This window comes from Archocentrus centrarchus, chromosome 6 (assembly GCF_007364275.1).
Source record: "Archocentrus centrarchus isolate MPI-CPG fArcCen1 chromosome 6, fArcCen1, whole genome shotgun sequence".
In the NCBI taxonomy this organism is placed as follows: domain Eukaryota; kingdom Metazoa; phylum Chordata; class Actinopteri; order Cichliformes; family Cichlidae; genus Archocentrus; species Archocentrus centrarchus.
This window is the reverse complement of record NC_044351.1, coordinates 4,064,284-4,125,231: the sequence shown is the minus strand read 5'-3', so window position 1 is coordinate 4,125,231 and position 60,948 is coordinate 4,064,284. Positions and strand designations below refer to the sequence as shown.

Below are 60,948 nucleotides of genomic sequence, written 5' to 3'. Positions count from 1 at the left end.
ACATGTCTGGGAACTTTTAATGAACTGCTTAAGGTGCTTTTTAAAAGTACTGTAAGTGGAGCATTCTCTGATGTTAGTCGGTACAGTATTCCAGAAATGACCCCCTCTGACTGACAGAACCGTTTGTCCAAAGGTTGTTTTTCTACGGGGGATCTCAAGGTCTCCTCTGGAAGAGGCTCTGGTGCCAAAACCTCGGTCAGTTCTTGATTTAATGTATGTTGAAAGTGGAACTGGAGCTAGTCCATGAAGAACTTTATAGATCAAGCAGCTATTTTTAAATTTAATAAAATTTTCAAAATTGAGCATATTGTATTTTTCCAAAATATTACACTGATGATATGATAAGGGCTTTTGATCAAGGATTTTTATAGCCTTTTTAAATAATATTTCTATTGGTTTTAAGAACGTATCTCCAGTGAGTGACCAAGATGTAATGCAATAATCTATATGTGATAATATCATTGAATGTAGAAAAACCTTAGCTGAAATAATTGTCATTGATGGTCTAATTTGTTTGAAGTTATTTAAATTAAATTTAATTATGCTTGCTGTAAGTTTTATATGTTTTTTAAAAGACAGTGTGGGATCCAGTGTGACCCCAAGGTACCTGAAATCCTGCACAAGATCAAGCTCTTCGCCCCCCAGGAACACACTAGACCGCTCCAGTTTTATAGGTTTTTTTGTAAACATCATTGTAACTGTTTTTTTCTTATTCAGCAGTAAGGAGGACTGAAGGAGCCAGTGTTGTATATTCTCCAAGGCTAATGTGAGGATTGAAGATGCTTCCTGAGGACTTTTTGCAGGTGTAAAAATAACAGCATCATCAGCATACATTTGGAAGTGGACACTTTGACACACATTTGGCAAATCATTTATATACAAAGAAAACAGGACTGGTCCCAAAATAGAGCCCTGGGGAACCCCTGCTGGACAGTCAAGGTATGACGACATTGTGCCCCTGACAGACACAGACTGTCTCCTGTTGGATAAATAAGATTGAAACCAAGCTAATGCATCTTCGGCAAAGTTAAAATAAGTCAGTTTGGACAGAAGGACCTGATGGTCCACTGTATCAAATGCCTTCTTTAAATCTAGAAAGACTGCACCAACACAGGTGGTTTTATCGAGCAGGGATTTCACTGTTTCTATAAGGACACAATTTGCCGTCTCTGTGGAATGATGCTGGCGAAACCCGAACTGCATGGGGTGCAGAAGAGAATGGTGGCTGAGATGTTTGTTCAGCAGCTTGGCAATCCATTTTTCTGCAACCTTAGAAACAACAGGGAGGATGCTAATGGGACGATAGTTAGAAATATTTGATTTGTCTCCTGATTTAAAAATTGGTGAGACTATGGCAGCCTTCCAACTTGCTGGGACTGTTGCCATTCTGATGGATAAATTTATCAGATGTGTTATTGGACAAACCAGTGCATCTTTGTGTGTTTTTAAAAAGTGTGTGTCAAGCCCGTATGCATCTTTAGTTTTTGAAGCCCTCATTGATTGAATTATACTAGCGACTTCCATATCTGTAATTTGATCTAATCTAAAAAGAGGCTGTCCAGAGTCATTAGAATTGCAAACTGTCTCTGACTGACTAAACATATGTCTTATTTCATCAATAGACTTAATGAAAAAGTTATTGAACTCAGTTGCTAATTCTTTTGGATTAATCAACAACTTGTTATTAACTTTTATTTCCAATCTATCATTGATCATTTTATGTTCCTTACCTATCAGTTTATTTATGTTTTGCCATATGATTTTGACGTTTCCATTAGCACCTTTGATTACATCCAGAAAGAAATTTGCTTTGGCTTTACGTAGTGCATTAGTAGTTTTATTCCTCATGGAAGTAAATCTTTGCCTATCAACAGTCAACCCAGTTTTCAAAGAGGTTTTAAGCAAAATGTCTCTTTCTTTCATAAGTTTTTTACAGTAGTTATTTAGCCATGGCAGTTGTTTTTTCCTTATATTTTCTTTTCCCCTTTTAAGAAAAGGTTCCATAAGTTCTGTGATTTTTGAATTAAATATTTGAGAGTTGAGTTCAATATTATCTTCCAAAAACAATTCGGGCCAATTTACTTCGTTTATAATATCTTCAAGATTTGAATGTGAATGTTTTGGAATAAATTTATGATGATTATTAAAATTAGCGGTATTGAATCGTTTTTTACTTAATTTGCGGGAGAAAAGTACAATATTATGATCAGAAAGACCTGTAATGAGATTATATGTTTTAAGAATCCTCTCAGCATGATTTGTAAATAAAAGATCTATGAGAGTTTCAGAATGATTTGTTAATCTAGTTGGGTTTTCTATTATTTGTGTTAAATTAAAATAATCAGTAATTCGTTTAAGATTTGTTCGTTCTTTCTTTACATTCCAATTAATATTAAAATCACCCAGTAAAATAATTTCTTTAAATTTATCACAATGATCAAGAAGAATCCTAAGTTGATCATAGAAATCATTTTTTGCTGTGGGCTTTCTATACATACATACTATTATAAAAGACATTGTTTCAGAAAGTGATATCTCTACACCAACACATTCCAAAACTATTTCACTTGGCCATTCAATCATTGTACACTTAAGAGTATTTCTAACATATATTAATACTCCCCCACCCTTCCCACTTTCTCTGTCCTTCCTAAATACATTATAACCGGGCATATTTACTACAGCCTCTGGGGAGGAGTGGGACAGCCACGTCTCTGAAAGTCCTAAAAAGTCAATGTTGGAATTACAGAGCAGGTGTTCCAGCTGTTCACGTTTTGGCCTCATACTGCGGATATTCAAGTGCCCGCCAAATAATCCCTTTATTTTTGATAACGGGTCCCAGACAACCTTAGCCTGGTTTAATGTCCGGAATATTTTAGTAGATCTATGCCGTTTAAGAACTGGATTCCTGTACCTTTTTGGATGGGACTGCTGGAGATCATCAGAACAGTCAACAAGCCCGGGGAGCAGCAAAGGCAACCCAGGAGCTGGCACAGGTCGCAACGGTGAAAGTTCAGGAGCAAACCCGGGGAGCAGCGGTGTCAGCCCAGATACCAGACCAGGGAGCGGCGGAGTCAGCCCAGGAGCCAGACCGGGAAGCAGCGATGATAAACCGGAAGCCGGCCCGGCGCAAACCGGCGAAAACCCAGAAGCAGGCCCGGGAAGCAGCGGCGCCAGCCCCGAAACAGGCCCGGGGAGCAGCGGCGCCAGCCCCGAAACAGGCCCGGGGAGCAGCGGCAAAAGACCAGGAACAGGCCCGGGGAGCAGCAAGGGAAGACCAGGAACAGGCCCGGGGAGCAGCGGCCGAAATCCAGCAACAGGCCCAGGGAGCAGCGGCGGAAGACCAGGAACAGGCCCGGGGAGCAGCAGAGGAAACGGACGAGGCACAGGAACAGACCAAGGCAGTTTCGATGGCAGCCCAAATAGCAACGTTGGTAATCCAAACAGCAGCGGCCGCGGGCCAGCTGGCTGTGGCCCCGGATTTACTTCAATGTCTCCAGCCAAAAGAAGTATTATTAAAACATGAACTAGTTTAGTATCATCCAACTGTCCATGTTTACCTGAGGGTGAGGTGAGTCTGGCATGACCATTATCCAATAATATTGTGAAAAGGACATGCTGACTCGCCTGTGCTGGGCACAGGATTTGGTTATCCCTTTTTTCCAGACCAGTATGACATACAGATAAAGAAAAACACAAAAAAGAAAAGAAAAGACCAGTTAAAGGCAAAAGCCGATTCCTTTCGATGTTATTAAAGGATTTTTGAGGCATCCACACAGAGCCAGCCACATTGCGTGTCATCCCGGCAGCCATTTTTCTCATCCCGGCAGCCATCTTGTGAGGGTCATGATTTTCATGATTTTCCTTTATAAATCATTGGTTGTTCGGATCAGCAGTTTCAGTTAAATATATCATATAGCAGATGAACACAGTGATATTTGAGAAGTGAAATGAAGTTTATAGGATTTACAGAAAGTGTGCAATAATTATTTAAACAAAATTAGGCAGGTGCATAAGTTTGGGCACCCTTGTCGTTTTATTGATTTGAATACCTTTAGCACTAATTATTGGAACACAAAATTTGTTTTGTAAGCTCATTGACCCTTGACCTACATACACAGGTGAATCCAATTATGAGAAAGAGTTAAGATGGCCAACTGCAAGTGTTTCTCCTCTTTGCATCTTCTCTGAAGAGTGGCAACATGGGAGCTTCAAAACAACTCTCAAATGAGCTGAAAACAAAGATTGTTCAACATCATGGTTTAGGGGAAGGATCCAAAAAGCTCTCTCAGAGATTTCAGCTGTCAGTTTCCACTGTGAGGAACATAGTGAGGAAATGGAAGACCACAGGCACAGTTCTAGTTCAGGCCCGAAGTGGCAGGCCAAGAAAAACCTCAGATAGGCAGAGGAGAAGGATGGTGAGAACAGTCATAGTCAAGCCACAGACCTACAACATCATCTTGCTGCAGATGGTGTCACTGTGCATCGTTCAACTATTCAGCGCACTTTGCACAAGGAGAGGCTGTATGGGAGAGTAATGCAGAAGAAGCCTTTTCTGCGCACACGCCACAAACAGAGTCACTGAGGTCTGCTAAAGCACATTTGGACAGGCCAGCTTCATTTTGGAATAAGGTGCTGTGGACTGATGAAACTAAAATTGAGTTATTTGTACATAACAAGGGGCGGTATGCATGGTGGAAAAAGAACACAGCATTCCAAGACAAACACTTGGTACCCACAGTAACATTTGGTGGTGGTTCCATCATGCTGTGGGGCTGTGGGGCCAGTGCAGGTACTGGGAATCTTGTTAAAGTTGAGGGTCGCATGGATTCCAGTCAATATCAGCAGATGCTTGAGAACAATGTTCAAGAATCAGTGACAAAGTTGAAGTTGCACCGGGGCTATGATTATTGTTCAATGACTGTTATTCTCTCACTGATAAATTTAAAAAAAAGTACGCGATAAAAGTAACTGGAAATACACGGGAGGAACTGATGGTGCTGAACAGGCCAATCACAATCTTTGCGGGCTGCGTCGCCCTAACACGTACTTACATTTCTCAGGAGGTGCAGGTCAGGGTACAATAATTACAATAATTAACAGTGATTAACACAAAATGCACTTGAACAAGCCTAAGTGGTGGCAATGTCACTGGCCACTTATGTGGTTACATTTTAGTCCCTCAAAGACTCAATGCTGCAGTATAAATCAGGGCTAAGAGTAAACTTGCAGAGTATACTGTGATGAAATCTTTGACAAAATAATTTTAATAATAACCATTTTTTTTGTCAGTTACACTGAGTTTGTGATCATTTGTAGCCAAAATCTAAATCAAAATTCAAATAATTGCACAGCCCTATACTGTACAATCACTTGACCCTGGAAAAATAGCAGCTCATAGAAATAATTAAAAGCCCCAAATTACCAGATAATGAGTGTATGCAAACTTTTGACCACAACTGTAACTCAGATTCACTGCTTTCCTTTGCTTACACACACACACACACACACACACACACACACACACACACACACACACACACACACACACACACACACACACACAGAAAAAAAAATAGCTGTAGAAATGGAGGACTGATTAACTGACATTGCCATCCCAAGAACTTTGAACAATGGGTGGTTAAACATCACATCCAGCTCCATATTCATATATCCATGTCTTCTTCTTCGTGTTTCAGCTGGTCCCTCTAGGGGTCGCCACAGTGATCATCTGTCTCCGTCTCACCTCATCCCTAGCATACATAACCCTTTAAATTAAGAAGCCAGATTTTTTTTTTCTTCGATGCAGGCGTTTGAATATTAGAGACAATAACAGGCAGCAGTGGATTCTGTTAATGAGAGAGCTGCTTATGTAGTTGTTGTTTTTTGTGTTGATTATTATTTTAGTTAACACCTTTCTAATGAACAGCTGTTCTCGATTTGCTGGGTGTGTGTATCAGTCTTCTGCAGAGAGTCAGACTGGCTGCAGAGGAAGAATCTGACACGTGGGTCAGTGATTCTGACTGACATGTTGTAGCTGCTTGTATTCTTCTGCTTGTTTATCGTGTTTTTATTGTCTTTTATAATTAACAACAGCTTCATGATCACAAACAGGTAGACAGGTATATTTGCCTGGCTGTTCTTTTCTGTCTTTAATGAGCCAGAGATGGCTGTTATTATCATTTGTGTTGTTTCGTCAGCTCACACGTTTCTAATGAACAGCTGCGCTATGTCTGAGAGTGCTAGCCAGCACACACCCACATGTGCATTTTTATTCTTATTCTTCCACTTATGCCATTCATTCCAAATGAATGTACACAGTCCATGAAAGTGGGCCTTCTTCCTATCTTTCTCTAACCCATTCTAAGTGACTGGCATAAAACTTAACACATGCCTCTGTGTTTTCATCCGTCACACAACTTCTCAGCCTTAATTTCTCTCATTTTCTTGACCTCCATTACATTTACTAGCTGCCCTCTTGCTGAAATTAGCCTCTCAATATTGTATATTAGAGAAGAAATTTTTACAAGACCGTACACAGGTTAGTAAGAACAAGTTATAAATAAATAATTAATGATTCATTAATAAGTAGCCTGAATATCTCTGATTTTATGATTATTTAGTAATGTTATAAATGGTGTGTTACAGTCTGGGAGACAAAAAAATCAGTCTATCAGAAAAAAATCTATCTCTATCGATGGATATTTATATGCAGTCTGGATTGTAATGATCAAACTATTTTTGAGAATCCTGCTGTTACTGGTTTGTCAGTCATTTTGAACAACAACAGAACAAACGCAGCCCTTTGCTTTGTAAAAGCTGTCAGTGACTAACTGATGATGTCCACTGCTAAATTTTCTTGGCATGCACCAATTTCAGCTTTCTTGGCTGATTCCTGTTTCTGAGCTTTTTTTCTAAGTGTGGTCTGCTGATACCAGTTTTGGCTGATCACAGTTTTCTTTCTCAGAACTATACCTGACATATTTTACCTTACCAAACACAAGCAGGTGCAACAGATTTATTTAAGAAAATAAAAGTCAGGTACATGTTTATAACTTCACCAGAATACAAGACACACACACCCTTTTCTCTTTTTCACTCACCTCCAATATTTTCCTTGTTTTGATCCTTTGCTCATGCCACGGCTGCTGCCCCTGGGCTCTGGCTAGCTTTGGCTTTAGTCCCTTTGCCTTATTTATTTATTTATTTATTTATTTATTTATTTTTTTCGAAAGAGCACAAGTCTATTAATCAGATAGTTCATCACTTTAACATAAAAAAATACTATCAATACTTGCAAAAATAAATTTGTGTGTGGAAAACAAAACTAACAAAGCATGTTACGCACACCAACAATTTTGTTGAGTTGTGATTGAGTGGGTGTTTGTGTCTGTGTCATGTTTGTGTCTGTGTCATGGAACGTACTTACCAATGAGGGCAAAACGCTGCAGCTCCACCCATCAGAAGCTAGAGGCAGGTATGGAAAGCCCCCGGAAACCCAGGCCACCAGCAGCCCACGAAGAGCCAGGAAGACCCATGGCTACTCAGTCCAAAGACAACCGCACACCCACCCCAGCAGACGGGAGAGGGTGGTCTCAGACGGAGCCCCCTCAGTCGAGGAGCAAGGGCTCCAGGGAACCCAAGGCGATGCCTTATTTAAAATGTCCCTGTTCAGCACATCTTCATGTCCTGTGTTACACATGCATGAAAGGGACCAAACTGTAATACAAAAAATGTGAGACTGACTGGCCAGTCACTGGTCAGGACCAAAATGCTTGAAATTGGGCCATTCCAGTCCCTGGGTGGTTGATTGGTGCATTTATAGTATTTTCCACTATTTTTAATAACTCAATAATCTGCATTCTGGCTAACACATGGCTGTTGGAGTTCTTGGAGTATATTGCCAGGAAGCAGCACAGACCAGAGGAGGATTGCAGGAAGTCAGACACAGTGTGCAGAATCTGGTCAGTTTTTTTAAATGATAGAGCTATGCAGAAATCACTGTGTTTCTGAAAGTTCCTGTTTGATTTGAAGCCACAAAGAACCTCTTTCAGTTTTGTCCAAATAAACTTAAACTTTTTTCCCCCAAAACAATAATTCAAACATGCATTACTTTCTTATTCACCCTTAAAATGGAAGAATTTTCAATCAGCATGCCCAGTCTATAAGAAAAGTCACTTTTTCTAGTGGTCATCAAAATGTCATTGGAGGTAAGATGTAAGCCTCATACAAAAAGCCTCATACAAAAAGTTCCACCAAGAGCAGAGTCGTATCAACACCTCTGACCAAAGTGTGACCAAACAGCTTCACAAAGACAAAGTTTATTTCAGGACAGTTGGCTGACACTACAGGAGACTGTACAGGCCTTGGTATTTAATAAAGTGGTAATGGCAGCCCCCAGCTTGACAGTGAACACTTTGTCACTTCACTAATTGAGCCTTAATTCACCCAAAATGAAGACATAATTAACTGCACAACAATGTCAGTCACCGAGGATCTCTCCTCTTCACCCAGTCCCTCTGTGGTCTCGTTAAGAGCCATGACTGAGCGACAGACAGGAAATCAGATCATAAAGGTGTCATTGTGTCACCTCATCGCTTCTGCTCCCATTTCAATTAACAGATCACTTCTGGTCGGTATTTTCAGGGCAGATTTCCCAGCATGTGGTCTTATGCTGCTCTTTCCTGGATGCTATTTCAGGGATTTGGCAGTGGAATTCAACACTATTCTATTAGTTGCCTTTGTGATAATTTAAAGTAGACTATCTTATATTATAAAATATGCCTGTGTCACAGCTTGAGAGCATTCACAACCAGGTGTTTCACTTCCACAGTATTTTCAGATTTCAACATTTTCTCTTTCTCAACACCCAAGTTGTTATTCTGGCCTTGATCATATACTGTAATGATATCTGCTGTTCTCTAGCTAAACAGAATTGGCTGCTGTTCTCACTTTTATTCTTGATAAACTTCTCCAACAGATTCAAGAAGTTTATTGTCATGTACACCGCAAAACACTGTGGTTATGCTGAGCAATGAAATTCTTACTTGCGACTGCTTTACAAACAATTGAAATAAGCAACTAAGTTAAAATAAAATTTAAGAACTAGTATATTAGGAAAGTAAAAGTAGAAAATAAAAATAAATAAATAATAAAGCAAGTGCAATATATACAGATATATACAGATGAAAGAAAGGCAGGTAATCACAGTTTGGTAATCAGTCAGTGGTTCAGTAGCCTGATGGCCTGTGGATAGAAACTGTTTTTTAGTCTGGTTGTTCTTGCTTTTACACTCCTGTAACGTCTGCCAGACGGCAGGAGTGTGAACAGTGTGTGCTGTGGGTGGGTACGGTCCTTGATGATGTTGTGTGCCCTCTTTATTACCCGGGTATTATAAGTGTCCTGTAGTGATGGGAAGGCAGCTCCACAGATGAATTGTGCTGTTTTGATGACACAACAGCTCCAAGCCATTCAAAGTTTGGCTGCTCCACGATCATCCAGCTCCTATTGTTCTTTGTTCGTGAAAATTTTTACTTCTAACTTTCATAATCTGGATCCCCAATTATAATTACATAATTATAAAAAGATTCCTCTGTAATTCATATCGTTCTACATGCTATTCATTTTATTTTGTTCATTTTTTTACCTTTGGTGTAGTGAACATGAAAAAAATAGTACAGTAATAGTAAAAGCAACAAAAATAGTCAAAAGAGGTTCAGACAATAACAAACCATTAAGGAAGCATTATTTATGTATCCTGAAGAAGAGAAGCAGACAAATGTACACTGAAAAAATGGGAAAAGGGGGGTTGTTCATTTTGTAAAACAAATTTATGTTAAAGTATTATGTTTTTATTGTGCTGTTTCCTTAAACATGATTCAAACATGAAACATCCTTGTAAATAGTCTTGTTGTTAGATGGACATGTTTCAATCATGACCACATTACATGAAATTGTTGCAATGTATGGAAAAGCTTCTCCTACTTTTTTGATACTAAATTACCCCTCCCAATCCTTTGCCCGGCAAAAGCAATTATACTGCAGAAGAAGAAGGCCCGATTTTATCAGTGCTGCCTGGAACTTTAAGGAGGCAAGGTGAGTCTTGTTTTTTTCATTGTTTTAATTTTATAGTTTATAGTATGTAGACTATTAAAGTCGATGCTGTGTTTACAGCGAAAGGTGCACCCCACCACACCACACGCTAACGAATAAACGTGTGGTGTGGTGCACCCCACCACACGTTTATTCGTTAGCGTTAGCATGTAAGCTAGGCTATGGCTAGACTCTATATTAGCGTTACATGGCGCCTCACAATTAATTTCAAGAATGCCTAATTCACTTTTATCATTCCGCCCTGCTTTGACCCACCTTGTGTGTGTGTAAATCAGTTGTATCTGAATTTAAGCAGTGCTTTAAGTTGGTTGGTAATCACCATTACTATACCAGCACTTTAAATATGCCATACTGGGACTTTTTTCCCACCGTGGAGGTTGCACCCACACGTGCTCGCTCTGGCCCATCACGGTGTGCTCTTGTCGCATGAAGATGAACGATTAACACATGGTAGATTGCGCCCTCTTTTAATTTCCTATAGAATAAATAAGTGCAAATATTTTTTTTCTTCCAGGTGCTCTGCTAGAATAATGCAATGAATGGCAAGCTTGCCTGTTTCAAAGTGTATGGTACGTATGAGTAGCTGGTTTTAAAAAAGTCAAACACAATAATTTTCTTTAATGAATAGGAAAACAAATGGATTTATACTGGTTTGTGACTCAATTAGCTATCATTAACGCACATTTTAACTAGTTTTGTTCTGTTTATTAAAGAAGAAAGGTAAACACCACCTTAGATTAAACTTTAGTTTAGCCTCTTTTTGAGAACAATGTTAATTTGTAACAACAACAAGCCTTTAATGATTCTTCATTGTTTTTCTCTCTCTCCACAGTGGCAGTGTAAGGGGTGCCGGGTAGAAGTATCAAGTAGGTCTGAACTTCTAAGACACTACAAAGTTAAACATCCTCACTTTGGGCGCACTGCTAGATTTCCATGTACATACTTTTCTTGTCCATGCACATTTAAAACATGGAATGCATTAATTTGCCACCAAAGTAGACTACACAGAAATGTAACACAAAAAAATCACTCAACTTTTACCTGTCAACTTTGTGATTGTAAGAATTTGGCAAACGAAATAGAATATTTTAGTCACATCAACACACATTTAAAAAAACACGAAAATGTAAAATGTATGTTTAATGGTTGTAGTTTCCAAACATGCATTTATGGTACTTTTAAGTCTCACAAAAGTCGCCATGACACCCCACACACACTTGAGGATTTTATTCCAGGTGTTGTAAAAAGCACTCGTTTAGCTACACCTTCATTTCCAGAAATATCTGATTTCCAGGAGGAGGATCAATGTGTAGAAGGTGCTCAGTGTGTGGAAGTGGACACGTTTGACACACAAGAGGGAAAAAGGCTACCTAAAGACCACACTGAGCAGCAACTAGCCACAGCTTTATTACAGCTGGAGTTTTTGGTACAAGTGCCAGGTATTGCAGTTGATGAGTTTTTACAGGAACTTAATTATTTACTCAACTCTGCCTCAGTTCCCACTGGTGTTGTAAGAGATATACTTGAGCGTCATAAGGTCCAATTTACAGATGATTTAGTTAAGGATATTATATCAGCTCTTTGTGCATCCAATCCAGTTTGCAGAGCCATTGAAAAAGGGGGATCTCTTAGCACTGTGCATAGAAGGTTAAAATACTACAGAGAAAAATTTTGTGTTGTTGAACCAGTCACTTACCTTCTTGATAATAAAAAGCAACCTTTCAGTATGTTCCAATATTAAAATTATTACAACAAATTTTAAATTGCCAAGCTATTCTAGATAAGGTTATTTCAAATCATAGAGGGAAGCGTGAGTTTATTGTTGACTCCTATGAATTTAAATCTCCAGAGGATGGCAAATATTTAATTGAAAACGGGTTATTGAATGCAGATGAAATCAGGATTTCTATTCGCCTGTATGTGGATGAATTTGAGATTTGCAACCCTTTAGGCACTTCTAGAAAAAAGCAAAAACTCTGTGGTGTTTATTGGGTTTCGGGTAACCTGCCACCAGGATCTCATTCAGCTTTGTCCTCCATTTATCTTGCTGTCCTTTTCAAAAGTGTTGACGCAAAAGTCTATGGTTTTGAGCAAGTGTTACAGCCACTCCTGCAAGATCTTAAAACCTTGGAGACTTATGGTGTGTTTGTCCCTTTGTTGGGCACATCTTTTAAAGGTACAGTTCAGTGTATTGTTTCTGATAACTTAGGTGCGCACACTATCGCAGGCTTTGTTGAAAGTTTTTCAGGTGAGTTCTTTTGTCGATTTTGTACAGCTAAGAGATGTGATGTTGAATCTGACACAGTTGCTTGTGGTGCTTTTAATCTGCGGACTAAAGAACTGCACAATGAACATATAAAAATAGCTCTGGAAACAAATAATCATTGTTTCGGAGTTAAAAGAGAGTGCATTTTTACCAAACACCTCACACATTTCCACGTTCTGACCGGTTTTCCTCCTGATGTAGCTCATGATGCATTAGAGGGTGTTGTGCCAGTGGAGTTGGCTTACTGCTTGTCAGCATTAATTTCAAAAAAGTTTTTTACTATTGATAATCTAAATAAAGCAATATTGGCCTTTCCATACAAGTGGTCAGATAAGACAAATAAACCTCATATTGTGCCACAAAATTTGTCTGCTCGCAAAACTGTGGGGGGAAACGCCCACGAAAATTGGAGTTTGTTGAGGTTTCTCCCTTTTTTGATTGGACATTTAGTACCTGAAAATGAACCTTCATGGTTGGTGTTACTGGATTTAAAAGAGATTATTGAACTTCTTGTTGCCCCAACACATACTGATGAATCCATTTCATATCTTGAAAGCAAGATAACTGAACACAGGCAAAGATACAAAGACTTGTTTCCAGCTGCCAGACTTTTACCAAAGCACCACTTTCTTGAACACTACCCTTATTTAATAAAGTGTTTTGGTCCTTTGGTTACACTCTGGACACTTAGCTTTGAAGCTAAACATAGTTACTTTAAAAAAGTTGTGAAACATACTACCGTATTTTTCGGACTATACGTCGCTCCGGAGTATAGGTCGCACCAGCCAAAAATGCATAATAAAGAAGAAAAAAATATATATAGGTCGCACTGGACTATAAGTCGCACTTTTTTTTGGGGGGGGGGGGGTTGATAGAATCCGAGACCCAGAGCAGAAATTCCATCTTGAACGGCAATTTAAAATAATAATGGATTAAAGAACAGGACGAACACGGTTACACCTACGTTATGCTAACGTAGCACATTCAGCTACATGACGCACAACGAACACGTGTTCGGTATTGTAACGTTGTAAACACACTTCCAAAGTCGGCGATATTCACAACAAAGGTCGTCTTTATTAACAGAAAAACGGCTGCATGTAGGCCACAGCCACGCCAACCACAACTACAACAGCGGAACAGCAACACACACACAGGCAAGCTCTCGGTCTTTTTCTCTCTCTCCATGCTGCCTTCACGAACCTCCCGAACAGTCCGAAATCCCACAACATCAACACGCTCTCTAACTAAGAGAATCGCTACAGTATGTTAACGTAACATTAAGTTATTCAGATAACCATAGCATAAAGAACATACTAACAAGTTAACCAAACCATCAATCCATTGAATTCTTTATCCTCGGTGTCACTTCTAAACAATTCTGTACACTCCGTAGACGAAGCGCCGCTTCCTCTTCTGTGTCGCGTTAGTCAGACTCGTCGTCAGCTGCAGTTCCAGTTATTCCAGCCTTTCTGAATCCCAACAGGATGGTTTGGTTGTCACTGAAGCCCATGTTTTCTTGATCCATCCAATGACTTCCAGGAAAGTTGGGTGGCGCATTCTCCCAGTTGCCGTTAAGCTGTGCTCTCCATCCATCATCCACTGCGCCCACAGGTTACGCAAGACTGCCTTAAAGCTGCAGTTCACGGAGATGTCAAGTGGCTGGAGTATTTTGGTTCATGTGTTATAAATGTCACATATACGTCGCTCCGGAGTATAGGTCGCACCCCCAGCCAAACTATGAAAAAAAGTGCGACTTATACTCCGGAAAATACGGTAGTTGTTTTAAAAACATTCCGCTGACTCTAGGCACCAATTCATGATAGCATTTCACCTTAACTCGCCCTCCTATGGTAAAACCTCTCTTGATGTACCTAGTGTGTCCTCATTTCCAGTGGATCTTTTGAATCCAAATATTGCTTTGGCTTTAACATCAAAATATCCCGATATAACTGAAGTCAGTCTGACTAAGAATGCATCTGTGAATGGCATACAGTACAGCACAGGCATGATAGTTGTTCAGGGGTCAACTAGCGGCATGCCAGACTTTGCTGAGATTGTGCACATGTGTGTCATTAAAAATGAATTGCTCCTTATTGTGAGAATGCTATGCGGATGGTACACTGACCATTACAGAGCCTTTGAAATAACCCCATCACCAACCAGAGAGACAAAGCTTGTGCATTTAACTGATCTGGGAGACATCTATCCACTGGCAGATTATATTGTTGGAGCAAGACGAATGGTGACCTTGAAAAGGCATATTATTGTTAAATGGTTTGTTACATTGTATTTAACATGTAGGTATGTTATGATAATTACTACATCAAGGCTTAAGTCAAGGCATTGTTAACTCCTTGCACTTAGCACCATTGAAAACTTTAATCAAATACTATAAAATCTGCACAACTCTGTTCACTGCAGGCACACAGCAGTGACATGAATTGGATTTGTCATGGCCGGGGAGGAAACGGGCAAGGAAGGGCAAAAACGCAGGACTCCAGAGGTAACTTAAAAGGGCGTTTATTCCACCGGGGAAACACAAAAATACAAAAACCTTGGAAGGGAGGCACAGGGAGACGAAGGGCAGGCGCAGGGAACACGGGAACACAGGAACACAGGAACACACGGACACACAACGTCAACGACGCGACAGAGAACAAATGAAAACTGAGGGCTTAAATACACAATGGGTAATCAGGGCAAGAGGAAACAGCAGGGAACAACAGGTGAGGCAAATGAAACTAATTACACAGGGGAAGCAAAGCTAAACACAAAGCACAAGGAAATCACATAGGCAAAATAAAACAGGAAGTGATAAACCAAGGAACACGCAGACAAGTCACAACACTGGGAACATGACAAACATACAGGGAGGACAAACTCAGGAAATAAACTATTAACACAAAACGCTGGGCCAACGGCCCAGGACATGACAGGATTGGTTCTTGGCATATTTTTCTCTCCAGATATGTTTTTGAGAATAATGTGAATTTATCAGCAGATCAGATCTTTTGAAAATCTCTAAACACTAAAAAAAAATTTATATAAAAATCCTGAAATATATATATATATTTTTTTTTTCTCCCCTCCCTTTTTTTAAGATTGTATTTAACACTTTGTTTTATGGTTTGTGCTTTTTCAGACTGAGAATAATGGCTTCACCCTGCATACTGAAAGTCATATTGGTGGACAACACCTGCCAGAGGCTAACACTACCATGTGGACTTCCTCAATCTGTGAGTGAGCTTATGGAAGAAGTACAGCGCCAGTGTGGACTGACCTACACCTTCAACCTACAGTTTATGGATCCACTCTTTAATGATGACTTCATGAATCTGACCTCAGTATCTGAAATACAAAACAGAGGCACTATTAAGGTGGTAAATCTGTCAGATCCAACCATTTTACAGTCACCTGTTTCATCTGCTGGTTGTCGTTCACCGTCAACTTCAAGTTTTTCTGGTGTGAGCTGTCCTGATACAGACATTCTTTCTTCAACTGAGTCTCAGTCTGAGCCATCCACTTCAAGGTCATTGTGGCCAGACAAGTTTTGTGTTCCTCAGTTTTCCTTTGACTCTGAATTAAAACTTGACCGAGCCAATGCAGAATATAAAGAAAATGGGACACTTCTGACTCCAGATAACAAACTTTTGTCAAACATTCTCGATGGACTTGTGCAAGAAATTGTTCATTATGGACTTTATATAACCGACAACCAGTTCAACAGTGTGGGTGAGGCGCTCATACTAAAGCATCCCTGTCTGTCAGAGCGAGGCTCAGTAAGTGGGTATGCTGGTTGGAAACATCGCTTAAAAAACAAGCTTTCAATTTACCGAACTCAGTTACGAAAACTTGGTTGTCACGAAGTAACTGTCAATGCTTTGAGCCACAAGCCACAAGGCAAAGGCCCTGCTTTTGCCATTAAAAAGCCAAGGCGCTCTGAAGTGAACTATTGCCCCCCCTATCCCACAGGAGAGACTGAGGAAACTTTAGAAACACTTCGAGTGGAACTTAAAATGGAAGTAAAAAAGAGGAACGGCAAAGAAACAGTGCATCGAAAAATGGACAAGACGTTCTCATACAGAAGATTAGAGGTAGTTCGGGAAACACCCATGGTACAAGATTTCCAGGAACGGTGGCCTGCGCTCTTTAAAGTGTGTGAGGTTTGTAAAATGGTGATGAAATGTACTGAATTGAAGTTGGTTCAGCCAAAAAAAATATTTGTTGTCTATTTTTTCAGATAAACGCTGAATTCAAGAGAATCACCACTCTGCCACTGCAGTCCCGGTTCCTCTCGCAGCTAGACATTCTGTCTTCCAAACTTATTGCTCTCTATAAAAAAAGAGGTGGACTAATAGGCAAACGCCTAAAAAGTATAATGGACCAAATGACTGAAGTAAGATGAAAAAAAAAAGATTCATTCATTTTTTGATTAGGAAATGTAGTAATTTCAAATCTGTCCACACATCCTCTAGGAAGATGTCGACCATGGGCGTGAAAGTGTTCTGAAGGGCCTTTGTGTGTACCTCAATGAAGACCCCGAACATCTGATACGACAGCATGTAGTGAGTATTATGAAACTGCTAGAATTTTTTACATTTCTAATAGTTGCATGACATTTTTAATTATTTATTATACATATGATAATTATCATATCTGGCAACACTGATTACTGCTTCCTATAGACTGCATATATTGCCGAAAGGAAGTTTATCTAATGTGAAAACGTAAATCTGTCAATATGTGTTTGATAACTCTGGCTTTCTCAAGAACCCGGATGTGTGGCACAAAAATCTGAATTTTGTAACTGAAGTTGAATTATTGAACTGAAAGTGAAAGTAGTCCATTAAATCGTTAAATTCAGTTTCAAACCAGTGCATTCAATTTCAAATTATGCACATGCAGATTTAATCTGAGCAATTCAAATTCAGTTTCTGCTGGCACGAGTTTTTGTGATTTATCATCTAGATCAATTTTAAGTAGTTTACATACTTTTAGCTTTTCTTAAAATTTGACTAATTATTGGATAAAGTAATTTTTATCAATGCCAACTAAATCTGAAAATGTTAAATATTGCCTTTTAAGCTAGTAATGTTTATGTGAATGAGTGAATTTTGCATTTAGCTCATGGTCTGGAAGCTTTAAATTTATTTAAATCTTTTTTTTTGTCAGGGAGTAAGTGATACAGCCTTTGAAGAATCAGTTGAGGAAACTACTGTGGGGATCTTCACGGTGAAACAACAGGAGGCGCAGCCTACTCCAGACGATGTAGGAATTATCCTGGAAGGCCAAATTGTTATCCAGGATTTAGACAATGTTCCTCTGGCTGTTGCACTACTGTTTGGCCTCCTGTATCCTCTAAATATGGATTATCCTCATCAACTCAGGTATACCTTTGAAGTGATCCAGAAACTGATCATGGAGCTAGATGGTGGCACACTTTCAAAGAAAGTCCAGGTCCTGAAGAATAGACTCAATGAGTAATGCTGGCCAGTGAGCATGACCAGCTTATTTGAGGACTTGTCCATTTAAGTTGCTTTTCATTGTTCTCATGTTGTTGTAAACAAACTTTTAAATATGCTTAGTTACTTAAAAAAAAAAAGGCGTTCTGTAGAAAGAAGGATTTTCATTGTTTAAGATGTGTTTAGCTGCACTCTATATAATTTTCACATTTTACCAACTGAAAACGTTTGTAAGAAATTGTGCAGTAAGGGGTATGGTGTTCCATATAACACCCCAGAAAGTTGGCCCTTTATAAAAGATAGACATAACATTGATTTGCGGGTCAATCATTTGTGGAAGTCCATTTGAAATTTTTATTTATTTATTTTTGTCAGACCCACTTTTGTATCGGTATCTGAACAGAGAGGTTATGTGGCATGCACTTTGTTTTTCTACTTTATGTCAGTGATCCTTGGTTTGTCTGAAAACCCTGCTGTAAACTGTTAGGATGTAGACTCATCTGAATGTTGACTATTTTGTATTAAAATGTTTGGATTATTGGAAAATGTTATCAGCTGTATTTGTTTTATTCTTGCTACAGTGTACTACTTTCAAAAGGTTTAGGCTATGTAAGATGGATTTGATAGATTAACACCAAATCTATATTGTGATACATTTTAGGTTGTTACCACATAACTACATTGTAAGTGAAACATTTAAATTAATTGTAATGTCTAGATAAAAAACTACATAATATATTCAACATGAAGTAAATTTATGTTACAAGTATAAAAGATTCATATACATAAAATGTGACAGAAATGCATGATATAAACACACTTGGATTAGGATATTTCAACATGAAATGATTAAAAGTTTACAACATGAAATATTCACAGTCATTTAACATGTATATATTATGCTGGGATTATATAATGAAGGTATAAAATGAAAACATAATCTAATTACGTGCAACCGATGTACATGTTTCAATTATATAAATCCAACAGACTTTTTTTTTTTCAGTGTATGTGGAAAAAACACACTAACTAACCAGGCTCAGAGAGGACAGCCACCTGCTGTGACTGGTTGGGCATGACAAAACAAAGAGGAGAGCATAGAGAAGCAGAGGAGAACACAGAGAGAAGGGAGAGAAGACAAAATTTACTGACAGGCAGCAGTGGTACATAAACACCTGGGAATCATAACAGATGAGAGGAGCTTAAAACAGCAAAGTGATGATTCAGGGTTACCTGATCCAGCCCTAACTATAAGCTTTATCAAAAAGGAAAGTTTTAAGCCTAATCTTAAAAATAGAGAGGGTGTCTGTCTCCTGCATCCAAGCTGGGAGCTGGTTCCACAGAAGAGGGGCCTGAAAGCTGAAGGCTCTGCCTCCCATTCTACTCTTAAATACCCTTAAATACCACAAGAAAGCCTGCAGTCTGAAAACGAAGTGCTCTAGTAGGAAGTTAGAGTACTACAAAGTCTTTAAAGGTACAGTCAGTAATTAAAAAAAAAAGTCATTTAATAGAACAAAATTATATTGTCCTAAATTATACATAGATTAGTGTGCAACTTGTCTTCCAACATATTGATGCATTCTCATGAACTTAAATCCATTAAAATATCTAGGAGCAGGCACCATTTTGTGGAAGCCACCCTGTTCACCCACAGTATTTGAGTACAGAAGGATATCTCCCTTCTGAATGAATTGCGTTTTAAGTATGTGGCTACAGACTGGCCACATATGTAGTACGCCAAAGCTGGAGGAGAAGTCGCAGGCATTCGTCTGCCGTGGAGGGACGTTTGTGAAGTTTGCGTATAACACAGCAGTGGTTGCATGCATCACTAACCATGATAAGTCCTGCTGCAGGCAGGAGGTGGAACACCTGGAGGGTTGGTGCACGGAGAACAATTTCTGCATCAACGTGACAAAAACAAAGGAGATGATTGTGGACTTCAGAAGGGTCAGATACCCCCTCCCCCTGCAAATTGGAGGATCTGCAGTGAAAGTTGTCTCCAGGTACAGGTGCTTGGGTGTACACCTAAGTAACGACCTCACTTGGAGCAACAACACTTCCAGTCTGGTCAGGAAAGCACACCTGCGCCTCTACTTCCTCAGGAGGCTGAGGCCTGCTGGACTTGGGAGCTCAGTCCTCTCCTCATTCTACAGATGTGTGGTGCAGAGCGTCCTTTGCTCCTGCATCACTGTGTGGCACAGAAGCTGCTCTGCGGCAGAGAAGAAAGCTCTGCAGAGGGTGGTGCAGGCTGCACAGAGGACTGTTAGAGTCAGCTTCTCCACAAGTCAGTGCTTTGGTGCTGCATGCCACTACTTTTATTCTACTTTTTAAAGTTGTTTATTTTATTTGGGCTGGAGGGCTTTTTTTTATGTACACAAAGAAGCATTTGACCCTCTTTGATACAGTGCCTACAGAAGAAAGTGTTGTACAGATGAGTGACAAAAAAAATAAAAATAACGGAATAGATTATTTTCCTTTTTCTTTTTTAAAGTTTCCCTTGTTACAGTTGTCATTGTGTGTGTGTGTGTGTGTGTGTGTGTGTGTGTGTGTGTGTGTGTGTGTGTGTGTGTGCGCGCGTGTGTGTGTGTAAGTTTTTTTAATTTTAAGGTGCGCTAAATCGCACCTTAAAATTACATTTTTTCATGTGACTAATGGTTTTGTTTACATGAATAATATCCATGGATGAAAGTTACTGCAAAATGTAAATATATTTCCTGAAAAAGTTTGTTACTTCAATACATTTATTATATCGTCTTATGCAGAATGATCTGCATTTTAATGAGTACCACTAGTACTATTTTGAAGTAGTCTTGACCCATGCGGAGCTTTAATAGTCTCTCTCTCCCGAGCGGAACTCAAACAGGCGGACCAGAAAAATACAGGCTGTTTTCAAGGGGACTCATAACAGCGTAGAACCCGATGTCGTCTCTCGGGTCACAGTTTGAGGTATGTTTGCAAAGAAAATCTGAAATATTCAGCGCGCTGTCGTTGTGCGCTGAAATAACCACATTTCCTGGGTTGAAGTTATGCTGACGGCTGTTACCGGTGTTGTGCCAAAAAGCGATCGTCTGACAAAAAGTGATTTTCCGGTATTTGCCAAAACGTGGCTGGCTGTATTTAAACTGTTGTGAATGAGTTTTTGGCTTCTCCGAAACATATGTCATACATAAATCTCATGAATGATATCAAGTTATTTTGAGAGAGAAACCACACTCCTGTCACAAGGTGACTTTTATATATCCTTTATTTTTCATGGTAAAAATGAAGGTAAAAATTTCACTGCCATTAAAAATGTCTTTCAGAGAGATCTGGCCAAGAGGGCAGCAGAAATTGCAACAAATAGAACATCACAGTTCTATAAAGATATTTTAGGTGGCCAAAAACTAAACAAACAAACAAAAAAACGTCATAAACGAGTCATAAAGATACTTGCAAAACAGGTCATTTCTTAAATCCTTCATAAATCCTGTCGACTACTGTCTACTTACCGATATGAGCAAATACACATAAAAACTACACATAGAAACATCGGAAATCATTTTGGCAGACGATCACTTTTGGCACAACAGATCGCGGTCGTTTTGAAACTAGCCCGGATACCCCGGCGTGTACTGAGGCGTATTTGGTGCACGCTAAAACAAATTACCCCCTGTAATCACTAATCATTTCTAAACGAAGAGTCCTCGTTTTCTGCATTTCGTGCTGTGCTAACGCCGGTACACAGTGTTGGTTTTTGTGTATTCGCTGTATAGGAGCTGCTCTTTGTGCGCTCAGCGTGGAATCAGGTGTAGTAACACTGCAGCGTCTTCAGCTGCACTTTAACCGTGTCCTAAAAAGTTATTCAGGTCAAGACTTTGATTTGTTTAGGAGGCTGTGAAAAACTGTATTATTGGATATCTCCATTATATGCACACTTATTGAGCCTTCTTTGCTGTAAATAAAGGCGACTCAGGTTGTTGGAAATTAATGCGTTATTCTGATGTCAGTGTTGCACTTAAGCCAGGATGAGCGAAACGACAGAGAAGGACCTTTATGCTGTCCTGGGAGCAAGTCCGTCAGACCCAGTCCAGGAGCTCAGACGCCGGTACCAGCAGCTGGCCTTACAGGTAAATGCATCCTCTCTTTGTCTCTCTTTATATCCTGTTGAATCTACACACACACACACACACACACACACACACACACACACACACACACACACACACACACAAATACAATATATGTCTTCAGGAAGTCTGTGGATACCTAATGGCAGTCAGGGCACCATTGCATAGCCGGTAGAGCAGTGGTTCTCAAATCCAGGCCTCGTGGCCCAGTGTCCTGCAGGTTTTAGAGGTGTCCCTGATCCAACACACCTGAATCAAATGACTGAATTACCTCCTCAGTATGCAGTCAAGTTCTCCGCAGTCCTCCTAATGACTTTTATATCTGACTCAGGTATGTTGAAGCAGAGACACATCTAAAACCTGCAGGACACTGGGCCACGAGGCCTGGATTTGAGAACCACTGCTGTAGAGGCATCAAGTGTGTACAAACTCAGTCCAAATCATATTTAGTACTGTCCTTAAAGAGTTACTAAGTTGTCATGTTCATGAGCTGGGATAAAGTTAAAAGGATAGGTCCCAGCACATGTGGAACTCCATGACTAGTTTTTGTGTATGAAAGCGTGCTTGTTTACACAAAAAAATAGGAACTTAGCAATAAAATGCTGTCATCAGTGGTGTTAAATGCCGCACAGAGACTTGGCAGGAATATAGCAAGTGTAGAACAAAGTCCAGAGTTTGAAGCTATAAGAAAATTGTTGACCTAGACTTTTAAACCAACTCTGACCCGCATTTGTCAGTGCCTTAAGTGCCAAAAGAAGGCCAGATTAGGCCCAGATATATCTATCTGTTAATTACCTTTATATTAAATATTTTTATGAGTCAATGATGATCTTCATTCATACACACGGGGTGGCTGTAGCTCAGGAGGTAGAGCGGGTTTGATCTACGACTGCTCCAGTTTCTAGATGAGATTACCCGATGCATCCATGGTGTGTGTGTGAATGTTAGACAAGGTGCTTAGGTACAGAAAAAAGCACTCGTGTGAATGTGTGTGAGAGTGGGTGAATGAGGCCTGTAGTGCTCAGTTAGAGTAGAAAAGCGCTAGATGAATACCACTCCCTTTGTTTCTTAGACAACTACCTGGTCCTCCTGAGCTCAAGTCTAGAAAGTTTGCGGTCATTTAACACATAAACGATGAGGTGACTGAATATTTTTTTGTTTCGATGTGCACATATCTGCAGTACCACCCAGATCGTCTTGGAAATGAGTGTTCTTCGGAAGCAGAGTCAGGTGTGAAGAAGTTTCTAGAAGTAGATGCTGCATGGAGGCTCCTTAGTGACCAAAGCACTAGGAGACAGTATGATTTGCAGAGGAGAGGTGAGACTTTAAATTGTACTTATTTACTTTAATCACTGGCATGTTTATTGTTGAATTTCTATGACAAGAAAAATGGTTAGTATTATTTATGTTGACAAAGCTTTATTTTTAACTAACAAAGACTTGCATAAAAATGTGGAAAGGCACATGTTCACCTGTGTTTACATTTTTATTTTCATTATATATAGTTTTTATATAGTTTTTCACATTTTTTTCTCAGAAATTTGCAACTTTAATCTTGAAAATTTACATTTTTTTCTCTAAATTTTTCTCATTTTTTATTTAAACCTGAAAGTTCAGAGAGAATGCAATTTGTCAGAAAAATGCTACAGCTCATCAAAGCTCATTCAGTACTGAGTTTTGTTTACCATCAGCAGAATGAAGTGAATGCACAGTGAAGCAAAATTTGACCTCAGTCCTGGAGCAGTAAAGGAATCTGTCCTGTTGAGTAATTGCAGAAGCTGAATATGTTTAACAAATATTATGGGTGTAACAAAATACTGATACATCAAAATATCCTGTTGCTTACTTTATATATGTTACTTATACACTGGTGCCAAATATCAGTACGCTTATTAAAGCATGCTGGCTCCACTAAGCATCCACTTATCTAGGGCTGGGTCGCGGGGGGAACAACCTAAGTAGATAAGTCCGGGCCTCCCCCTCCTCAGTGTTCCCAGGCCAGCCAAGAGATATAATCTCTCTAGCATGTCCTGGGTCTACCCCAGGGCCACCTCCCGGTCGGACATGCCCAGAACACCTCACCTAAGAGGCACCCAGGGCATTCTAGTTAGATGCCCGAACCACCTCAACTGGCTCTTTTCGATGTGGAGGAAGAGCAGCCCTATTCTGAGCCCCTCCCGAATGGCTGCACCCCTCACCCTGTCTCTAAGGGAGAGGCCAGCCACCCTTTGGAGGAAGCTAATTTCTGCCGCTTGTATCCACGATCTTGTTCTTTCGTTCTCTACCCAAAGCTCATGACCATAGGTGAGGGTAGGGATGTAGATTGACTGGTAAATCAATAGCTTTACTTTCACGCTCAGCTTCCTCTTCACCATGACAGACCGGTGCATCGTCCACATCACTGCAGATGCAACTCTGATCCATCTGTTGGTCTCCCGTTCCCTTCTCCCATCACTGGTGAACAAGACCCCAAGATACTTGAACTCCTCCACCTGGGGCAGGAACTTGTTCCTGAGTCAGAGTAGGCACTCAACCCTTTTCCGGCTGACAACCATGGCCTCGTTCCACTGCGAACTAGGGGGCACGACCTGATGAAGCCAACAGGACTGCATCATCCACAAAAACCAGAGATGGAAGCCTTCTGCCACTTGGCTACGCCTAGAAATTAGACTTTCCATAAAAATTATGAACAGAATCATTGACAAAGGGCAGCCCTGGCGAAGTCCAGTACCCACAGGAAACAAGTCTGACTCATGGCTGCCAATACAGTCCAAGCTCTTGCTGCAGTTGTACAGGGACTGAATGGCCTGCAACAATGGGCCAGACACCCCATACTCCCGCAGCACACCCTTTGAGGGACGCAGTCGAATGCCTTCTCAAGTCCACAAAACACATGTATGTGTGTGTGTGTTCTACATGCTGGCTCTGAAAGTAAAAATATATGACGTGCCCATTGAAATGAAATGCCATCCATCCATCCATCCATCCATCCATCCATCCATCCATCCATCCATCCATCCATCCATCCATCCATTCATCCATTCATTCATTCATTCATTTATTTTCTTCCGCTTTTCCGAGCTTATACGAGCTTGCCTGAGCCACCTCAAATGGCTCCTCTTGATGTGGAGGAGCAGCGGCTCTACTCAGAGCCCCTCTCGAAGGGCCGCACTCCTCACCCTATCTCTAAGGGAGAAGCCAGCCACCTTTCGCGAGAAGCTCATTTCTGCAGCTTGCATTCACGATCTTGTTCTTCCTGTCACTACCCAAAGCTCATGACCATAGGTAAGGGTGGGGACGTAGATCGACCGGTAAATTGACAGCTTCACTTTTACACTCAGCTCCCTCTTCACCACCACAGACCGGTGCAACGTCCGCATCACTGCAGACGCAGCCCCGATCTGTCTGTCGATCTCCCGCTCTCGTCACTTGACCTCCACTTGGGGTAGGAACTCGTCCCTGAGCTGGAGGGGGCGAACCACCCTTTTCCGGCTGAGGACCATGGCCTCAGACTTAGAGGTGCTGATTCTCATGCCAACCGCTTCACACTCGGCTGCGAACCATTCCACTGCGAGCTGGAGGCCACCACCTGATGAAGCCAACAGGACCACATCATCCGCAAAGAGCAGAGATGAGACTCTGAGGCCACCAAGGAAGAAGCCTTCCGCCACCTGGCTATGCCTAGAAATTCTGTCCATAAAAATTATGAACAGAATCGGTGACAAAGTGCAGCCCTGATGGAGTCTAACACCCACAGGAAACAAATCCGACTTATTACCGGCTATACAGACCAAGCTCTCACTGCGGGACTCTGTGAATAGCCCGCAACAATGGGCCAGACACCCCATACTCCCACAGGACCTCCTACAGGATACCCCGACGGATGCGGTCGAATGCCTTCTCCAAGTCCGCAAAGCACATGTAGACTGGTTGGGCAAACTCCCACGCACACTTGAATATCCTCAAGAGGATAAAGAGCTTGTCCAGCGTTCCACGACCAGGATGAAAACCGCATTGTTCCTCTTGGATCCGAGGTTTGACTAACAGACGGACCCCCCCCTTTCCAGCACCCTGGCATAGACCTTACCGGGGAGGCTGAGGAGTGTGATTCCCCGAAAGTTGGAGCACACCCTCCGGTCTCCTTTCTTTCATTTCACCCTTCTTTAAGAAGGGTGAAATAAAATGACTATTCAAAAAACCTTTGAGAAGTCTATATCACTTCTTCTAGGCAGAGAGTGGCTCTGAAACATTTGCATTTTAGGGTACATCATGATGACATCATGACTGTCATGATTTTGTTTTAAAATAAGTCATCTCAGTGTTCACATAGCTTAGGCAAGGTGTTACCATATATGTGTGGACATGGAGTTCATCTTAACAGTGATGAGTAACAGTGATGGCTGTGATGAGTATGGATTCACAACCAATTGAGGGCTCCAGTGTCCATCTGGAGACATAGTAGAGAAAAAGGTCTGTTTAAAATAAAATATCCATAAGCAGTTTCAAAACTGTAAGAAATAACATATTTGTTTTCTTTTGGTCTTTCAGGAAATGTATGTTCCTGAAACACCAGTTTCTCCTTCATTCTTTCTCCTAATTTAAATTTGGACTAGTTTAGCAGCAATTATTCTTCACACAGTGTAACACTAATTAAAAGCTAATCAAAGTTTAGCACTAATTATGCATGGTTCAGAATCATTATCACTGTCAAACTGCATAACTTGATAATGACTGTTTTCTCAGTGAATTGTAAAATAAAAAACGTAAGTGTGAACAACCATCTTTTCACTGGTCTGTCCATCTTTCCATCATCAGTTTGCCACTCTGTTCATACATCCATCCTTCAATCGTGCTGCTTGTAATAACTTGCCTAATGTTATTCACTTCTGCGATTATATTGTCAGAGCGTGGACCGTTGTGTCTGATCAAAGCAGAAAGCTATATGAGTTGTTTGAAACCTAACTTTTTAATATATAACACAGTGTAAAGACTTTACATAACTTTGCAGGATTTAAAGTGGTAATCAGCATCATCTTCTCACAGAGGACTGGTTTTAAGAAGCTCTTAATTGCAAGCACTCATTCTGAACTGACTTATAGGATCAGTAGTCACCATCTGGTGGCCTTCAGATAGAGTGCAGGCACTTGTGCATTGGCTTCATTTTTCAAACTGGGAAGCTACACTATGTTGCCAAAAGTATTCATTCATCTGCCTTCACATGCATGTGAACTTGAGTAACATCCCATTCTTAATCCATAGGGTTTAATACAATGTCGGCCCACCCTTTGTAGCTATAACAGCTTCAACTGTTCTGGGAAGACTTTCTACAAGGTTTAGGAGTGTTTATGGGAATTTTTTTTTACCATTCTTCCAGAAGTGCATTTGTGAGGTCAGACACTAATGCTGGATGAGAAGGCCTGGTTCACAATCTCCACTCAGTCATCCCCAAAGGTGTTCGGACAGGTTGAGGTCAGGACTCTGTGTGGGCCAGTCAAGTTCTTCCACACCAAACTCACTCATTGATGTCTTTATGGACCTTGGATTGTGCAATAGTGTGCAGTCATGTTGGAACAGGAAGGGACCATCCCCAAACTGTTCCCACTTAGTTGGGCGCATGAAATTGTCCAAAATGTCTTGGTAAGCTTAAGCATTCCTTTCACTGGAACTAAGGAGCGGAGCCCAACTCCTGAAAAAACACCCCCACACCATAATCCCGCCTCCACCAAACTTTACAGTTGGCACAGCGCAGTCAGACAGGGACTGTTCTCCTGGGAACTGCCAAACCCAGATTCATCCATTGGATTGCCATGTGGAGAAGCGTGATTCATCATTCCAGAGAACATGTCTCCACTGCTCTAGTGGAGGTGTGCTTTACGCCACTGCATCTGACACTTTGCATTGTGCTTGGTGATGTAAGGCTTGGATGCAGCTGCTCGGCTATGGAAACCCATTCCATGAAGCTCTCTATGTACTGTTCTTGAGCAAAGTTTGGAGGTCTGTAGCAACTGACTCTGCAGAAAGTTGGTGGCCTCTCTGCACTATGTGCCTCAGCATCCACTGACCCCATTCTGTGATTTTACGTGGCCTACCACTTTGTGGCTGAGTTGTGGTCATGTTCAGTTGCTTCCACTTTGTTATAATTCCACTAACAGTTAATTTGGAATATTTAGTTGCAAGGAAATTCCACAACTGGACTTGCTGCACAAGTGGCATTCTACCACAGTACCATGCCAGAATTCACTGAGCTCCTGAGAGCGACCCATTCTCTCACATATGCTTGTAGAAGCAGTCTGCATGCCTAGTTGCTTGGTTTGATACACCTGGATTCAATGATTTGGATGGGTGAGTGAGTACTTTTGGCAATAAAGTGTATGTCTATGTTTTATACTATTTGTGGGTGCAGCTGAAAGTAATACAAAGTAAGCTTAAAGTCTAAAGAAATTGGTTTTCACTTGAATATTTTTTATAAATTATGACACTGAAGGAAATTTTGCTTTCAAGGAAATCTTCATTCTGTTTGACTATGTATTCTATCTCTGCCTGCCTTTCATTGGCTTTCACTGCTGGTTAGCTTACTCAACACAAGCACAAGAAGCAGTGCCTTTTTCCAAAACAGTTAAAAAGAAGTTACTTCAGAAATAAGGTTGAGTGTAGGTGAGATATTGGGTGATGGACCTGCTGCACGTATATGTACATTTACTTAATTAAGATTATCCAAGGAACCTGGTTTCTTAGTGCAATTGCTTAAGTGCATGTGACTACAGATACCTCAGCCAGCCCAACTTAGTGAATCATCACATCTACATTGGGGAAATAAGTATTTGATACAATGCTGATTTTGCAGGTTTTCCCACCTACAAAACATGGAGAAGTCTGTAATTTTTATCGTAGGTACACAACTATAAGAGACAGAATCTAAAATAAAAATTCAGAAAAACACATTGTATGATTTTTAAATAATTAATTTGCATTTTAACCCCCCCAAAACTAACCGGTGAAAGTCTGAGAAAGCATCACAAAAGAAGAATGCAAAAGTTTAGTGATGTCAGTGGGTCACAGGCTTGATGCAGTTATTGCAAGCAAAGGATTTGCAGCTAAACACTGAGACTTATTCACTTTAATATGTCTTAAATTTATCTGTTCTAATATGTTTGCTTACAAGAAAAATGGCTGGGTTCAGACAAAAGGTTTTCTCTGAACTCTGAATCAGATCCATATGTAAATACATGGAAATAAGAGCTGAGGTGTTGATCTTTTGTCTCATATTGATTTTTTATTTTTTATGTCAAACACAAATGTTTTCAGTCTACAGCAATAATAAAGGGATTGGCCTCACTGCTCCAATACTTTTGGAGAGGAGTGTATGACTGAGAGCAGGCTCTGACGTAACACTCCTCATAGGAAATATTAAATAATGTTGCTACTACAGATGCTATATTAATGATGCATTTCTGCTTCTGCAGCACGGGAACTGAAACAGGATTGGCCAGTAGATTCTACAGTCTGCCTGGATGACATGACCTGGGATGAGGGTAATGACACATCATGTACACTAAACACACACACACAAAATTTTCACTTTTCAGTTTTTTTATATGTAAAAAATGTTTTGAATCATGTATAATTTTTGTTCCACTTCACAATTGTATACCACTTTGTGTTGGTCTTTCACATTAAATTCCTTCACAATAAATATCTATGTTTGTGGTTGTAATGTGACAAAATGTGGAAAAGTTCAAGGGGTATGAATACTTTTGCAAGCCACTGTATCTTGAGTATATAAATTCACAAATCTTTGAAGTGTGAACAAATGAGAGCATAAACAAAACTAACATTCACTCTTTTGTGGTCCACTTATGCTCCAAGGCAATAAATAATAATTAAATAAAAAAAAAAAAAAAGACGAGATGCAGTACTGTCTGAATGAAGTGGATAGCGAGGCTCATGTATGGATCAGATGTGCAACTAGTGTTGTAGTGGTAGTATGACAGAGCTGCCTTGTGTACAGCTGAGAAAGTATCATCTGAGAGAAATGTTAACGTTCATGGAGGGTCACTTTAATCAGCCTCTTCCATCCATTGCCGTTTGTTTTACACAGAGAAGAATCTACAGGAACACTACAGAAGTTAAAATAAAATATGCAGATGAACTGTTAACTTAGTCTGATACAATGTTTCAGTCAGGCAGCTCGCTGAAGACTGACGGCAGTCGTCCTGCTTTATATGGCAGCGATGCCTGCAGCAAGCAGCAGCGAGTCTAAAGGGGGTGTGGGGTGTACTACGCCATATTTATTTCAAAGCTTCAGTAACATTATTTTGCAGTTTTAGACTAATATAAATAAAAATAAACCATTATATTAATGAAATTAAATTGTATTAATTAAAAATATAAAAAAAGGTTTTGTTTTGTTTTTTCTATATAGGTCCATAAAAATATACATGGGCCAGTAAAACTCTGAGCCACTAACCTGGGGCTGTTGGGTTGGATCCTGAATTATTATTAACATTAATTATTAACATCTCAGAATGTCTGTTTTCTGCAACCAAGTGGTGCCAAAGCCCATCTCAAGTGAAAATCCATATTGTACGGTTCATTTCCTGTAAAATCATTGCAGAAACTGTTGATGATGTATTGGTCATAATAGTGTAATACAGCCAAAATACTGTAGAAATACATGAAAATAGTAATGACAAAATACATCCCCAGGTGAGACAACCATAAATTCACATTTCTTAAGTTTTTCAAGTAAAGGCAACTGTACCCTACATTACTACAGTACTGTGCAAAGGTACTGAGCCCCCTCACCCCCACCCACCCATTTCTTTGTTTTTCTAGGAAAATGTAAATACAAACATATGTGGCAGTACACTATATTAACTATAAACTGAGTTTGTACAATTCTACCAAGCTTATACTGTAAGTGAATATTTGGTATCACCACGTCTATTCTTCAGCACAACCTGAGGCAAGATTTCTTTTCATTTCTTTAAGTGGTCTTGAGGAATCTTTCTACAAGCTTCTTGAAGGACATTCAAAGCTCTTCGTCGGATGTTGGCTGTTGAGTTCCAGGCTTTGGGGTGGCCAGTCCATGACTGAGCGTGTTTCACTGTGTGCTTTTCTATCCAGATATGCTTTTACTGTATGGGCAGCGTGTTTGGGATCACTGTCATGCTAAAAAAATGCAGATCAGATCACTGATTTTCAGCCCAGTTCTTGTGTACATTGGCATAGTTCCTGTACAGTGACTTCTTTGACAGCCACCTTTCTTTTTAGACCATTTTTTCCATTGAATTTTCAGTGAAAAGTAGATGAATCAACTGAAGGGCCACGTGCATCTCTCAGGTCCTGTGTCAGGTCTTTGCCTATTTCTTTAAGGACATAACTTTCAGATACTGTTCATCTGCTGCAGATAGGGTTTTAGGCTTGCTGGTTCCTCTTTTGTCCTCCACTTCAGTTTCCTGAGATTTTTTATTGATACACTGCACACCAGGCAGAGAGAGATGCCACGTTTTCACCTAACACCTCTTTTGGGAATCAAAGAGGTGTTTCTTGGTTCAAAAATATCTTGCCTGTCAAATTGAGTTGTCTTTGCAAGTTTTAATAGATTCAACGAGAGAAATGGGGACAAATGATGTGCTTAACCAAAAAACAGGAACAAAAAACAATCCTGTGAAAATGGTCAGGTACAAGGACTGCACTGAAAATGAGTTTAAGAAGCAGCCAAAGTCCAAAGAAAATCTTTAAAAGGACTTTGGAAAGCCTGGAGAATTGTTGCCCAAGTACAATTTTTAAAAAATTACAAGAAAGTCTGGCTCTGGTCTGAATGTATGATTAAATGTGGCTTAAAGTGCACTAAAAGTGCTTTGAGTGGTCAGTAAGACTAGAAAAGTACTGTATCAATCCGAATTGGATGGATATTCATACACATCAGCAAGGCCCTAATTACCTCTAGCACAACTATCACTTTTGTATATGCACTTCTTTGTTTTTGTATACAGATACTTATTTTTAACTCTGAAGCCATAAATAGAAAACTAAACTAGCATTTATATTATCTTGACTTACTGACTTAATGTAATGATTGTCCTTTCTGTATATTTTCATGATGTCCCAGATGTACTTGATTAAAGCAGGTAGATGTCTGTCTAAAAGATGAAAGTGTGTTGTTTCAGATGACTGTGTTTATACGCACTCCTGCCGCTGTGGAGGACGATTCAGCATCACTGAGGAGGAGCTCGAAGAGGAGACGCAGAGGAAGCAGGAAGATGTTGGTGAAAAGGAAAAAGAAGAAGAACAACACAGAGAAGCAGTTGTTTGCTGTGATACGTGTTCCCTCAGTGTTTACGTGATAAAGGACGTCAAATCTTAAAATGCCAAAAATGTTAATAATAGTTTTTCATAATTTTCATTGTATCGTTAACATTTTCCTTCTTGGAGGAGCGCACCAATTCAAGAAAGCATAGTGTGGGCTGGTGGGAATGGATGCTGGGAGTTCCTGAGATTTACAATAAGGTGTTTGTTTTTGGGCAATGACAATTTTTGTTGTTCACAAGAACAAGTCAGTTATGGAATGAATACTGCTTCAAGCTCAGACCCTCCACTCTCAAAAGTACTGCTTTATCCACAAGCGTTTCTTATACAGTCACCTGTTTTCAGTGGCTCAAATGTAATTGGACAAATAGACACTAAAGTCAACACCCTACAATGTTGTAGCAAGAAGCACAACAATCAGATGATTCCCAATAAGCAGCATTTGGCACACACTCTGACAGAAGCAGGCTCATGGAGGGGCACTCTGCTGCAGTGACCGGTTGGTGATTGAGGGAAAGAGAAGAGGGAAAAGAGGCTGCAGCCTAAAAATGTATAATATATAACAAATTATCATTATTATTATCTGTTGGGTAGATTTGTTTGCAATGTTTTGTTAATTTGTTTTTGTGTTAAATAAAAGTAAAAGTAAGAATGCCTGCTTTCATAATAGAACAAATACATAAAATCTAGCAAGTAAAAGGCTTCTCATATAGGGAACACTGAATCAGAAGGATTATCTTACAAAACATTCATATATGCCAAGTAAGGCTAAAATATATGAGGCTGCACACACACAGTTGTTTTAATGCTGCTGAAAAAACTGTTTTTATACTGCAAATAAAGTTCTCTTGTTTTAAAATTATGGTTTGTCTGCTGTACGATTGAATAAAAAGGCCTCTCCAAACCAAGCTCCCGGGCCGAATTTCAACCCCAGTCCGCCCCTGATGAGGATGATGGTAATAATAGTATAATAATCCATCTATCATACTTACACCCCTCCCTCCCCATCCTTCATTCCATCCTCTTCATGGTACTGCTGCTCAGGTTTAATGACATCTCAATATGGATGACTCTTGAAAGTGGCAGGTTTAACGCCAGGTTTGGAACTTGGTGACTGTTACACACTCTGTGCCTCAGCACTCAACAACTGCACTCTGTAACTTTATATGGTCTGCCACATATGAGCTGTTACTGTTCCTAAACACTTCCACTTTGCAATAATACCTTTTACAGTCGATTGTAGAATGTTTAGGAGGGAAGACGTTTCACAAACTGGCTTGTTGCAACATTTGCCTCCTATTACATTACCACACTAAAATTCAGTGAGCTCTTCAGAGTGACCTGTTCTTTCACAAGTATTTCTAAAGGCAGACTGTATGGCTAGATGCTTGATTTTATACTCCTGTGACAATGGGACTGAAAACACCTGAATTCAAAGACTGTGTGGCCCAATACTTTTGACCATATCACATAGCTTGAATAGTCAAGACCAGCATGACCCAATAAATTCTTATGTAGCAGCTTTAACATATTTAAAAAACAAAATAAAAACTGCAGTGAGGGTGGCTGCATTGGCTCACGTGCACTTTTGAACACCGGATCTAGGAGGTTTATTTCTTACAATTAGTAGTAGTTAGATAGATGGAATTGATGGATAATTTTTTTCCCTATACATTAATATAAAGACCAATGAATACAATTACAGATCGTACCAAAATGGCAGTACTATCAAGTGGCTGAAAGGATGAACTTACATCACTAATGCATTCATCATCTTGGCATTTCCATTGACTTTAAGGTAACAGAACACAGGAACAAGATTCTCTTTGTTATAAATGTGATGGTAAGGAGATACCTTTATACATTTACAATATCCATGCTAAAATGTTTCAGAAAGCTTATTAAAGACATCAGAAAACCAAAGATTAAAATATATGACACACTGATCCATATGGAGTACATTAAACTGAAATTAAGGTCCTTGGTAAATTGGTATGAGTTTGAAGAGATTCTGAATTGTTTACAACATTTTTATAAATATTTCATAATGTTTTTTCTACAATTGCCTCAAAAGTTTATATCTGAAAAAAAAAAATGTGTTCATGTGTACAGTTAACTTTGAACAGTTATTTTGCCACTTTGCCAACTCACTGCAGAAAAGCTATACTTACATACTGGATCAATAACTTGTGAAAAATTAATAATCTCTGTGTGTGACACTAAAATTTAGACACTAGCATTATGTGTAGGTTATACCCTTTTAAATCCATCTATTCAAGAGCCAGGTGAAGCACTGAGCTGGATAAAGGGGCATGCTGGAAAGTGGGGAGCTCAGCTGTTGAATGATATTTGGAAAATATGTGAAAATCAAAAAGCTCTGAAGCAGAGTACTGCCATCTCTCTCTCTCTTTCTCTCTCTCTGTGTGTCTGTGTGTGTGTGTGTGTGTGTGTGTGTGTGTGTGTGTGTGTGTGTGTGTGTGTGTGTGTGTGTGTGAGAAAGAGATACTTGGTGATACTCGTGTGTTTTCCACTTCTCAGAGAGTGCTGCTATTTACAAGTAGGTCTATGAGATTGTTCCCCTTGAGAGTCTACCTGTGAGGTTTTACTTAGACACAATAAAGTGAGTCTGTATACGTGCTGTGGCCTTTGCTACATGCTCTAAACCTGCCTGTTGAGTGGCATGATGCTGCTTAGCATATCTAATCTCATCAAGCACATCAGAGAAATCCGCAGACTTAATATTTTAGGCATAACGAATAACACAGGACATAAGACAATAGCAATAATACAAGAAACAATGGCCTTATCTAGATTTCTGCAGTAGGCAGACAGCACAGAGCCCTCCTTCTGTAGCTTACACAGGATTAGGACTCCAAGAGTCTGATTTCCTATTTCCTTTTCAGACTTACCCAGTCTGAAAAACCCAGAAGGCTCAGAGGTGGAACAGGAGTTCAGTTCCCTATCAGATAACGTGAAATGTGCTGAAAGGTTTTTATGGATTTTTTGTGTGTTTGTGTGTGTGTGCGTTCGTTTTTGCGTCCAGTAGCACCACAACAAAATATTTAAGCAGTCACATTCATGGGTGTGGATGGACAGCAACCTCTTAACTTTCAGCTGGCAGCCACCTTGCCCCTCTCCTTTCCTCCTCTGCACCCAACAAAGAGCCAGAAAAGGTGAGGTTTAGGTTAGAGATTTGTAAAACAAGGAATAAAATACACAACTAAAACTATAACCAGAACACTTACAGCTAAAAAAGGCTAAGGAATATGAACAGAAGAAATCAACTTGGAATTAACTGTAACAGGTTCAAAAACTCAAGACTGCAAAAACTACAACAAACTCAGAATCCAACAGAAATATTAAATAACAGAAGTGGAAAGTCCAAAACTACAAAACGTTGGTTCAGTGATCAAGAACCATGACAGTGGTGAGACCCACCTCATGTTATAAGGTCTAAGTGACCCTTAGGCTAGGGACGTAACAAAAAGTATCCTAGTCTTTTGGGTTGTTCACACGCATTCTATAATATACATTATAGCATGGAAGAGCTGTCGCCTTCTTTCAGCTGCTCCCTTTAGGGGTTGCAATAGTGGATCATCTGCCTCCATTTTATCCTATCCTGAGCCTGCTCTTCTGTTACACCAACCCACTGCATGTGGGTCTTCCTCTTTTCCTCTGAGGTCTTCCTCTTTTCCTCCTGCCTGGCAGCTCCATCTTCAGCATTCTTTGTCCAATATATGCACTATCCTTCCTCTGCACATGTCTCAGCCCTTCTAAAGTTTTCTTCAAACCATTCAACTTGAGATGTCCCTCTGATGTACCCATTTCTCATTTTGTCCATTCTGGTCACTTCCAGTAACATGTTCAACTCTGCCACCTCCAGCTCGGCCTCCTGTCTTTTTGTCAGTGCCACTGACTCCAAATCATACATCACAGCAGGTCTCACTACCATCTTACAAACCACCTGCTACCCTTCTGTCACAAATCAACCCTGCCACTCGTCCTCACCCACTTTGGATGGTTGAACCCAGGTATTTAAACTCATTGGCCCAGTTTCCCGTACAGGGATTATGTCTAATCCTGGACTAAATACTTTTTCCTATTGTGGTCTTCATTGACTTTTTCCTTTTAGTCTAGGACCATGCTTAATCCATGACTGGGAAACCGGCTGATTGTGTCTTGCATCTTCACCTTTCCACCTGTCTCCCTTTCATTCATATACATGTGTTCTGTCATGCTTTTACTGACTTTCATTTCTCTTCTCTCCAGAGTATACCTCCACCTGCTCTGCAAATATCATAGAGCAAGGAGACTCCTGCCTTTCCTCATCTGTCGGCCATCGCAAACAAGAAGGGGCTCAGAGCTGATCCCTGATGTAATCCCAGCCCCCCACCTTGAAACCTTGTCTGTCACTCCTACCACACATCTCACCATTTCTGTCCCCATACATGTCCTGCATCACCCTCACATACTTGTCTTCCACTCCTGACTTCCTCATACAGTGCCACAGTTCCCCTCTTGCTTTCTCTAGACCCACAAAGGCATAGAGAAGATCAGAAGGAGCTTCACTGTGTCTCCATCAACACTGTCAATGCAAATATCACGTCTGTAGTGCTCTTTCTTGGTATGAAGCCATACTGTTGCTCAGTGATCATCACCCCTCTTTTTAACCTAGCTTCAGCAACTATTTCCCGTATCTTCATGGTATGGTTCATCAGCTTTATCCCCCTGCAGTTACTACAGCTCTGCACGTCAGCCTTGTTCTTGAAAAGTGGTACCAGTACACTTCTTCTCCATTACTCAGACATCCTCACACTCTCCAGGACTGTGTTAAACAATCTGGTTTAAAAGTCCACTGCCCTCACTCCAAGACATTTCCATACTGGCACATCTAATCCATCCACCTTTCCACTCTCCATCACTTCCTCCTTACTAATTGGGGTGGCTGTAGCTCAGGAGGTAGAGCAGGACATCTTTTAATCAGAAGGTTGGTGGTTCAATCCCTGGTTGCTCCAATCTGCATGCCAAAATATCCTTGGGCAAGATACTGAACCCCAAGTTGCTCTCTGATGTGTTCACTGGAGTGTGAATGTTAGAAAGCAACTATGTAGAAAAAAGTGCTTGTGTAAATGAGGCATGCTGTATAAAGCACTTTGTGTGCTTGAGTAGAAATCTTTTAATCTTCTGCACTTCCTGATTCACTAACTGTCCTCCATCTATCCTACTCTTTCTCATTTTCTTCGTTCATCAGCTCTTCCAAGCACTCCTTCCATTTTTTCAACACACTCTCTTCACTTTTTAGTACATTTCCCTCTCTATCCTCAATCACACTAACCTGCTGCACATCTTTTCCAGCTTGATCTCTCTGCCTAACAAATCGGTACAAGTCCTTTTCTCCTTCCTTAGAGTCCAGCCTCACATACAACAGAGAAACCCTTTCCTGCACTTCCTCATTACACCATCAAGTCTCCTTGTCTTTTTTCCTTTGTCCAGAGGATACATCAAATATCTTCTTGGCAGTTTCCCTCAGCACTACAGCTGTACTTTCCCAGTCATCTGGTAACACTTCCCTACCACCCAAAGCCTTTCTCAACTCCTTCCTGAACTCTGTGCAACATTCTTCCACCTTCAACTTCCTTGCCTCTGCCTTCACTCGCTTCCTCTTCGTGATGTCCAAGTCATCCTACAGAGAACCATCCAATTCTGCCTAACTACAATCAGAAGTGCCTGACTCCGTGGTATAATTCACAAACGCACAGCTTAAAGCAGATAACCCGAAAGCTGGAGAGGGAATGGCGTCTCACTAAATTAGAAGATGCTCATTTAGCCTGGAAAAAGAGTTTGTTGCTCTATAAAAAAGCCCTCCGTAAAGCTAGGACATCTTACTACTCATCATTAATTGAAGAAAATAAGAACAACCCCAGGTTTCTTTTCAGCACTGTAGCCAGGCTGACAAAGAGTCAGAGCTCTGTAGAGCCGAGTATTCCTTTCACTTTAACTAGTAGTGACTTCATGGATTTCTTTACAAATAAAATTTTAGACATTAGAGAAAAAATTATTCATAACCATCTCAAAGATTATTCTTCATGTTCGGCTGCTTTCAGCACTGCTGGTATTTGTTTAGACTCTTTCACTCCAGTTGATCTTTCAGAGTTAACTTCAATAGTTACTTCCTCCAAACCAGCAACATGTTTATTAGATCCCATTCCTACTAGACTGTTCAAAGAAGTCTTTCCAATTATTGATGCTTCTACTGCCCTCACCAGGTGCTGTACCGAATACATGGTTAGACAGTGAGCTAAACACTTGCCCAATAGAACACTTCAGACAGGAGCTGACGTTGAGGTTGTTTATTGGACGTCCTCTTTTGTGAAACTGTTAACATTGACATAACGACAAAGAAATGGATAACAGTGTTACATTGAAATCACTTATACCATGAAACAATCTACATTTGTACCAGTTGCACACCCTATTCAATATACAACTGATTAAAGACAACTCTGAAACATTAAGAAAGAATCTAACAATAACACAGTTGTTTCTGATTGAACATTGCCATGTGATCACCAGCTCTGATTATGAGGTCATTGAACAATAAGAAATGTCAATCTGCATACAATGAGCTTGCTACTCATCAGAAAAATGTCCAACTGAAAATAATACTCACAATTTGTGCGAAATCAAGATCATAAAAGAGAGGATGGATTTGGATTCTGCCATGCCTCATTACGCTGCTGCGCCCTCAGACAAAATGGAGGACCTACCTCGAACATAAGTTTTAAGTCCCCCCTACCACTAGATGTCAGTATAACAAACTAAATCCACTGGAACCAGAACACTCCCCGCCTAACTTGGTAGAATACCAAGTTAAGTAATAACATAGGATAAGGTGTATCACAGTATGCATTCACATTTCCCTCTAGATTGTCTCCTTAGAAACAAGAAGAACGACCTCTGTCACGGGTCTTAAAAACAGTCTCTGTTCACCATTCTTTACAATCCTTACTTCTATCTTCCTGACTTTATCATCTTGACTAGGAAATGTCCTGGTAACCAGTGCAACTGGCCAGTCATTCCTTTTCACTTGGCTATCCTTCAATAGCACAACATCTCCTTCTTGAAGGTTAGGCCTTTCAGTTCTCCATTTCCGACGTCCTTGGAGTTCGTTAATGTATTCCTTTTTCCAGCGATCCCAGAATGTATTAGCTAGGCTCTGGACACGCCGCCACTGATTTCTGAAAAGGTCCGCTCCATCGAATTGACCAAGTGGTACTGGTGCTGTGCCTACTTTCTGAGTGAGCAGCATAGCTGGGGTGAGAATGATTGGCTGGTCCGAATCTGTAGAAACTGGTGTGAGTGGCCTTGAATTTACTATTGCTGTCACTTCGGCCATAAGGGTCACTAGGACATCATGCGTAAGCTTTGCCGAACCCTGTTCCAGAAGCATGGCGTCAAGGATGCGCCGTGCAATGCCGATCATTCGCTCCCAGGATCCACCCATGTGCGAACCATGCGGAGGGTTGAACAGCCACCGACACCCTTGATCCAAGAGGTAGCTTCCAATTTGTCTGTTGTCACAACCCTTCTTCGTGATCTGAAGCTCCCTGCAAGCACTCACAAAGTTGGTACCACAGTCGGACCTTAACTGCTTTACCGGTCCTCTGATGGCAAAGAATCGCCTGAGAGCATTGATGAAGGAGGATGTGTCCATGGACTCAATGACCTCTATATGGATTGCTCGAGTGCTCATGCAAGTGAAGATAACGGCCCATCTTTTATCATTGGCTTGCCCACCTCTGGTTCTTCGTGTTACAACAACCCAGGGACCGAACACGTCCAAACCCACGTTCGTGAAAGGAGGATCTGTGCTCAGTCGGTCTGCAGGCAGGTCAGCCATGATCTGCTCTTCTTGTCTGCCTCTCAACCTGCGACAGATCACACAGTGAAAAATCACACTGCTGATCAACCTCTTTCCCCCAACAATCCAGAATCCGGCTGCCCTCACAGCTCCCTCTGTAAAATGCCTACCCTGGTGACAAGTTCTCTTATGGAAGTGCCTGACCAACAACAGGGCAACATGATGCCTTCCAGGGATGAGCATAGGGTGCGATTCGTCTGACGTAAGCTGGGCTTGCGTTAGCCGGCCTCCAACTCTGAGAAGTTGACTTACGTCGACGAAAACATGGAGTTTGCTGAGCGGGCTTGATTTGCTGACCGATTGACCATGCTGGAGACATCTGACCTCATCTGAATATGCTTCTCTCTGAACAGTGAAGATTATTGTGGCTTTAGCCTGGTTCAGTTGCTCTTCACCGAGATGCATGTTGCACCTATGCCAGCCGTGACAGACGTCATGCTTAAATCCATGGCTGAAAGACTTTGCAATGTGTTTGAGCAGTGAAACAGCCCTCACAAGAGTCTTCCAAGTAGAGATCCGCTCAAAACGTACACTGCTGAACGTGTTGTGAGCCAGGCTGGTGACACAAGTTGTGCCCTCTGAACGTACCTCTGGATCTGAATCAGGTTCCACTAGGCCGAAACTCTCCTTGCAACACCGACTCTGTGCCACCTCAGTCAGAAAGTTAGGTCCTGTTAGCCATGAAGAAAAGGACAACTGGTTGGCTGGTAGTGACCCGGTTGCATGATCAGCTGGGTTGTTGTTGGTAGACACATAATTCCATTGACTTGCTTTTGTTGACTGCTTGATGCCTTGCACACGGTTGTGAACATAAACGTAAAAGCGTCTTGACTCACTGACGATGTAGCCCAGCACCACTCTGCTATCGGTAAAGAACTGCACGTCATCCAGTGTCATATCTAACTCCTCCTGGAGCAGCTCTGCTATCTCAACGGCTAGCACCGCAGCACAGAGTTCGAGTCGTGGGACTGTGATCTCTGGTTTTGGAGCAAGCTTAGCTTTCCCAAAAATGAACCCGACTTCACTGTGACCTTCTCCGTCTGTTACGCTCAGGTAAGCAACAGCTGCTACCGCCTTGATGGATGCATCACAAAACACAAACATTACTTTCCTTTTAGCCTTTGACAAAGGAAGTGATGTGTACATCCTTGGTAACTTTAGCTCTTTTAAGTCCTGAAGAGAAACTCTCCATCTCTGCCATTTTTCGTAGCTGTCCTTTGGGAGCGGTGCATCCCAATCACAGGCAATAGAAGTGATGTCCCTTAATATCAAGCGACCCTCGATGCTGACAGGTGTGGCAAATCCCAGCGGGCCGTACAAGCTATTGACTGTGGACAGCACCCCCCGTTTTGTAAAAGGCCTCTCACTGAGATCTACTCGAAATGTAAAGCTGTCTGAGGACAGGTCCCAGCCGAGCCCTAGGCTTCGTTGTGGAGGTGCAAAGTCTTCCCCGAACACAAGACCCTGGAGCTCCTTAGCAAGGTCCTCATCTGTAAAGGCTCCCATGACTTCTGCGCTGTTGGATGCTATTTTGTGCAGTCGCAGCTTGGATTGTGCCAACATGCACTGAGCTTTCTTTAGCACATCAATTGCCTCTTTCGTGGTAGCAAATGACTTAAGTCCATCGTCGACGTAAAAATGGCGTTCCACGAAGAGTCTTGTATCTGCTCCATATTCCCCTTCTCCTTCCATGGCTGTCCTTTTCAAACCATAGATGGCAACTGCTGGAGATGGGCAATTACCGAACACATGGACCTTCATCCGAAACTCCACGATGTCCCCATCAAGGTTATGTTCATGGAACCACAAGAAACGGAGATAATCCCGATGCTCTTCTTTAACTAAGAAGCTGTGAAACATTTGCTGAATGTCAGCCATCACCGCAAAGGGTTCACATCTGAAACGGACGAGCACACCGATCAGACTGTTATTTAGATCTGGGCCCTTGAGTAGCACGTCATTCAGGGACACATTATTGTACTGGGCACTGGAGTCAAACACCACCCTGATTTGACCAGGCTTTTGAGGGTGGTAGACACCAAAGCTTGGTAAGTACCAACATTCATCTCCATGTTCCAGAGTAGGAGCTGGTTCTGCATGACCGTTACTGAAAATCTTCTCCATGAACTGCACGTAGTGGTCCCTCATCTCTGGCTTCTTCTTCAAAGTATGTCGAAGAGACATCAGACGTTTAAGGGCCTGTTCCCTATTATTAGGCAGGCGCTGTCTTGGTGACCGAAATGGGAGAGGGGCCACCCAACTGTTAGATTCATCCTTGGAGAACTCTTCATTCATAATATGGAGGAAAAGTTTGTCTTCAACTGACGGCGCCACTTGGTTGTCTTCTATGGTGCGACTAAAGATCTGCTTACCAAGGTTATCTTGACCCAATTTTTCCGTAGGCGCAGTTGCTTGGTCACTTGTAAACCTCTCTTTGACACTGATGTGGTTCACACATGGTCTGAAGAAACTGGGACGACCATTCTCCAGAATACTGGCCTTAAATGCATTCACATTAGGCTTGTGGGCTCCTTTCAGGCACACGTCTCCTATTATTACCCATCCCAAATCGAGTCGTTGGGCATATGGTGCATTATGTGGCCCATTACAATGACTGCGAACTTTGTGGACACGGATAATGTCCCTTCCAAGCAATAGGAGGATTTCGGCTACTGGGTCAAGAGGTGGGATTTTGCCAGCAATGGGTCTAAGATGAGGATAATGAGTAGCAGCCTCTGGTGTGGGAATTTCCTCTCTGTTGTTGGGAATCAAGTTGCACTCAACAAGTGTTGGCAATGCCAGAGGCACACCCCCATGTAGAGCTTCTATGATGAATCCCATGGCCCTTCTTCCACTAGTGTTTGTTATGCCAGAGCATGTTTTCAAGGTGTAAGGAGAGACAGGTCCTTGAATGTTGAATACGTCAAAGAAAGCAGACCTGGCCAATGACACATTACTCTGGTCATCCAGAATTACGTACATCTTCTTCTTTTGTTCAGGACAGTCTTTGGGATACACATTGACTAGACACACCTTTGCACATGACTTGCCATGGAGGCCTTCCCCACAGACTTCTGTGCAGCTGGATGTTGTGATAGGGGAGCCGTGGTCGGTTTGTTTTCTGTCATGCTCCTCTGTTGAAATGGAAGACTCTCTTATCATCCATGGTGGAGGACCATCATGAAGGGCTGAAATGTGCAGATCGCTGTTGCACTCTGAACAGTGAGTAACTGCCTTACAATCTCTAGCTTTATGGGTTACTGACATGCAGCACTTGTAGCAAATTGAATGCTCCCTGAGAAAGCTCTTCCTCTCATCCAAAGTTTTCATTCTGAAACCCCTACATTTCTTCAAAGAGTGTGGTTTCTTGTGAATAGGGCAGAGCTTGTCTGGATCCATGCATAGCTTTTTGTTATCCGCAGATTTGGAGGCTTCAATTTCTGTCTTGTTAGCAGAGACGGGAAACTTAGCTTTCCACTGCTTCTCTAGAGTCCTCTCAGATTTTGGGGGTGCTGCACTAGAACTTTCAAGGGAAAAGCTTGGGTCTGTTTTCATTTCCGCATGATAGTTAATAAAATTAACAAAGAATGAAAATGGAGGGTAATGCACCAAATGCTCTTGCTTGTACCTAGTGCCTTGAGCAACCCACGACTCTTGAAGGCTATGTGGGAGCTTTTCCACAATTGAGTTAATCCCTCTTGCGGAATCAAGGAAGTTTAAGCCTGATAAGTAGCCTTCATTTTTGGCGGTTTCTACCTCCAGGAGGAGATCAGCAAGCTCTAGAAGCTGTCGACTATCCTTAGCAGAGAATTTCGGGAAGTTCTCAAGACGCTTGAAAAGTGAAGCTTCTATGACTTCAGGAGAGCCATAGTTTTTATTTAGTCTTTGCCACAGTCTATCAAGACCCACTGCTGGGTTATTGATGTGGACTGCTCTGATTCTTAGAGCGTGCTGAAGTGACTCCCCGCCAAGCCACTTGGTCAGTAAATCCAGCTCCTCGCTAGGTCTGAGATTCAAACCTTCTATGGCGCTGCAGAAGGTGGATTTCCATGATGTGTAATTCTCTGGCCGATTGTCAAATACTTTAACCCCTGTTGAAAGAAGATCACGACGAGCAAGGAAAGCCGCTAGGTCTGAAATGTCTGTGGAAATCTGTGTAGGCTTGCCACCGACTTCATGAGGAGTGTTCATTGTATTCTTGCTGTGGGGTGACAAGGGACCATAGGCTTTAAGGCTGACGTGATGCGTGGCTTCAGTGTCTTGAAATCGGCGAGATGTGTAAGAAGAGAGAGGCTGCACATTGGGTTGTCTGCTGTATGTGGCACCCACAGGCCGAGTCTGAGAAGAATCCTTCATTTCATCTTGCTGATGACCGAAGTGAGTATTAATGTACTCATCAGTGCGTTGTCGTGACACAGCTGATGCTAAAGGAGGCCCAGTGATGCCAACTTCACTTTTACTGTCTTCATTAACTGCAGCAGTCTCTAATACTTTTGCCGCAGCTAGGGCAGCTTCGGCTTCACCTTCCTCTTTAAGGGCATTAAGTGTAGCATCAAGGCGAGCTCTTTCAACTTCCATGTCGATTTGCCGTCTTGCAAATTCTGCTCTGGTGCGAGCTGCTTCCGCTTTTGCCCGAGCTTCTGCTGCAGCCTGGCTTGCATGTGATTTGCAGGATCGACGTGATGACATTGACCTTGCTGATGAAGCTTTACACTCAGACCTGACCTCCAGGTTCGCCGCTTCATTAGGATCTGGCACACTTGACATGTTAGCACTTCACAAGAACGTAATGCATATGCAATCCGCTGTGATGTTCTTGATGTATTTACAAATTTTTCACTCTACTGCCCTCACCAGGTGCTGTACCGAATACATGGTTAGACAGTGAGCTAAACACTTGCCCAATAGAACACTTCAGACAGGAGCTGACGTTGAGGTTGTTTATTGGACGTCCTCTTTTGTGAAACTGTTAACATTGACATAACGACAAAGAAATGGATAACAGTGTTACATTGAAATCACTTATACCATGAAACAATCTACATTTGTACCAGTTGCACACCCTATTCAATATACAACTGATTAAAGACAACTCTGAAACATTAAGAAAGAATCTAACAATAACACAGTTGTTTCTGATTGAACATTGCCATGTGATCACCAGCTCTGATTATGAGGTCATTGAACAATAAGAAATGTCAATCTGCATACAATGAGCTTGCTACTCATCAGAAAAATGTCCAACTGAAAATAATACTCACAATTTGTGCGAAATCAAGATCATAAAAGAGAGGATGGATTTGGATTCTGCCATGCCTCATTACGCTGCTGCGCCCTCAGACAAAATGGAGGACCTACCTCGAACATAAGTTTTAAGTCCCCCCTACCACTAGATGTCAGTATAACAAACTAAATCCACTGGAACCAGAACAATGCTTCAATCTTAAAAATGATCAATCAGTCTTTATTAGTTGGCTATGTACCACAGACCTTCAAGGTGGCTGTAATTAAACCTCTGCTTAAAAAGCCATCAGTGACCCAGCTGTCTTAGCTAATTATAGGCCAATCTCCAACCTTCCTTTTCTCTCAAAGATTCTTGAAAGAGTAGTTGTAAAACAGCTAACTGATCATCTGCAGAGGAACGGTTTATTTGAAGAGTTTCAGTCAGGTTTCAGAATTCATCACAGTACAGAAACAGCATTAGTGAAGGTTACAAATGATCTTCTTAGAGCCTCTGACAGTGGACTCATCTCTGTGCTTGTCCTGTTGGACCTCAGTGCAGCTTTTGATACTGTTGACCATAACATTTTATTACAGAGATTAGAGCTTGCTATAGGTATTAAAGGTACTGCACTGCAGTGGTTTGAATCATATTTATCTCATAGACTCCAATTTGTTCATGTAAATGGGGAGTCTTCTTCACACACTAAGGTTAATTATGGAGTTCCACAGGGTTCTGTGCTAGGACCAATTCTATTTACATTATACATGCTTCCCTTAGGCAGTATTATTAGAAAGCACTGCATCAATTTTCATTGTTATGCAGATGATACTCAGCTTTATCTATCAATGAAGCCAGATGACACACATCAATTAATTAAACTGCAGGAATGTCTTAAAGACATAAAGGCCTGGATGACCTCTAATTTCCTGCTTCTAAATTCAGATCAAACTGAAGTTCTTGTTCTCGGCCCCACAAATCTTAGAAACATGGTGTCAAACCAGATACTTACTCTGGATGGCATTACTTTGGCCTCCAGTAACACTGTGAGAAATCTTGGAGTCATTTTTGACCAGGATATGTCCTTCAATGCACATATTAAACAAATATGTAGGACCGCTTTTTTGCATTTGTGCAATATTTCTAAAATTAGAAACATCCTTTCTCAGAGTGATGCTGAAAAGCTAATTCATGCATTTATTACTTCTAGGGTGGACTATTGTAATTCATTATTATCAGTCTGTCCTAAAAGCTCCCTGAAAAGCCTTCAGCTGATCCAAAATGCTGCAGCTAGAGTACTGACAGGGACTAGAGAGAGAGAGCAGATTTCTCCCATATTGGCTTCTCTTCATTGGCTCCCTGTTAAATCTAGAATAGAATTTAAAATTCTTCTCCTCACATACAAGGTCTTGAATAATCAGGCCCCATCTTATCTCAAAGACCTCATAGTACCATATCACCCCAACAGAGCACTTCGCTCTCAGACTGCTGGCTTACTTGTGGTTCCTAGGATACTTAAGAGTAGAATGGGACGCAGAGCCTTCAGCTTTCAGGCCCCTCTTCTGTGGAACCAGCTCCCAGCTTGGATTTGGGAGACAGACACCCTCTCTATTTTTAAGATTAGGATTAAAACTTTCCTTTATGATAAAGCTTATAGTTAGGGCTGGATCAGGTGACCCTGAACCATCCCTTAGTTATGCTGCTATAGGCCTAGTCTGCTGGGGGGTTCACATAATGCACTGTTTCTTCTCATTCACCTTATTTACTTTGTTTATACTCCACTCTGCATTTAATCATTAATTGATATTAATCTCTGGCTCTCTTCCACAGCATGTCTTTTCTCTCCCCTCAGCCCAACCGGTTGCGGCAGATGACTGCCCCTCCCTGAGCCTGGTTCTGATGGAGGTTTCTTCCTGTTAAAAGGGAGTTTTTCCTTTCCACTGTCGCCAAGTGCTGCTCATAGGGGGTCGTTTTGACTGTTGGGTTTTCTCTGTATTATTGTAGGGTCTTTACCCACAATACAAAGCGCCTTGAGGCGACAGTTTGTTGTGATTTGGCGCTATATAAATAAAATTGAATTGAATTGAATTGAATTGAATTGAATTGAATTACATTCTCCCTGACATCACCTTACAGGCTGATATCTCTTTCAGATTGCATCTTCTGCATAAGATGTAGTCCACATGTGTGCACCTTCCTCCAGTCTTATACATTTCCCTGTGTTTCTCCCTCTTCTTGAAACAGCCATTACTCCTCACATGCCTCCTCCTTTTCCTTATCCTTTCTTTTGGCCAACAGTAGCACAGTTTCCACCAGCACCTTATAGGCGGAGGCAGCTGTTGTTAACTCAGGCTCCAACTGATCTGATATGGTGGTACAGATCATTCTTTATGATCTGCATGTGTGATTTGGCAAAGATTTTATGCTGGATGCCCTTCCTGATGCAACCCTCCCCATTATCTGGATATGTCTTATATGGCAGCTTTGCAACCAGAAACATGATCTAAATGCACCGTTGTGCCAAACATATTTGCTTTTCCAAGATGAGCAAGATTCTCATGTTAGTGTTTTTCTTTTCATTTTCTTTATTTATTTCTATTATTATTCACACAAGTGTATGGGTAATATGGCAATGCCAGAGTTGGCAGGCAGGAAAAAAAAAGCAAAAAAGAAAAAAGGGAGAAAATAGAAAAAAAGAAGGGAATTAGAGGACAGAGCACAAGTAGAAAAGCACAATGGTTCTAGTATAATTATCTAACCATCAGATGCCACTACTCAATGCAGTGAGCTATGGTGTCACCCCTTTCAATTATTCATAGAAGAGAGACTCCTTAAACACACTAAGCATTAATTATACATTGCAATACAATTTCGAAATAAACCTGTCTTGTACTGTACACCTAATATGCATTACCAAAAATTTTTTTATTTGTATTTTGGTAATTTGAATGAGTTTTACCAGCTGCCATGGTTGCCTTTAATTCAGAGAATGTTGTAGTGATGGTTGGTACAGCGGTGCAATAGTTTGCACTGTCCCATCACAGCCTTTCTGTGTGGAGTTTGCATGTTCTCGCAGTGCTTGCGTGGGTTTTCTTCGTGTCCTCCAACTTCCGTCCACAGTCCAAAGACATGCATGTTAGGTTAATAGGTGATTGTAAAGGTGTGAAAGTGAACTTGAATGATCGTCTGTCTTTATACACTGGTCCTGTGATGGCAATCTTTTGATCCATAAGGAATCATGGATAGAGGATGAGCCTAGTACCAAAATTTAGGTAAACCTATCATATGATATAACTTGTTTTGAACACTCACCTTTGCCACATGGTGATATGACTCTTGTACCAAAACATGTACCAGTACTTGTCTGTGTTACTCAACACAGTGCAGTTTTGAAACTATGATAGAAACTATTGAAACTGTGTTATATCCAATGTTATTGATGTTCAAAGCTGATCAATGAAAAAAAAAAAAACTGTTTTATAAAAAATAAAAATGCTACAAGGGCTCAAAAATGCTGTAAAATATAAAGTGAAAAACACACAAATGCAAATTTCAACTCATTACTATGTACTTTAAAGGCATGAAACTCTGACAGTTTTCCTGGCATGAAGGTAAAGTTTTGCATGACTTCAGTAGTTATGTTAAAGTTATTGCACAAAAAAACTGAATCAGCAGATTCCAAGATTTCTCTGATTTGCCTGGATTTAGCACATTTGTAGAGACAAAAATCTAGGCACATTTACAGAATTCATTTATTTGAAATCTCTTAAACCTTATATTTAAAGCAAAATATCAGATGTTTCCTTCCCAAAAAATCTATGCACATTTGATGTTTTTATGCCACCAAGAAATTTGGGACATAGTAGCTAATGCAATGAAAAAATGAATAAAGCAGAAGAAAATTGGGCAAAAAGTTTTAAAAAATAAAATAAAATAAAAAAAAAACATGCTATGACTCCGAAAGAAATTATCCTATGACTGCATAGAGGTCCTAACCTTCAAGTTGAGACCTAGTACCCTAAATGACAGAGCTATTCTCCACTCAGCAGGACTGCGACAGACACACAAAGGGATAACGACTGGTAATGACGCTGATATCTTTGGTCACTCAGCCTGCAAAGGTCACAGCTGACAGGAGATCTGAGTGACGATCATCTCTCATCCATCCAGCCATCTTTGCGTTTGTCAAAGACAGGAGCTGAAAATGAAGGGTGAGGGGCAAATAGGGGTGACGTGTATTGTCTAAATTTTTCACTAATTATTTTCCTCTCTAGCAGTAGTAGTCATAAATGCAGGAGAGATTCGGTGGGTGGGGGGAGGTGGTGTGTATGTGTATGTGTGGGTTGAGGGAGTGGGCAGGAGGAGGAGTTGACAGCTGATGTGTAATTGAGGGGTTGGTAGAATATTGATGTGACAGACACAGAGACATGCTGAGATGCGCTGGGACACAAAATCCATTTCACCTGCACACCACCTACAATTAGACCGCTTTAGATCAGTTTCTACCCATATTCTGGACAAAAACTCACCACACCCCACCCTGTTAGGACCACGTGTACTGGTCACACACTGTAAAATCTTAAAATATGTTTAATTAAATGTAATTCAAGTTATCGTTTTTTAATACATGGAAGAAATAAGTCATGTTAGTAAGAAGTCAGATGTAAAGTGCTGCATGTATGATATTTTTTCTTTTTGGACTATAATTGAGAGTGAAATGCTCGAGCAGATTTGGAATCGGTTTAATTATTCATTTTACTCATATTATGTCAGTAATATTTTACAGAAACCTGACCAGTAAAAGCTGATCCAGGGTCACAACTTGGCCTGCAGTTCGCTGGCCAGCTGGAATTTCTTGTGTCCAAAACAAAAATAGCTTCCTTTTCAGCACCTTTTTGAACAACATTCGGTGAGGCTTGCCCTCACAAAGTCCACATTCTTCTTTGGTTCCCAGTACATAATGGCTGGCTCAGATAGCCCCAAATATTTTAGTGAATGTGTGCTCTGCTGTTGCAACTGTGACAGGGATTAATGAACCATTAACAAAGTTAATGGTTTATTAAAACCTCCAACATGCCTCACTGAAAGTAAAATTGCTACACTGTTAAAAAAAAAAACCTTGTCAAAAAATTTCTGTTAAAAAAAAAAATCATGTTTATTCAGAGGCCATTTTTTTCATATTTAACATTAGACATGTTAATTCACATTTTTTGTGATTTTATTGATATTTCACATATTTTAAAATAACAGGAAAATTCTGTCAAGTTTATAAAATAAATTCTGTTAAATTACAGAGTTTGTTTTTTACAGTGTACTACAGTGATATGAGTCTACCTGTGGATCATGCAAACTGTCACAAATTATACACACCAGGCTGATCAATCTGTGAAGATAATATAGGTATTTTTAATGAATGACCTTTTGATTGGAAGAATGATTAACAATAAAAATTGAATATAAATAACCTAACAGTAGAAGTCAAGCATATGACAGAACCAAGAATCTTGAAGGTAACTGAGCAGAAATGTACATTCAGTATCTCAAATACATTTTTATACTTTCCCTGAGAAACCATGTTTAATTTCTGTATATTCTGTGGAAATACTGGCATGAAAGTGGTTTCTATAATCTTTCACTGTTTACACACTTTCTTTCATCCATAATAATTCTACCCTGATTCTACTCAGCTAGACCCGAGGATTCCAATGGCACCTCAATTTCAAATAATTGGCCACGCAGGTCATGGGTTATGGTCACAAACACAAATCCAACTTTGTCCCACTGGTGGCGCTACAGTGCTGAAAGAAATGGCACATAACTTGGTGAAAATGACGAGGAAGTGTGTCAAATTTCACAACTTTTGACCAGACGGTTCTAGGAACTGCTATAGACTCCTACTGGAGAGGAAAAAGGCTGTTGATAATGTTGATGATGTAGTAATAATAAAATATACCACAGGCCTTCAAGGTGGCAGTAATTAAACTGTTACTTATCTGTCTTAGCTCATTATAGGCAAACCTCCAACCTTCCTTTAACCTCAAAAATTCTTGAAAGAATAGTTGTAAAACAGCTAACTGATCATCTGCAGAGGAACGGTTTATTTGAAGAGTTTCAGTCAGGATTCAAAATTCATCACAGTACAGAAACAGCATTAGTGAAGGTTACAAATGATTCTATTCTGACAGGGGACTCTTTCTTTGGGCTTGCCCTGCTATATCTTAGTACAACATTCAATACTGTTGACTATTTTGTTACAGTGGTTAGAGGACGCCATAGGTATTAAATGTACTGGATTGCAGTGGTTTGAATCATATCTATCTAATAGACTCCAATTTGTTCATGTAAATGGGGAGTCTTCTTCAAACACTAAGGTTAATTATGGAGTTCCACAGGGTTCTGTGCTAGGACCAATTCTATTTATACTATACGTGCTTCCCTCAGGCATTATTATTAGAAAGCATTGCATATATTTTCATTGATATGCAGATGATACCCAGCCTTATCTATCTATGAAGCCAGATGACACACATCAATTAGTTAAACTGCAGGAATGTCTTAAAGACATAAAGGCCTGGATGACCTCTAATTTCCTGCTTCTAAATTCATATAAAACTGAAGTTACTGTACTCAGCCCCACAAATCTTAGAAACATGGTATCTTAGCAGATACGCTTTTTTGCATTTGCGCAATAGTTCTAAAATTAGACACATCCTTCCTCAGAGTGATGCTGAAAAGCTAACTCATGTTCATTATTATCTGACACTTCATCCTTTTTTTGCAGTGTTTATTTAAAGTCTTTTAATTTCAAAAAGTCTATTCTTGATGCAATCTTCAATTCTTTGTCCTACTGCAAACAGTGACACTGTGATCTTTCTGACAAAACAAACGTGGTTTCTGCTGAGCGGGAACACCATTCCCTGATTGCTCTGTCGTCTCTAACATTTTCCCTTGAGTAGCCAAGATAACAACAGCAGCAAAGTTGCTCTCCTTTTGTCTTCCCTTTCTAGTAGTGTTCTGTTTGAACATTTAGCCGTTCTTTTCTGCAGCTGAAAGACTTTCCTGTATGTCTCCAAAAAGATGGTCCAAAGCTACTTTAACATGGCAGTCAATAAATTTAACCAGGTTAGCCTTGCCTGTACTCTTCCTTTCACATGAGTCTTAAAGGATGTCATTCTCCACTTTTCATGTATTTTATGCAGAAGCTTTCTGTGACTTGCAGTCCAATATCTGGGCTTCAGAAATGTTCCTTCACAGTAACATGTCTGGGATTACAACACCTTCCATTCACAAACTGAAATCCTTACACTTAGATTACCACTTAGATTAACATCTCCATCCACCTGAGAAGGTCTGAAACCAACACATCTATGTGTTGGCATTTTTAGACTGGGGCAGAGGGAGGGCTGCCCACTGAACAGAGCTCCACAGAAATAGAGCAGTGTCCTCGCTGAAGTTAAGCTGCTTCATTCTAGGTTAAGCGTGAGTAATCTGTGTTGGCTCACAGGGCCCCAATAGGCCTCGGGCCACCATTCACTTTACTGTGCTCTTTGCTTAATCTGTGCCTTCCCCCTGCCCTGTGTGTGTCTCTACCCTCACCCCCCACCATGCTGTTGTTGAATATAGACAGGAAAAATTGGGGTTTAGGGAACATATCTGACCATCCAAATACTTTGATAACATCCCCTACACACAGTGAACACACACGTTATTCTCCAAATAATTTTTTTTTCCTGAAATAAATTTTTTTGAGCTTGATTCAAAAAAAGACAAAAGAAGTAACATGAGGAAAAAATGACTTCTTATTTTGCAACAGCAGTTTTGGTTCTGACCTGTGATTCTGACATTTAACACCGAATTATCTCTTTGAGTTTATTGTTGCTGCTTCTTGCATCTCTTCTCCAGGAGCCAATGCTGGTGAAACTCTGCTTGGTAAATGACTAAATAAAATTTAGTTTTGTCTTTGGTGTTTTTGTGCTGGCTGCAGTATTCTGATTTCTATCAGTGATGAAAGCGGTAAAACAAAATATTAATTTCAGCTCGTTGCAGCTTTACTGTTGCATCAATCTCCCTCTCATTCACACACATGTATTCTGTCTAGTTCTACTTTCATTCCTCATACCTCCACCTTTCCATCTGCTCCTCACTCTCACCAATTTCAATTTCACTGTATTTATTTAAAAGGGACAGTGTAATTTATCATAGTTCCAATACAAAGCATGAAACTGAGGTCCTGCTCTTAGAGTTTATAGCTATTGATTTAGCCTTTGTCCCTTGTTGGGCTTTTACATGTACAAAGTTTATAGTATTCAATTACATAAAACCACAATACACTATAAATACAAAATTAGAATCAAAAACACATATTAGAAAAATATAATGTAAGAAAAATACAGAGATTTAGATAATTTCCAAAAACAGAGATAGTTAAGGATTAATAGTATAATTAATCAAAATGTCTACAACTCTGACTTACCTTTAACCTGTACTGTAAAAGATTTAATATCTGTAATCAATTTGATTTCAACTGGAAGTGTTTCATAGACAACAAGCCTTTATGGAAAATGCAGATTATCCAAATTTAGATCTGCGATATGGTATTTTGCAGTTGCCGCTTATTATGCTCCTTGTTATATAATTACTGTCTTGTTTTTGAATGTATCCAATCAATAGAGTGGAACCAAAACATTTACCCATTTGAGAAATTAATTTAAGAAAACACAAATTAAATTCTCAAAACTAAGCCAATTATATTTCTTTAAAATTTCACAATAATACCACTGACCTGACTTTTCATCCATTTGATTGTATAAAAATATCAAAAGCTTAATTAGAGATGGTGATGAACCTAAACTGTCATACAATATGTAAAATAAGAAAATATCATGGAATGCATAAATAACTGAGCTGGGTACTTAGTGTCAAATTGACTTGAAACAGTTGAAATTATTCTTACCATGCTTGAAATCTTCTTTACATGCTTATCAAATCTGAGATGTAAATCTAAGATTATTCCTGCAAACTTAAAATTTTCAGCATCCTCTTTGTTATTCCTTAATTTTAAAGTGTTCACATAAACTATATATATATTTTTTTTAATTCAGTATAAGATGGCTATGTTCTAGGCACTGTTGGACATCATTCAAATATACTGTTAAATCTCCTATTTCCTATTGATACATTTACAAGATGTGTCAATGGTTTTATCAATGGATTCTTATATTTTTTTAATGAAACAAATGTCCAAACCATATATCTTTTGCTTTAAAATCTGGTAGTTTCTCAATCATTTTTCTGATTTCTGATTTTTCTTTTGGGTTTTCTCTGTGATTATTGTAGGGTCTTTACCTTACAATATAAAGCACTTTGAGGCGACTGTTTGTTGTGATTTGGTGCTATATACGTAAATAAAATTGAATTGAATTGCTTCATTAACCTTTTGAATGCAAAATTAATAACATGATTCCACAGCTATTATATTATTACTGACAGCAGAAGAATTAAAATTTTGTGTTAATTCTTCTACTGATTGTATAAACTATTTATTACATTTATCTGCCAAATAATTCTTATATGTTATAACTGTACCATTGTTATTCAGTTCCATAATTCCCTTTCTGTTAGATGATCTATTAATTAAATGATTTAAATGCTTCCATTGTGAAACACTATGATCTTTAGCTTTTTCTAGAAGATGGGTGTAATATAAAGCTTTAATGCTACATAATTCCAGGACTAGTTTGTTTTCTACACTTGAATACATCATATAATCCATATTACCTTCAGTAAGTTTTAGTCAGTGCAGACCATGGTAGCTTAGCCACCGTTAACAGTCCCCCAGCAGATCCCAAGCAGCTAGGAAAGCAGGCCAGCAGGGTGACTGTGAGGAGGAAGCGTAGTCCTAAGCAGAAGCACCGTGTACACCACCACCATTCATGTTTCAAATTGTATTTCCCCACTCAGCGACACACCCGCCAAGGAACAAACTCTTGTTATTGGCGACTCAGTTCTGGGAAACATGAAGGTTGTGACACCAACAACCATAGTCAAATGTCTTCCAGGGGCCAGAGCAGGCAACATAGAAGGAAATTTGAAACTGCTGGTTAAGGATAAATGTAAGTTTGGTAACATAATAATTCACGTCGGCAGTAGTGACACCTGGTTACGCAATGACAGTTAATACTGAATCGGTGTGTAACTTTGCAAAAACAATGTTGTTTTCTGCAGTCCACTCCCCAATCCGTCTGACCTCATGTTCTCCTGAAATTGCTGTCTCAGTGGTGTCCAAAAAAAAACAATGTGGGCTTTATAGATAATTGGAAAACTTTTTGAGGAAAAGCTGGTCTTGTTAGAAGAGACGGCATCCATCCCACTTTGGATGGAGCAGCTCTCATTTATAGAAATCTGGCCAAATTTATTAAAAACCCCAAAACCTGACTACCCAGAGTTGAGAGCAGGAAGCAGAGTTGCAGTCTTACACACCTCTCTGCAGCTTCTCTCCTCCTACCATCCCCCTAAAACCCCCTCCCCATAGAGACGGTGCCTGCTCCCAGACAACCAAAAATCAAACCTAAAACCAGCAAAAGACTATTTAAGCATAAAAATTTACAAAGAACAATATAGCATCCTCAGCTGCACCAAAGAGTAAAACAATTAAATGTGGATTATTAAACATTAGTGAAACTAACTCAGCATCTCATAAAAAGAACATCACACAAAAACACGGTGGTGGTAGTGTGATGGTTCTGGGTTGCTTTGCCGCTTCAGGACCTGGACGACTTACCATAATTGATGGAACCATGAAATCAGCTTGAGATGCTTTGGAATGCTCAAAGATCCTCCAATGTGGATGAATGAACACAATTCTACAAAGAAGAATTATTGCAAATGCTTGATTTCAGTTCTTGTTGCCATTTTCAGAGTAATGCTTTTTTTGTTTATTTGTCAAGCCACTTAACACTGACCTGTGAATCATTCAAGCATAAAGAGGCACCTAACTCAAGGCAGTGTTGTATCTACACATAACAACTTAGCAAAGACCTGTTTTTTTGTATCTTTATGCACTTTGTTACTTTGTTAGAATCCTTTTGCAAAAACACATCATTTGGTCCCATTTCTTTAGTTGATAACACAGTTTCACAGGGATAAAATAGTAATTTAGCATCAGAAAGGTGATTCCCAAAGAGCTGTTAGTTGAAAACTTATTATATGGTGTGAAGTGTGTTATTAAAAAATTTGAGGAAACTGGACAAATAAAGGACAAATGAAGATGTGGCAGGCCTAAAAAAACAAAACAAAACAAAAAAAACCCCAAAAACATGTACAGCAGATGAACAATATCTGAAAATCATGTTCTTAAGAAATAAGAGAGAATCCAGTAAAGAACACAGGACCTGAGAGACCAGAACAGATCCTAATTTAAAATTTTTTATTCAAATCATCGTCAGTATGTATGGAGGAGGTCAGGAAAGAGTGTTTACAGCCATCTGTAAAACACAGTGGAGGCGCTGTCATGATTTGGAGGTATATTTTGAAATCTTGTCAATATTGCTGCAATTTGAACACAGAAAAACTTATGGATTGGCCTCCCCAGATCCCAGACTTCAACTTTTAATGAAGCAGCCCTTCAAGAAGCCTGAAGAACTAGTCCTGAAGACTTAAAGAAATGAAAAGAAAGCCTGCCCAAGAAACTGATACCTTTATTCTTCAGACTGTGTTGAAGAATAATTGATTATACCAATTATTGACTTTCAAGCTTGTTAGACTTGTTTAAACTCTTATGTACTCTATTTCTTGTATATTTGCATGTTTCAATAAACCACTGCACCTACACTGCTCAAAAAAATAAAGGGAACACTCAAATAACACATCCTAGATCTGAATGAATGAAATATTCTCATTGAATATTTTGTTCTGTACAAAGTTGGATGGTCTCCTGAGGGATCTCCTCCCAGACCTGGACTAAAGCATCCGCCAACTCCTGGACAGTCTGTGGTGCAACGTGATGTTGGTGGATGGAGCGGGACATGATGTCCCAGATGTGCTCAATCGATTCAGGTCTGGGGAACGGGCGGGCCAGTCCATAGCTTCAATGCCTTCATCTTGCAGGAACTGCTGACGCACTCCAGCCACATGAGGTCTAGCATTGTCCTGCATTAGGAGGAACCCAGGGCCAACTGCACCAGCATATGGTCTCACAAGGGGTCTGAGGATCTCATCACGGTACCTAATGGCAGTCACGCTACCTTTGGCGAGCACATGGAGGGCTGTGCGGCCCTCCAAAGAAATGCCACCCCACACCATTACTGACCCACTGTCAAACCGGTCATGCTGAAGGATGTTGCAGGCAGCAGATCGCTCTCCACGGCGTCTCCAGACTCTGTCACGTCTGTCACATGTGCTCAGTGTGAACCTGCTTTCATCTGTGAAGAGCACAGGGCTCCAATGGCGAATTTGCCAATCCTGGTGTTCTCTGGCAAATGCCAAGCATCCTGCACGGTGTTGGGCTGTGAGCACAACCCCCATCTGTGGACGTCGGGCCCTCATACCATCCTCATGGAGTCGGTTTCTAACCGTTTGTGCAGACACATGCACATTTGTGGCCTGCTGGAGGTCATTTTGCAGGGCTCTGGCAGTGCTCCTCCTGTTCCTCCTTGCACAAAGGCGGAGGTAGCGGTCCTGCTGCTGGGTTGTTGCCCTCCTACGGCCTCCTCCACGTCTCATGGTTTACTGGCCTGTCTCCTGGTAGCACCTCCAGCCTCTGGACACTACGCTGACAGACACAGCAAACCTTCTTGCCACAGCTCGCATTGATGTGCCATCTGGGATGAGCTGCACTACCTGAGCCACTTGTGTGGGTTGTAGAGTCCGTCTCATGCTACCACGAGTGTGAAAGCACCACCAACATTCAAAAGTGACCAAATCAGCAGCCAGAAAGCGTAGGCACTGAGAAGTGGTCTGTGGTCCCCCCCTGCAGAACTGAGTGTGTCTTGCTAATTGCCAGTAATTTCCACCTGTTTTCTATTCCATTTGCACAACAGCATGTGAAACTGATTGTCAATCAGTGTTGCTTCCTAAGTGGACAGTTTGATTTCACAGAAGTTTGATTTACTTGGAGTTATATTGTGTTGTTTAAGTGTTCCCTTTATTTTTTTGAGCAGTGTATTTCACATTTTCCAAAATATAAAGGAGGGGTGGCTCAAGACTTTAGCACAGTACTGTACATGAACTCATTTCCCCTCTATGGACTGAACAGTGTTTAAAGAAAAGGAGGAAGACAGACAGGTGCAGAGGAGAGAGTCCATCATTACATGGGTAGCAGCTTTGTGGACAGCTGGAAACCTTACTTCAGCCCAAGCTGAATTCTATCCTGACATTCAAACAGTATAAAAGCTTTGACAGGAGTAGCTTTTCAAATGTGACCTGATTGCTGAGAGCAAATGTTCTGTTATTAACTGCTCTTCTGCATGTGCTGATAAATGAAGTCAAGCGCAGAGGACATCAGACCTGTCACGCTGTCTTTCTGTACAGGACAAAACAGGAATTGAACACAGCTGTTAAAGAAATTTGAGAAGAGGTGTTTTTATTTTTCTCCCACAATATTCAATAACTTTAATTAATTATTTGGAATGCCTTCTTTTAAAAATTCAGCAAAATATTTTGCACATCATCACAAATTCCATTTTAATATATTTTATCAAATTTATGTTTACAAAGTATGATTCATTCATGTGTTAATCACATTACATAGTTTAAGATATCCATTATATTTTATGTACTTCTAGATATACTTGTAAATCATTTTTCAACAAATGTATTTTATAATTCAGACAAATTGTTCACTATCAGTATTCTGAATCACAAATACTTTAAAATTTTAAAATGCAGTGGTGTGCAGTGACCTTTACAGAAAGGCAAGCAGAGACTGTGTAACACCACACACACACACACACACACACACACACGCACACACACACACACACACACACACACACACACACACACACACACACACACACACACACACACACACACACAAAACTTTTTTCACTGTTTAACAAGGCAAATTGGACCAGATTAAAACTTACGAAAGAAGTAATAAAACAATATGAAAACTCTTCACTATGCACAAAACTGTATTATTCTCAAAGTGTACAGAAATGATCAAAAATAAAACATATATAGCTGATGTTCCCCATCAGTTAAATATGTGCTGTGATTACTGCCCAGCATCGTGAAGCTCGATTACGAGAATTGGCAGGCCCACCGCTGGTTCCCTGTGCTTTTCACAGATGAGAGCAGGTTCGCCCTGAGCACATGTGACAGACGTGAGAGAGTCTGGAGAAGCTGTGGAGATTATTATGCTGCCTGTAACACTGTTCAGCATGACAGCTTTAAATGGTGGGTCAGTGATGCAGTGGGAGGCATATCCATGGAGGGATGCACCGACCTCTACAGGCACCAGTAGCACCTCTGGGACATTAACATTACTGCTGAAGATGGTTAAGGCTGAACTCATTTCATACTCTGTTTAATTTACAGGAATGCATCATATCCTATAAAAGCATATGTTTGCAGTGGCTGTCCTGTGAGGACCACTTAGATCCAAAAAAATCGACTGTTAATGAGCTTAGAAAAACAAAACCTGGACAAAAAAAAAAAAAAAAAAGAATATTAAAATATATTATTAACAAAAACAATCACAGCTGAATTCACTGTGTGACATGTCAGTATCTCCAGGGGGATTCAAATATTAATGAAAAATGGTTGTCTGCTGGTAAAACATCTGGTGGAACTAATTTCTCTCAGATGGCCTCTTTAACACAAATCCACTCTACACTCCTACAAAGTTTTATCAGAATTCATTCAAAACTAGAGAGCTATCATGTTTACAGACAGAATGACACAGAGACACCAACAATAATTAACATGCAAGATGAAGGAAACAATATTTTGTTTCAAAGAAACAAACAAAAAAATATTCCAAAAAACTAACACCTAAAAGTTCGTTCACAGACAGATGTGGGCTATTTCTTTTTGCTATTTTTTCCCCAAATGAGGTGGGTTGAAGCTCTGGAGAAATTTCCAAGTGTGGTATTTACATTTGGAAGCTTTTTCTGTCAGCCAACAACATGTGGTCAAATAAAGTATCAATTCAAATGAAAGAGCCATTGTTAGAGTGTAAAAACAAAGCAAATACATCAAAAAGAGAGCTAGAATGTATTCAGTGTCTGCAAATTCCTCCAGAAATTTGAGTACAGCAGCAAGTGCTCAGTTAGCCCGGTGAATTTGAAAATACAGCAACTCTACTAAGCATTCATTAATAAAGAGCAATAATAAATAGTGGAGGTTTATCCATGACAAAGCTGCTGCTGTCTAAGAACCAACCTGCATGTGTGTGTGTGTGTGTGTGTGTGTGTGTGTGTGTGTGTGTGTGTGTGTCTTTAAACCATTTCAGTTGATTATAGTATTTAAATTATTGCAGAATCACTGCACTGTCTTTTATTTACATTTTCCATTGCAACTTTTTGTGAAATAGGTTTGTGTCG

The 60,948-nt window shown here is 40.4% G+C and overlaps 2 protein-coding genes across 6 annotated transcripts; both read left to right on the top strand.

The window, feature by feature from the left end:
- The first annotated feature begins 10,030 nt into the window (after positions 1-10,030).
- On the top strand, positions 10,031-18,058 carry LOC115781106 (uncharacterized). 3 transcript variants are annotated; one of them, XM_030730521.1, is made up of 6 exons: positions 10,031-10,095; positions 10,946-10,979; positions 15,525-16,545; positions 16,623-16,778; positions 16,858-16,947; positions 17,555-18,058. In XM_030730521.1, exons 3-6 carry the CDS (start codon positions 15,535-15,537, stop codon positions 17,864-17,866), a joined length of 1,569 nt encoding a protein of 522 aa, XP_030586381.1. In that variant the 5' UTR covers positions 10,031-10,095; positions 10,946-10,979; positions 15,525-15,534; the 3' UTR covers positions 17,867-18,058. The 3 variants fall into 3 exon arrangements, with proteins under 3 accessions (XP_030586381.1, XP_030586382.1, XP_030586383.1); XM_030730522.1 differs by lacking the exons at positions 10,031-10,095; positions 10,946-10,979 and adding an exon at positions 14,817-14,885; XM_030730523.1 differs by lacking the exons at positions 10,031-10,095; positions 10,946-10,979 and having other exon boundaries at positions 15,470-16,536.
- Positions 18,059-20,726: 2,668 nt separating this feature from the next.
- dnajc24 (DnaJ (Hsp40) homolog, subfamily C, member 24) lies at positions 20,727-33,090 on the top strand. 3 transcript variants are annotated; one of them, XM_030730524.1, is made up of 5 exons: positions 20,727-20,790; positions 21,831-21,950; positions 23,132-23,267; positions 29,414-29,482; positions 32,123-33,090. In XM_030730524.1, exons 2-5 carry the CDS (start codon positions 21,849-21,851, stop codon positions 32,317-32,319), a joined length of 504 nt encoding a protein of 167 aa, XP_030586384.1. In that variant the 5' UTR covers positions 20,727-20,790; positions 21,831-21,848; the 3' UTR covers positions 32,320-33,090. The 3 variants fall into 3 exon arrangements, with proteins under 3 accessions (XP_030586384.1, XP_030586387.1, XP_030586386.1); XM_030730527.1 differs by having other exon boundaries at positions 20,759-20,790; positions 21,844-21,950; XM_030730526.1 differs by lacking the exon at positions 20,727-20,790 and adding an exon at positions 21,273-21,629.
- The last annotated feature ends 27,858 nt before the right edge of the window (positions 33,091-60,948 follow it).

Coding starts and splice junctions, on each gene's coding strand:
- LOC115781106 (XM_030730521.1), top strand. CDS start 15,535: ATGGCTTCACCCTGCATACTGAAAGTCATATTGGTGGACAACACCTGC. Junction 16,546..16,622: donor CGCTCTTTAAAGTGTGTGAG/GTTTGTAAAATG, acceptor CTATTTTTTCAG/ATAAACGCTGAATTCAAGAG. Junction 16,948..17,554: donor ATCTGATACGACAGCATGTA/GTGAGTATTATG, acceptor TTTTTTTGTCAG/GGAGTAAGTGATACAGCCTT.
- dnajc24 (XM_030730524.1), top strand. CDS start 21,849: ATGAGCGAAACGACAGAGAAGGACCTTTATGCTGTCCTGGGAGCAAGT. Junction 23,268..29,413: donor GTATGATTTGCAGAGGAGAG/GTGAGACTTTAA, acceptor CTGCTTCTGCAG/CACGGGAACTGAAACAGGAT. Junction 29,483..32,122: donor TGACATGACCTGGGATGAGG/GTAATGACACAT, acceptor GTGTTGTTTCAG/ATGACTGTGTTTATACGCAC.